The following is a 72,089-nucleotide window of genomic DNA, read 5'->3' on the forward strand; positions in this document are numbered from 1 at the left end:
ACCTCCAGTGAAGGCTGGAAGTGTACTTCACCTGAGAGCAGGTTATCCAGGTGAAGACAAGAGGTCCAAAGTGAGAAAAGGTAACATAACCAAAGTTCAAGAGGCCTGTGGAAGTAGCCTGAGAATGTACCAGGTAATGAAGCAAAATATGCGCCTTAGAAACAGAGCATGAGCTTTCAAGTCAGAGAGACCTGTATTCAGGGCTTACTAACTGTGCTTGATGATTTTCTACCTGTGCAGGTAACATAACATAGGGTCCCTGAATCCTACCTGTCTGAATCTTTTGGAAAACAAAACTTTTTTAACATAGATTTTAAGCCAAAGATCATAATCTCTAATATATGTGCTTTAAGTATGAAGTAAATAAAAAATATATTTTAATCAACTCTGGGTAATTCTAACAGTAAGCCCTACATTTGGATATGCATTTGGGGTATTCTGGGATATACATTTGGGAAGCACTAACTTTACCTCTCTAAGCTTTGTTTTTAAATGGACATAATATTCACCATACCATGGGAATATTATCACTATTAAATGGCATAATGCATGTAAAGTGCTTTGCATAATGCCTCTAATATGAAAGATGCTATGAATGGTGGTTGGGATTGAAACCACCATTCAATGAGCATCTTTCATATTAGAGGCATTATGCAAAGACAAATATGTCCCAAATAAAGGCTGATGCAACTGGTAGGCAGAGGCCAGAAAACATTCTTAGCTAGCAACTGATAGTTGTATTTTTGTTTCTGTTCTATTTTTATTCTGAAAGAATTTAAGCAAATCATTGTCCTTTGGGTCCATAAAAATCACATCCCTTTGTGTTTAAGGTTCATGTGTTCTCTGGTTAACTCCTTCCTGCCTTTAGTTCCCTCAGGCACACACAGCTAATAATTTTTAAAATTTCAGAGGTAACAAGTAATGTCACCCCTAGTCATCCCCCTACCCCAAGTAGCCTTTAGGTCTCAGCACCCCTTATGTCTACGGAAACCAAAATTCACTGCATTCTGCTTTGACCTTCACTTTATGGTCCTCCTGGTTATCCCATTTTCTTTTCAGGCTCAAGCACACACACTTAACAGGACTTATAAAATCTGGAAGCAGAGCACATCACCAGAAAATGATCTGTTGATGACCAAAGTGTTACGTGTGTACATGTGATGTGGTGTGTGTGTGTGTGTGTGTGTGTGTGTCTGCACATGCTGATTCAAGATCATTGCATTTCTGGCCATTTCTCAGGAGCATCTCATGAATGGAAAGGTTGAAAGGTTGTCTAGAAACTTGCTATATCCTCCCAACATGATGGACTGCCTGGCTAGTTGAGGCTGATTTCTGCGGTCCAAGTGGTGTCAGCAGTCTGTCACCATGAGCTAGATACTGCCTATATATTTTATGTACATCTTTCCATTAATGAGTTAGTTGTTGGTTGATCTGAGTTTCCTGAGATTCAGTTTAAACAATACTTTGCTGCAAAAGAAAATCATTATGCATAGATCCTCACCCTGAATAGGCAGATGGCTGGAATTGGTTTGTGATGTTCTAAAATCACTTTGTTTTGAGTTACTTGGCCTATAAAAGTTTCTGTTTTTAATTTTATAACAGGATAGCATTTTCCCAAAGAATGTGTATTCTCCCTTGTTTTTCAGATCAGAAAATGTAAAAACAGTAGATGGGACAGTTTGGCCATATACAAATGAATTTGCTTTAAAATTAAAACTGAATACAGAGGATGATAATTGCATAATGGACTAAGTATGGCTTACTTAGTAAATTTATCTTTCCTTGGATTACGCAGATTCATTAGATGCAGGGAAGATCATTTCAGTGGGACACAGATGGCAGTTACATATCTTTCTTGATTGGAAGGGGGACAGGAAAAAAATATTAGGAACAAACTACTTTGCATATACTACCAAAAAAACTTCCCAAAATGTTTTTTTATATCATACTGCATAAATTTCTTCAGTGGACTGAGTCCAAACTCTAAACTGATACACAATCTTCCACTCAAGTCTCAAATTCTATTGCAGCCAGTATGAACCATTTGACCCAGACCTGTGCACCCACCATGCCCTGAATACACGACACACCTTCTTTCCTCTGGAACTTTATTTCTTCTCAGTCTTTAGGGCTTATTCCCAAATTACCCCCTATCCGTAGCAATTTCTACCTATTTTGGGAGATTGGAGAGGGCAATTATCACTTTTTAATTATATGTTTCTTACACAATTGAGTTTGCTACCTGGGATTGTCAGTTATGTGCTATAAGCTTTTGGAGGATAAAACTATTTTTGTCATCTTTGTATCTCCGATAGCATCTAATATATAGCACAATTCTCTACGAACAGTTGTTTGATTACTAGAACTCTCTATTAAGCCGGGCGCGGTGGCTCAAGCCTGTAATCCCAGCACTTTGGGAGGCCGAGATGGGCGGATCACGAGGTCAGGAGATCGAGACCATCCTGGGTAACCTGGTGAAACCCCGTCTCTACTAAAAAATACAAAAAACTAGCCGGGCGAGGTGGTGGGCTCCTGTAGTCCCAGCTACCCGGGAGGCTGAGGCAGGAGAATGGCGTGAACCCGGGAGGCGGAGCTTGCAGTGAGCTGAGATCCGGCCACTGCACTCCAGCCCGGGCGACAGAGCGAGACTCCGTCTCAAAAAGAAAAAAAAAAAAAAGAACTCTCTATTAAAACAAAAGAGAAGACCTCCCCTGCTTCTGCCTGTTAACCCCAGGTCACATTATTGTGGACCAAGTTTCCCACTATTAGACATTATAGCATGGTTTCCAAGAACATTTCTCTGCACTCCTGCAGTTATTTTGCAAAGTTATATTATCTCAACAAGGGAGTTGATCCAGTGGTTTTGGGCTACTATTTTAAACAGTCATTAATTGAAGAGTGAAGTATTCTGCTCACCTATGCTTGTATAGGGAACTATAAATATATGCACAGTTGTGTAATTATCTCCACCAATGCTGTCTTTCAAAATGGCTAATTATCACAAACATATAAAATGCAAATTCTATCTCTAGATGCTATTCAAAAGGAACCATGCAGGTACTGTAATTCTATTGAAAATATCAACTGTGATTTCATTTGCTCAAAAGTATAGTGCCTGGCATGTTACTTTCCCAGGAACTTGTGATTCTAGCTTGAACTCCAAGACCCCAAAGATTAGACCTATAACTTTAATAATGAATTCCTGCTTTGAACATTAATTTCCAGTAGCTGAATTTCCTGACCAAGAACCCCAATCTTCCCTTGAGTGTGTTCCCATTCCTATTACATTCATTGCTTCAGAGCATTGGATCTGACCACTAGTTGTGTGACATATGAAAAATTACTTACCCTCTGTTTCCTCTTCTGTAAAACAAGGATAATAGCAAATTCACATGGTTGTGGTGAGAATTAAATAATGTAATATGTGTAAGGCACATGTTATAGATGTTCAATAAATGTTCTCCTCCTGATTCCTATTTCTATTCTGCCTATTATTTAACCTATTGGGCTCGATATGCTAGACTCCCTTGCTGTCCTTTTACTCCTGCTTCTAGATCAAGTAGAAGGGTTAGAGGAAACCTTTCACTAAGCAAATGCAGCATATCATTTCAAATAGTGATGATTAGTTTTTCAATGATTGGTTAAAGAATTGTAATGCTTTCTTATGCAAACCAACAAGGTCATTTTGAAAAGAAAGCACATCATTGTACCTAGAGCATAGAACCCAAGGTGTTGAGGAGAGATATAAGGTAAGGCTGGAAAGCCAAACAAAAATCAGATTATTTGGAGTTTGGAGGACCATGCTAAGAAGCTGCATTTCTCAAGATTCTGTGACGGATTTCTTTTCCTTTTTCTCTGTGGCCTTCCTTCTGTGGAGGATTTACTCTCTTGCAATATGTCAAATACTGTCTCCATGATATACAAGTTGAACCAAACTTACTAAGGAATTCCAGAGATGCATTTCCATCTGCTTCATGTATATGCCAAGAATTGGACTCCTTACCATCAACTCCTTCTCTAGGCTTTTCTGTTCTCCATCCTCCCAGTTGCTGAAGGCCTACCCTGAATCTTCCTATCGTTCAACATTTATTCTTTAAGAAAACTATTTATTTTCAATTTCTGCAGACATTGTACTGGAAATTCACAAAGGGACAGATAGCATAATTGCTGCCCTCATATGGCTTATGTTTTATTTGGAAAATTTTACAGAAAATCATACTTTATGGTTCCCCCCCGCTTTTTTTTTTAATTCTCCTTCTCATCTTTGTTGCTTCTGCCTTATCTCTCCAACTTTTAAGTTTTGGAGTATCCTAGAACTTGGTTTATGGATCTCTTATCTGACTCTGAAATTTATGTTAGCAGCTTAGATCTCTGTTCTGAGTTCTAGACTAGCAAAAACAAGTTTCTCCTTGGAAGTGTCATGGGCATCTTGTTGATGATCACTTTTCTGAGGGTTTGAAAATGTGCCACACAGGCACTGACACTCATTCCCCAAAAGTGGAAATCCCTTTCCTTTAAAGTAGACCAAAGTTAGTGACTCACTTCTAATGAATATATTGCAGTGGAAGTAATGAATAGAAAAGGTAATAAGCTTAATAATCTTTGACCTGGCTGTCCCTTTCTTAGGACACATGTTGTAGAAGTCCTGAGTTGACATGAAAGATGTCTGGCCACCCTGAAGCTGCCACACTGTAGAGACTGTATGGAAAGACACACAGTTTTAGAGTGGTTTGCGACTTTTCAGCATCAACTGCCAGACATGTGAGCAAGACTTAGGTGACTCTAGCCCCCTGCCTTCAAGCCATTCTAGTTGATACTAAATGTGGCAGAGATAAATTAGTCCCCATGAGCCCTGTCCAAACCACAGATTCAAGCTCAATACCGATGTGATAATTGTTATAAGCCACTAACTTTTGAGGTGACTTTGCAACTTTCTTCTCTGAAACAATGTCCAAAATGAAGGTCCACCTTCACACCTGCTTATTGTGCTTTCTTTTCACCTCTATTAAAACTAAGTTTTTCCTCCCACACACTGACATCAAACATTTGTTAACCTTTATTTCTCTCATTCTTCCATACTCTACTTCTGGTCAGTCAAAATATTTTATTATCCTAAAGCTCCATAAATTGCCAGAATTCGACTACTTCTAACTACCCACACTGCCATGAAGACCTCATCATCTTTGATATGGATTATGAAGGTAGTTTTTTGGTAGATTTCTTATGTTGATAACCCCAATTATATACCCTCCCCTGTCCCCATGTCCTTCACATGTGGCTTTGCTACTACTGTCTTCTAGAGGTGGTGTTCTCTTCTCTTTGATTTTGAGCTCAGTCATGTGTTGCTTTGACAAATGTGAGGCAAGTAGAGAAATCTTATCTATTTTTACTTGTCCTATTGCGTCTATGTAATTGCCTTAAGTGCAAGCTGGGGCTATCTTATTTTGCCGGAGAATTAAGATATGTGGTGTAAAGTCAAATCACTCTAGGTATGCAGATGGAGTTCATTCTCAATTAGCAGAGCTGCCTAGCAGACCTGCGGCTGACCACAGACATGCATGAGCTTCGTCAAGACCAGGAGACCTGCTCAGCTGACTCACACGTTCATGACCATTTGCTTACTGTTTTAAGCTGCTGTGTTTTGTGGTTGTTTGTTATGTGACATTTTGGTGGCAATGACTAACTTATGCAGACATTGATGCTAGGAATAAGCTGTTACCTTAACAGAAACATAAAATATGTGTCATTGGTTTCAACTCTGGAAATGGGCAGGAATCCGAAAAAATGTCAAGGAAACTGGAATAATTGGAGCCATTGCTATATAGTTGTGAAATATTTGAGAAAACAGTCTCCTGTGGTAACTTGGAAGATGGAAAATAAAATGAATGATCTTTTGGATTTGGACAAAGAGTTCTCCAGGCAAAATTAAAAGTGGGAGCTGGCTTTTACTAGCTATGAAAGATACATTGCTTTAAGGAAGAGATGAATTCTACAAAGACTGTCTAGGTTGAAAGCAGAATTCAAAGGGAATATCAACACCACGTGCCTAGAATAGTGCTAGGCACTCAGCCAGTGCTCAATAAATATTTGTGGAAGAAGTCAATTATTTACTTATAATTTCAATAAATTATAAGAAATATAGAGCTTCATGACAGTCTATAGGATAAAAGAAATCATCTCCTTAACCCACTCCCAGGGCCTAATTTAAATTCGCATGGGCCAGGCACAGTGGCTCAAGCCTATAATCCCACTACTTCGAGAGGCTGAAGGAGGGTGGATCACCTCATATCAGGAGTTCAAGACCATCCTGGCCAACATAGTGAAACCCTATCTCAAAAAAAAAAAAAGCCAGGTGTGGTGGTGCACACCTGTGGTTCCAGCTACTCAGGAGGCTGAGGCTTGAGAATCGCTTGAACACAGGAGGCAGAGGTTGCAATGAACTGAAACTGTGCCACTGCACTCTAGTCTAGGTGACAAAGAAAGCCTCCATCTCAAAAAACAAAAAACAAAAACAAAAAACAAAATTAGCATGGAGGTTGCTAGGAGCCTTAACTCATCCCCGTTAGAACACAGTGTTGCCCTGACATGAACCTTCATTGCAGACTTTTCAATTATTGTAAGGTTCGATCCTTTCCTGAAATTATCTACATAATGCGGGTTTAAAAACTATATACATGATATTTTTTGCTCATATAGTTCCTTTTAGGTCATATTTGTCAGTCACATCATCATACCTGATTTTTAAACATCTTTCCAAGCAGACATTAGAACCCCCAAATAAAAAAAGACCTCAAAATAATGACTGATGAGCTCTTGGTATAAATGAATAATTTTCATCTATTGTGTGTGATTCACAGAACGGAGTTTCTGGCTAGACACTGACCATCATAAACAGTTATTCACTTAGAGTTTGGCTATTATTTTTCCACATTTTAAGTTAGTCTCAGATTTTCCTTCCTTCTGTTTGTTTTCTTCTTCATCTTTCCAATTTACTAACAATTTGAATTCTATTCTTGTTTCCAAAACATTGTTTCTTCCTTAACTGCTAGGTATCTTCTGTACTTTTGATGAGCCTGTCCTCTTGCAGAGGACATTAAGCAGCAGCACTGGGCCCAGGACTGACCCCTGCCAGCATTGGCTAATATGTCCCTCAGGTTGGTCGTAATTTAACAGGAGATACTCTGAGTCTTCCCTGGGGCCAAAAGGTAACTGTGGAATGAGTATCTTCCTAGTTCTTCAAATACACATTTATTTAGGGAAGAACAATTTTAACAAGCTTGGTCCCTAGGGATGCTGTTTGAAAACTGCTTAATATGTGGATTTTACATTGGGCAGAAAGCTTTTGCAAGTGAACCTAATGCTAGTGGAAACCCACCTACTGAGAAGCCTTCCTGGTTTGCAAAAGAAACCCTTAGCTTCAAGGCATCTCTCTAATTTATACACAGTACTCCTACAGCTTCAGTTGTGGGGGTTCACTCTCAGACTTGTCTCACAACATCAAATTTCTCTACCAAGTGAACCCATACATAAGATATACTTGTTACACTCTCAATCTATTTAAGAAAAATTCCCATGAGAACTGGAGTCAGAGGTCAGTAGAGAGCCCCTGAATTTAAGGTGTGGGGATATCATTATCTATCAAACTTTAACACACAAACAGAACAACATTGCAGAGGGCATAGTTCCCTTTAGCACAGCCACCATGGTAGACTTGATGCCTGTCCTGAGATTGATTTTATTTTAAATCTCTTTCTCTCTAGTATTTTCTTTTTAAATCTCAAAGGTAATACTTGCATATGGCAAAAATTTCACTGCATAATGAAAAGCAAATGTCTCTCTCACCTCCAACCTTCAGTTCCTTCTCCAGAGAAAAATGCTGTTGAGTTTCTTACATACCTTCCAGAAACTCTACATGAATATGCAAGCACATTGCCTATTTTAACAATCCAAAGGAGAGAAAACTATTCCCACAACTCTGAAACTTGCCTTTATCCTTCAAAATCTTGACATTATTTCCATAATTAGACTGTAGAAATAAACTTTATACTCAATATTGGCTATCAAGTTGTTTCACTGGCTACATGTAACGTATTTTATTTAGCCGGGCTTCTACTGATGGACATATACATTGTTCCAGTCTTTTGCCTCTAGAAGAAAAATGTTAAAGGAATCAGGCCATGTGTGTTGGCTCACACCTGTAATTCCAGCACTTTAGGAGGCTGAGGTGGGAGGATCACTGAGGCCAGGAATTCCAGACCAGCCTGGGCAACAAAACAAGATCCTATCTCTCTAAACAAAATTAAAATTTAACCAGGCATGGTGGCACACAACTGTAGTCCCAGCTACTCAAGGTGCTGAGGTGGGACGATGGCTTGAACCCAACTCCAGGAGTTTGAGGCTGCAGTGAGCTGTGGTTGCACCATTGTATTCTGGCCTGGATGACAGAGGAAGATTCTCTTTCTAAGAGAAAATGAATAAAAGAAGGCTAGTATGGGATTAGCGTAGACAGTGTTTGGAGTCGAAGCTGGATAAGAGGGCTGGCCAGGCCCAGTGGCTCACGTCTGTAATCCCAACACTTCGGGAGACCAAGGTGAGAGGAGATTCCTTGAGGAGTTCGAGACCACCCTGGGCAAAGTAACAAGACCTGTCTCTATTAAATAAATAAATAATAATTTAAAAATCTTTATACTTTCATATTTGCACACATGTAATACTATATAGCTCTAAGAAATTCATATCAGAAATTCCCATGATATAAAATCACAAATGTATTTAATAAATTGCTAGGTGCTGTTGAGAGATTGCAGCAATAAATACTTTTCCCCAAATTTATGAAACTATGAGTCCTCATGGTTTCAGCAACACTATGTACTATTAGACTTTCTATATTTGCCAATATGATTGATGAAAATAGTATTTTAGCTTTATAGTTGAGTAGTCAGTTTGAATAATCTAATTTTACCTATAATCATTAGATTTATGGTGAATGGGGATTTACAGGTAAATGAGGATGATAATAATACTAAGCTCAAAAGGTTTCTGTAAGGCTTAAATAAATTAATACAAATAAAGCATTTAAGTCAGTCACTGCCACAGCATATGCAACTTGGAGGATAATGACTACTTATTATTGTTACTTTGTTATATGCTTATACACAGTTCATTTTTTTTCTACATATGGCTAGTCTAATTGTAAACTTTGGTCATTTTTTCTATTAGGTTATTTTTATTTTTAACACTGACACTGTTTTAATAACTCTTTATGTATGAAGAAAATTAACACTTTGCTATTTTAATTTCAGATATTTTCCTCAGTCATGTATTTTCAACTACGTTTGTGATATTTTCTTATTCAGGCATTTTAAGTTTTTGTGTGGATAAATCCATTAATCTTTTCTTTACAGTTTCTGAGTTTTGTGTTTTCCTGAAAAGGCCAATCTTCTCTATGTTTGTAAAACTATTCTCCCAGATTTCATTTATGCATAGCAAATCTGATTTTTAGAAATAGCCAATGCTTAGTTACAGAACACACACACACACACACACACACACACACACACACACATATATATTCTGTATATATATATAAACCCACATTAACAATAGTCATATATGGTACTACTGTACTATAGTATAGTATAATAACATAATAATATAAAGGTGAAATACTTAGAAATAAAGTCAACAATGTGTGTGCAAAGTTTATATGAGTAAAACTTTAGCTACTCCTGAAAGGCACAAAAGTAGAATTAGACACTTAAAAAATTCTTATTCTTGGATAGGACTTACTCAGGATCATAAAAATATACATTCACCTTAAATTAATATATAAATTTAACATGAACCCAATAAAACACTATTCTTCCTTCTTTCTAGACAAGCTGATTCTAAAGTTCATTTGGAAAAATAAGTGCATCAGAATAGTTGGAGAAAGAACCCTGAACAAAGAGTTCCAGTGAGCTATTACCACATACTAGAAAGTCTACTAGAAAGTCTATTCTATAAAAACTAGTGTGATATTTGCCAATGATTAGAAAAAAGAACCAATGGACTAGAACACAAGGTCCAAAGCAAGTTAACAGCTTTCTGTAGAAATTTGCTCTGTGATAAATGTAGTACCAAATATCATTGGAGAAAAGGTTGGACCTTGAATAAATGGCACTAGAACAACAAGGTCACCATCTAAGTAAAAACATCACACTATATATCAAACTCCAAGTGGATCAGAGGTCTGAAAGTTAGAAAATGAAGATTAAAACTACTAGAAGAAAACATAAGTGAATGTATAAACTTTGGAGTGTTTCATGTTTCCAACTATGATTCAAAATCCAGATGCAAAAGAAAATGATAAACTTTATTAAATAAAATTTCTTACCAAAAAGAGCCATAAGTTAAAAGAAAATGTATTCAATTTATATTGCAAATGTCCATAACTCTAATAAAGAACTGTCAAAAGTTAAGAAGAAAGAGACTAAACCCAATAGAATAATGAATAGAATACATAAATCGATAGTTCACAGAAAGTAAGAAAGGCAAATAGCTTTAAAAATATGAAAAAAATCAAATCTTTCTTATGAGAAAAGAAAATCAGAACCACACAATGAGACATAATCAGATTGACTCAAATCAAAAGAAGATTGACAAAACAAACATTCCATTGGTACAGCTGTAGAGAAACAGGTACTCTCACACTTTGCTTGTAGAAATTCAAAATAGTACAATTACTAAAGAGGGAAATTTGGCACTATCTTACATAATTGCTTATGCCTTTATTCTTAAATGACTAAATCCCACTTCTTCAAATCAACCCTGTAGATATACCTGCATAAAAACAGGACAAAGCAATTACCACAGAAAACATGAACAAGGTTATTAACTGGAAAATTCTTTGTAATGTAAAGAGATTGATAATAAATATATATCAAGGGAATTGGTTAAATAAAAAAATGTAGATCAAAGTACAGTTGAATACTATACAACCTTTAACAAGAGTGACAAACAGCTACCCCATGAGCTGATATAAAGAGGATTCTAAGTTATTTTATCAACTGAAGAAAGCAATATTATTGTTATTTTATATAAGAAAGAGGAGGAAATAATCATACATATTTCCAGGAAAGACAAAGGAGAAACTAATAAACACATTTACTAAAAAGAGAACAGAAGAGCTAGTGAGTTGAATTCGCCATTTTATGTGGTTATGGATTTTGAACAATGTAAATGTTCACAAATTTCAAACCAAAATAAAGGAAAAAATCCTAAGATTAAACCAAAGGACCTATTTATATAAAATTGATAACATAATCACTCAGAGAAAAGCATGTGTTATTCACAATAGTAAATACATGGCATCAACCTAAATGCTGATCAATGACAGACTGGAAAAAGAAAATGTGTTACATATACACCATGGAATACTATGCAGCCACAAAAATGAACAAGATCATGCCTTTTGTGGGAACATGGATGGAGCTGGAAGCTATTATCCTTTGCAAACTAAGCAGGAACAAAAAACCAAATACCACAAGTTCTAACTTATAAGTGTGAGCTAAATGATAAGAACTTATGAATACAAAAAGGGAAACAACAGCTGAGATCTACTTGAGAGTGGAAGGTTGGAGAAGGGAGAAGAGCAGAAAAGATAACTATTGGATTCTGAGCTTGATACCTGGGTGATGAAATAATATGTACAGCGAACCCCTGTGACACGTGTTTACCTATGTAACAAACCCATTTACCCACAAAATTAATATAAAAAAGAAAAAAGAGGGTTTAAGTGATTTTTGAACCCCAATCTCTGACTGTACATAATGGGGAATATTTGAACAGCACACAACAAGAATTGCATAGAACTCTTAAATTCACACAATAGTTTTATTATTAATAGTAATGTTAATAGTTCTGATTTAGTAATATTAATAGTGCTATTTTTAAAAATTAGGCTGTATCATTGTAGGATGAAGGAAATAGGTAAATATATTAGTGTTATTACGAACCAAGATTTTCAGTGCAAAAAAAGTGATAAAATAAAAGTAATAACTCCTTTAATGATAAATTTAACTGGAAATACGAATGCAAATTCATAATTTTTCAGATATATATTTTCCCACTCTACCCCCGAAAAGGCCTGGAAGCAAAATACCCAGAATCAATGAGTGAATCAGCATCCTGACCTATTTCTAATACCATTGCCCACTTAAATAAAAGAGCTTTTTGGAAAATTGACTGATTTCAGATATTCTAGTTATCTACTGCTATGAAATAAACCACTCTAAAACTGAGTGGTTTACAAAACAAAAGCATCCGTATTGCTTATGAATCTGTAACTTGGTCTGGACTTGGCAGGAACAATTCATTTCCACTCCAATCAATGTCATTGGGGGCAGCTCATCGCCTGGAAACGGGACTCACTTGAAGTCTCACTCATATGTCTGGCAACTGATTCTAAGAAGACCCAAATAGCCGGGGGTGGGAAGAGGTGAAGTTTTCCTTATCTCCATGTGGTCTCTGCCCTTGGTGGTTTCAGGATAAGAAGGCTTCTTATATGTTGGCTCAGGACTCAAGACATATGTCTCAAGAAAGAGAAAGCCAGACATCAGGTGTATCTCCTTTTGTGATCAAGTTTTGGAAGTCACACAGCATTACTTCTGCAGCATTCTCTTTGTTAGAAGTGAGTCTCTAAGACCAACTATATTCCGTGGGAAGGGTAGTAGAACCCTCTTTTTGATGGCAGTAATGTCAAAGAATTTGTGGACATGTTTTTAAACCACAGGTCTATAGAAAAATACAATGTGAGCCGAGACCCCTAATTATACTGAAAATTAAGAAAGTGCTCAAAGATTAATGTAGTTATGTAAAAAAAAAAAAGACTCAAGAACATGCTTAAGTATGCTCCTATTGGTCAAATTCAGGACAACTTAAGCATCATAGTGAATAATCAGTATAATCATTTGTAACACATGGAGTTGACATGGTGGCTCATGCCTGTAATCCCAGCACTTTGGGATGCTGAGGCAGGTGGATGACTTGAGCTGAGGAGTTCGAGACCTGCAACGACAACATGACAAGACCCCATCTCTACTAAAAATACAAAAATTAGCGAGGCATGGTGGCATGTGCCTGTAGTCTCGGCTGCTTGGGAGGCTGAGGTAGGAGGATGGCTTGAGCCCGGGAGGCAGAGGTTACAGTGAGCCGAGGTTGCACCACTGCATTCCAGGATAAGTGACAGAGTGAGACACTGTCTAAAAAAAAAAAAAAAAAAAAAAGGAACACAGGAATAATAAACATTTGAGTAGGAGAGATTCAAAAGGTAAGGGAGGGGTAGCAAAAGCTCTCCTTTAGATTAACGGTGGTTAATACACTTAGAACGAAACTAAACATCACAATTTTGGAAATTCCGATGTTAAGACTGGTTCAGGCAAGGGACAAACATGGATGCTGAACTATTAGTTGAAAGTTTGTTGGGAAGCAGTATTTTCACATTGTGCCAAAAAATGACACCCAAATATTATTTACTAATTGCAAAGGGAAGAATAGACCTTAACATAGAGATCTGATGGTTACTATTTTAACTAGCTGATCACATTTGGTATTGGCAATGGTAGGACACCTTGATCAACAACCTTTTAAGCCTCCTATTGTGATACCATATAATGTAGCAAGCATCTCCCATGACATATTCTTGTTTCCAATGATGAATCCAAATTCAATCAGGACTCTAGTTTTAATGTCTTGTTGACAGTAAAAGAAGACAGTAGAATAACAAATTTTTAAGAAAGCTAGAAGAAATAGACAAATCCTGAAGGTGGGACATCAATAACAAAACTGCCCTGGATTATTCAAAAGGTCAATATTGAAAAACAGGTGAGAGGCTATTGTTTAATCTATTGAAAATAATTAAAGAGCTATAAGCAAGTGAGATGCCTTAACACTGATAGAATCTTCATTCAGGAAGAGAAGGTGAGAGAGAGAGAGGGAGTGACAACAAGCCATAATAGACATTATTAAAACAATTGGCAATATTTGCACATGAACAAAATGTTTATACCATGAAATTATTAATTGTCTTGCATGATAATGGTAATATATTTTGAATAATACCTTTAGTCATAGGTGATTCAGGGAGAAATATTTAAGGAAAAGTGTGATATTTATAATTTGCTTTTGAATTACCCAAAGGACAAAATGTTTAATTCTCATTGAATATAGATGGAACCTATGTGGGTATTTGTTGTAAAACATTTGTATGAAAATATTTTATCAAAGAAAATTGGGGGATGATAATAATACACAATAGAGTTTAGGGAACAAAGTAGGTAATCAAGGAGAAGTTGTAACTTTTCACAAAGGAATTCCACCAATTCTAAAATTCGCGGTCTGTTTTTTCTATAGGGGTTTCAAACTGCCCCTCAATGACCTGAGAGTGCCACAGAGGCATCCAAAGAAGCCGGGTGGGTGAATAACCAAGGGATTCATTGGCTTTCCATACCTTCTCTGTTTGTTTGCCTAAAACCATGTTTGAAAATCAATATATATTGGTACTGGTACCAAAACAGAGATATAGACAACGGAACNAGTGAACAGGCCACCTACAGAATGGGAGAAAATTTTTGCAATCCACTCATCTGACAAAGGGCTAATATCCAGAACCTACAAAGAACTCAAACAAATGTACAAGAAAAAACAAACAACCCCATCAAAAAGTGGGCAAAGGATATGAACAGACAGTTCTCAAAATAACACATTTATGTAGCCAACAGACACATGAAAAAATACTCATCATTACTCACCATCAGAGAAATGCAAATCAAAACCACAATGAGATACCATCTCACACCAGTTAGAATAGCGATCATTAGAAAGTCAGGAAACAACAGGTGCTGGAGAGGATGTGGAGAAATAGGAACACTTTTACACTGTTGGTGGGACTGTAAACTAGTTCAACCATTGAGGAAGACAGTGTGGCGATTCCTCAAGGATCTAGAACTAGAAATACCCTTTGACCCAGCCATCCTGTTACTGGGTATATACTCAAAAGATTATAAATCATGCTGATATAAAGACACGTGCACACGTATGTTTATTGTGGCACTATTCACAATAGCAAAGACTTGGAACCAACCCAAATATCCATCAATGACAGACTGGATTAAGAAAATGTGGCACATATACACCATGGAATGCTATGCAGCCATAAAAAAGGATGAATTAATGTCCTTTGTAGGGACATGGATGCAGCTGGAAACCATCGTTCTCAGCAAACTATTGCAAGAACAGAAAACCACATGTTCTCACTCATAGGTGGGAGTTGAACAATGAGAACTCCTGGACACAGGAAGGGGAACATCACACACCGGGGCCGGTTGTGGGGTGGGGGGAGTGGGGAAGTATAGCATTAGGAGATATACCTAATGTAAATGACAAGTTAATGGGTGCAGCACACCAGCATGGCACATGTATACATATGTAACAAACCTGTACGTTGTGCACAGGTACCCTAGAACGTAAAGTATAATTAAAAAAAAAAAAAGAATATCAATGTATCAAACTCAATTAGATTTACAGGATTAATTAATCATATGACTTTCAAGTAGACTATAAAGTCTGTCCTCAAAGAAGAAAAACAAAAATGAGGCCGGGCGCGGTGGCTCAAGCCTGTAATCCCAGCACTTTGGGAGGCCGAGATGGGCGGATCACGAGGTCAGGAGATCGAGACCATCCTGGCTAACACAGTGAAACCCCGTGTCTAATAAAAAATATAAAAACCTAGCCGGGCGGGGTGGCAGGTGCCTGTAGTCCCAGCTACTCGGGAGGCTGAGGCAGGAGAATGGCGTAAACCCGGGAGGCGGAGCTTGCAGTGATCCGAGATGGCGCCACTGCACTCCAGCCTGGGCAACAGAGCGAGACTCCGTCTCAAAAAAAAAAAAAAAAAAAAGAAAACAAAATATATGGACAATACTTGCGTTATTGGGATAGCTGTAGTAGTTTAACAGGGTGAAAATTTTAGATATACCTATATAACTTAAACTACAATTAAAACTGTAAAACTGTGAGTATATATGTATATATACATATATATTTATAAAACACAGCAGAGTGATTTTTAAAAAGTAATTCCATGATATTCGTTAGTTACAATATACACTTGCAGAGACCATTTAAAAAGGGATGGAAATTGATTACTTCCAGGATGAGAGAAGGCTTTGGGGCTCTGGTGGTCTGAGATCATCCGTCCCTCCATTTGCTGCGCTCATATTCCTTTAAACAAATCCTGACTCTGAGTCAGTTCTATTCCAAGTAATAAAGAAAATAAATTTCAAATGGCACAAGATCAAAAGTACAAATTCATCCCAGGTGGTCTTTATTATATTCCAGGTCTCTGGCCAATAATGTGACTGCCAACATAAAGATGAATGAAACACAACTGACTGTTTCTTAGTCTCTTTCGATTTCAGAAACTGGATCTCCTTGAGAGGAAATCAAATTATGTCTTTGGAAGTAATCTTTCTTTTAATATACATTTATCAATAGTTTCCTCTCTCACTTTCTGTCTTTTAAATGGTCATATTATATTGCATTTTTATATTAAATATGCAGGATTCATGTCTGAATTCAAAATCAGCATTACAGATAAAGATAATATCATGAAAAAGTGAGAATAATGATTGTGGTTTTGGTGGCAGAGGAGAAGGTCACATTGTTCAGAGAGGGGAAGAATAAAAAGCCTCATTAAGCCATCATTTTTGGGTAGAATTACCTTCCTGGATAGTGGAATGTATTTGTTTTCAAAAAACCTTTGATAATGGACATAAAGAACACACTTGAAAGTTAATGGATTCAATGACATAGTCCTACTACCTGTTCTATCCAACTTTTATTTGGGAAAAAATATGGATAGTTCAGCACAGATATGTTTTAATCTTTGTCCAATATGAGCTATTTTTTCCCAGGACTGTTCCATTTCCATAAGCTTCCTCAACTGTTCAAAGAAACTTTTGAGTTCACGAGGATTTTTTCCAACCCCAAATCCCTTAGCCAACTGGCAGAATTCAATCACAGTCTCTGTCTGTTCTAATGTTCTAGATGTCCTGGTTGATGTTAGCATTAGTAACATGAATAGCTATCATGTATACTGTGTTGCCAGTTTTTTTTTTTTTTTTTTTTTTTATTTTTTTGCCTTTTAAGGCCCTTCCCCCATTTTTTTTTTTTTTTTTTTTTTTTTTTTTTTGTTGTTGTTTTTATCTTTTACATGGTATCTTACTGTGCCTTTTTGGTTTGGATATGTGTAGTTACACAATTACTTACCATTGTGTTCCACTTGCCTGCAGTATTCAGTACAGGAACGTGCTGGACAGGTTTGTAGCCAGGAGCAATGGGCCTTCTCATATAGCCTACGTGTGTAATGGGCTATCCCATCTAGGTTTGTTTAAGTGCACTCTACGATGTTCACACATGAAGAAATTACCTAACAACATATTTCTCAGAACATTCCCCAGCTGTTAACTCACACATAACAATATTTGGAAATAGAGGCTTACAGATTAACTGAAATTAAGATGACTTGTACTGGATTTGTGGGGAAGGCTAATCCAAGGTGATTGGTGTCCTTATGAGAAGTGAGGGGACACACCCACGGAATTCCATGTGAAAACACAGACACACAGGGACAATGCCATGTGACAACAGAGGCAGAGATTGGAGCGATGTATCTACAAGCCAAGGATTGATGGCCACTACCAGGAAGGAACTATAGATATCAACAGACATGGTTCCTGCCGTGGAAGAGGCAAGGACAAATTCTACCTAGAGTTTCAGAGGAGCATGGCCCTGCTGACATCTTGATTTTGGACTTCTAGCTTCCAGGACTGAGAGAATACATTTCTGTTGTTTAAGCCACCTGTTTTGTGGTTCTTTTTTATGGCAGCCACAGGAAGCAAATCCACCTGTATTCGGTCTTTCCACCTGAAAGTGAGGGAGAAGCCCCAGGCTTTTGATGCACTGACTTGATAAGACCAGCTCCTCCCAAGAGGCAAGGCCAAGACCCAGAGCCTTCTTGTCCCTGTGTGAACATCAATGATGCCCAAGGTACCTCTCCCTACCCTGGACTATTCTGTTCGATGTAACCCCCATTCCTTGGTCCTATGGTGTGCCAGGCCACTGTGGAGGGAGGTGGGGATATCCAGATGATGAAGATGTGACTCTGCCCAAGGAGCTTACAACCTAAGGAGTTTGAAAGCACCAGGCAATTTGGCCTGAGAGTGGGCAGAGAGTGCTTCCATTTGGGGGATTGCAGAAGGCTTCATGGAAATAGTGAAATGTGAGCTAGTCCTCAAAAGGTAGGCAGGATTTCAACAAGCAGGATTGCTAATGATAGCTTAATGCTTATAAATATCTTACTATGTGTGAGACATTGTTCTACGTGGTTTCCATATGTTAACACACTAAATCCTCACAACAACTCTGTGAATAACAGAGTCATGACTATCCCATTTTACAGATTAGGAAACCAAGGCCCAGGGAGGTTAACTGAGGAGCCCAGATCACACAGCTGGCAAGTAGCAGAGTCCACATCCAAACACAGGCAGCCTATCTCTTTACCATGTCTCCGACTGGGGCAGAGATGGAGGTATATATCATTCCTGGCAGAGAGAAAAACGTAAGCAACACTCTGACGTGTGGGGAGAGTCAAGGGCACTTTGGGGAAACGGGTAGTTTTCCAAGGTAGTGGACTTGGGGAAGGAGGCAACAGTAAAGGTAAGAGCATTCCGCAAGGAACATGAAGGCTTTGCTCCAGTCTTGGCTTGGTCAATGTCTAGCACAACATAGCAATTAAGACTGTGGGCTTTAAAGACGGGGGCTGCATCTTTAATGTGATTTTAGATGACATGCTGTATGAGTCAGAATAGCTTAGGTTACGCTGCAGTAAATAAACAACCTGAAAGTCTTAATGACTTATAACACCAAGCTTATTTCTTGCTTGTGTTACATAATCACTGTGGCTTAGCTGGGGGCGGTCTCTCCTCTTCACTGACCTCACTCTGGGAACCAGGGTCTGGACAAGAGAGGGCTGGCTGGCCTCACAACAGGAATTAAAATGTTCTAGCCCAGAAGTAATGTGCCATTTAGAAAGGGCCAGAACTGGTCACATGGCCCCACCCAATCACAAAGGAATCAGGAGGTGTCAACCCTCCATGTGCCTGGGAGGCAGAAAGCCAGAAATGCTTGCTGTACAGCACTACTGATGACTACATAGCTAAACCATATTAAATAACAGTGAAGCACGCAGTGAAAAACTGATTCCCCTTTCAATCTCATTTTAGCTTGCAGATTATTTCAAGAGAAATCCTGACTCAGTTCAGTGCTTGTGTATCATCAACACCTTTCTAATGTTTGTTAATCTCTCTTGTTCATCAGTTGAATAAAGGTTTCAGATTCAGCCCTTTGAACAGCAACAGTATCTAGCTGGAATTTACTAACATCATTTGCTTTTCTTTTTGCTTTTCTTTTTACTTTTGCCTAATATGAGGTTTCCATTACTGGTAGTATTATAATAAGTTCCCTTTGAGAAAAAAGTAATATAAGGAAATCAAACGCAATGAAAACCAGAATGAGCTCTAGAGTCAAAAGGCTGGGGTTCAAATCTTGAATCCTCTACTTAGTAGTTGCTTGATCTTGGGCTTGTCATTAAACCTCTGAAGCCTCAATTTCTCCATCTGTAAAATGGCAGTAACACGAGTAACCGCACCAAAGGTTTGTTAGATGTTGCTCAAGCTCTGACCATACTGCCCGACCCATAGTAACTTCCTGATGTTAGCAATTGTTATTATCTCACTAGCTGGGTGGCCCCGTCTGGCTTCAGGGAACGATCTGTGGCAGGCTGTCTTCCCTGCTTAGGATAGTCAAGGTAGATACAGGTCCTTGAATGCCAGTGTGACTGAACTTTGCAGGCAGAGAGAGGACCCCAGCAAGCCTGGGCAGCCCCCTCCCCTGCCAGCCTGGTACCTCCCTGCAGGTGTTGTGCTGAGCCTCTGGCTGACAGCTGTGTTGTCTCTGCTCAGCAAAGGCCTTAACCATAACCAGCAGAAATCGGGTGACCCCCCAGCCCCTGGAACTCCTCACCTTAGGAGCCTGGGCGAGAAAGGGCTCCTTCTGTCTGAGGTAGGGGTGGGCTCTGCATTCCTCAGGTTCAACCATTTGGTCAGATTTCCTCCTGGAATGCAGCTGGAGGTCCCGGCCCCCCGCCAAAAATAGCACAGTGCAGGGTGGCTTTTCTGTGGTCTCCCTGCCTGCTTTGGGGAGGGGCTCGCTTCCAAGGTCCCTGCTGGTGCTGAGAGGGCTGATGTTCACAGCTGTCTGGATGGGACATGGATGCCCCTCAGAAAGATGGTTAAGCTCTTCTCTGCTTAGTTCTCGTTCAGGTATTCGAGAGTCTTACTCTGAACTCCAGCCTACAGAGGCATGGACTTGCATTGAACAAGAAATGAACATGTTTTAACATGGCCCACAAGGTCTGGCCACTCCCTGCCCTCATCTCACCCCGCACTGCTCCCTTCTCCCTGCAGTTCCACTGCCTACTTGCTGTGTCTTCCACAGCAAAGCCTTCTCCTGACACTGGTGTCTGCCTTGACCTCACCCTGACTGAGACAGTCCTCCTGCCTCTTCACAAGCCCAGGCTCCCCTCATGGCTCAGCCCTGCTCGCTCAGGAAATGTCACCTCTTCAGAGACATTGCCCCTGGCCACTCCATCTAAAGTGGCTTCTTCCCATCACTCTCCACTGTATCTGTCATTTTCTTGTTTATTGTCTCATTTTCCCCCACTAGAATGTAAGTTCCATGATGGCAGGAACCATGTCTATTGATACCCGTATTTTCTTTGCTCAGTGAAGGGGTTAACCATGAACGTCAGTGATATGGCTAGGCTTTGTGTTCCCAACCGAGTCTCCTCTTGAATTGTAATCCCTATAATCCCCATGTGTCAAGGGAGAGACCAGCTGGAGGTAACTGGATCATAGTGGTTGGGTCATGATAGAGTTCTCATGGGATCTGATGGTTTTATAAGGGGCTTTTCCTTTTTTGCTTGGCGCTTCTCCCTGCTGCCTTGTAAAGAAGGTGCTTTGCTTCCCCTTCATCTTCCACCATTATTGTAAGTTTCTTGAGGCCTTCCCCAGCCATGCTGAACTGATGAGTCCATTAAACCTCTTTCCTTTATAAATTAGCCAGTCTCAGGCAGTTCTTTATAGCAGTATGAAAACAGAATAATACGATTAGCAATTGGGTGACTGTCAGTCCCCAGAAAGCCTGTTCTGAGCTCTGTTCCCCCACTCCCATAGGTACTCAATACATAAATACTCATCAAATGAATGAATGAGTGAATGAATGAAAGGAGAATGTGAGAAGAGACCCTGGACAATGTCTACTATAACTACCAATTTCCAAGAACTTTATCAGTGTCCTACACTGTGCTAAGTGCATTTCATACATTATCTCATTTAGTTTTGCAGTAGTAGGCACTGGTTTTCCCAGTTTCCCTTTTTCAGAGGCCCAGAGAGGTTAAGTGACTTGCCAAGGTCACACTGTAAGAGGCAGACTTAGGACTCCAACCCCAAACTAGGTTTGCCTTGTGGCAAAACCCATGCTCTTAACCACGCCCCCGGCCAGCTACCCAGAGATGGCGGGTGACTTGTTGTCAAAGGGGTAAGGGGGGTTATCAGGGAAACTTCTCACTGTCTCCCACCATCCCTTCCCAGGCCAGACAGTTGCTGGTACTTTCTGCCCAGTGCTACTTCACAGGGTCAGTGTCCAGCTTCCGAACAGCATGGAGGCAGCTCTGAGTCATCCGAATCCCAGTGGCCTCCACAGGTCAGCTCTCAGGCCATGACCCGAGGCCACTCATCCGCTGACTCTTTTACTCCTAGCCTAGCTGGAGGATGTGCCAGGCTCACCAAGGTACATGGGAAGGGCCCTGAGGCTGCGCTGCGCTGCTGTCAGCCACAAAGAATGCTGCTGACTCACAGCAGTGAGGTAGGCAGACGGTGACTCAGGGGTCACACAGGCACAGCCCCTAGGGAGGAGAGGAGAGGGTCTTGTGGTAGGATGTGGACCAGGCCCCACCTCATGGCCTGACATGGAGTGAGGGCTCTCTCCATGCCAGTGATTATCATTGAGCTTCCCAGGTGAGGCGATGCCTCACCCTGCTTCAGCTCTCACTGGTCAGGCTGCAGCAACTGATCAGCACCGATTGTCCGGCACTCCCTAGTGAGATGACCCCAGTACCTCAGTTGAAGATGCAGAAATCACCGGTCTTCTGTGTTGCTCGCGCTGGGAGTTGGCGACTGGAGCTGTTCCTATTCGGCCATCTTGCTCTGCCCCCTGTATTTTCCTATATAGCATCTTGTCTAGTTCTTACATTAAATTTGTAAGTTGTAATATTGTTCTCTTTCCTACTTTGCAGATAATAAGGGAGACATTGTTGAAATAGATTCTCTGCTTTTTACTTCACCAACTTTAGAACTTCCTATGATCTATTAACATTCCTTCTTGCAAAGCACTTGGAACTGTGCCTCACATAGAGCGCACTCCATGAATTCATATTGTTGATAAGTCTTTGCTTCTCAAATTGGGGGGCACACAACCTATACCTAGGTGGGTACCCAGGGCGCCCAATTCAGTGCATGTTATTGGATTATCAATTTCACTTCATATTAAATAATTCAAGTATTATTTTTATTCATAAAATAGCTTGGAGTAAAACATAAGATTTTTATGAATTTAAAGATAACATATGAGACATGAACAGACTTCCCGCCTTGCAGCATGCTAATTTGATCTACACCCCTGACTCTCTAAAGTGTACAATCTGTTGGAGTCATTTTAGCAGGAAAATTGAAAAAAAACCCACTGTAGGTGTTCTGCCATCTTATTCTAGACTCTGGAGGACTCTGTTAAGCAGTGACTGGCATGGTCTGACTCAGCCAGCCATATCAGGCACCTTGACCTTGACCCAGTTCTTGAGAGATGCTGATGGGATAATGAAGGTATCTCAAGAAGTTCTCCTGTCTTTGAACGTCTACCTCTTTAAAGAGCCTTACATTTTTTTACCATTAATTATACATTTTCAAAGCAAATTTCCAGGAACAAGTTATTTCAATTTGCTGATTTTATAGATTAGGAAGCCGAGAATCTAAGACGTAGAGATTTGCTCAAGGTCACATAAAAATATTAAAACAGAATCTTAGTGGATCTTCATTTCTTATTCCTGGCCCAGTGCTATTTCTTCTTTCTTTGTTTGATTGTCTGTCAGTAGAAAGCAATTATAGAATCTAGGAGGAAAACACCAAATACATTAAAAACCAAAGCAAAGAGAGGTCAAGATCAGAGCCATTAGAGTGGGATTATATAATGTCAATTTGGGGGAGTGAGACATGGAACACATGGAGATGTCCCAGTGAGAATTCCTTCCCTACCTCTGACAACCTCTGTCAACAGCTAGGGGGTCCAGCATTGCCAGAGGGGAGGTATTCCAGTGAATCTTGGGTATCAGTGACTATGATGATAAAGAAGGGTAATGCCAAGAGGAAGAAAGTCATCCAGAAAGGTGGAGAGGGAAAACCTAAACTTTCCACAACATTAACATAGGGTGGCAAACAACTTGTTCTCAAAGGAAAAAACAAAACAAAACAAAACAAAAAAAAACAACCCCCCGCTACCCACCAACCCTACCTCTGTCTGTGAAGCTCTCCAGGACCTCAAACCCAATTCCTTCCTGGCTTCTTTGCAGACCTAAAGCAAACACACCGAGCACAGTTTACCAGAAGCAGTCAATGATGCCCCAAGGAGCAGTATCCCTGAACTTGCAATGCTGTCAGCAGAGAAAATGCTGATGTGATGTTTGAAACCAGAGTTCAGGAGAGAAAGCAATCAGGACAGAAATAAAATAAAATAAAATAAAATAAAAGTAGTAGTATTTCATGTGGATCCCTTTTAATGTCACCAAGCAAGGTCACTATGTTCCAGCATCAAACTGAGGTCAGTAATTAAAACTGACATCTAAGAATGACAATTTCCAAATCTCCCTAAAATGATTAAATAGTCCAAAGTGACCATCTATTCTATTCCTTGCTTCCAATTATCTGAAGTGAGTTGGTATGCTTTCATGGGAAGCCTACAGTCACAGAATCTGTTACTAATAAAAGCAGCCATCTACAGTTTGCCCTGTGCCAGGCGCTATTCTTGCACTTTTAATTATATTGTCTAGGTTAGTTGGGTTATTTGATCCTAACCACAAGCTTATAAGGTAGATGTTGTTTCTAATATATAAACAAAAAGGTGAAGCTCAGGAAATATAAATATATCGCCCAAAGTTTTGTGGCTACTAAGTGGTGGGGCTGAGATTCCAGCTCCCAAGGTTGTGTTCTTAAATCTATACCCTGCAGGCAGAAGATTGGGCAACAGGGAATTTATGGGAACTAAACAGTTACATTCCCTGTCTTCACGGAGCTCACTGTTAAGCAACAAGGACAAGCAACTGACTACCTAGGCAAACCCAGTTCAGGTGGTAACTTCTTCGATGGGGGCATCAGGAGATCTAATGGGAACAACAGGCAAAGCCTTTACCCTGGGTAAGGGAGTCAGGGAAGGGTTCCTCTGCAGTAATGTTCGATTAGTCATCTGAGAGATGAACAAGAATTACTCAGTGATGAGGTGGGCTTCTACAGAGGAAACAGAAGGTACTACGACTTGCGGAGGAGAGAGACTGGAGCATTTTCAGGCAAATGAGGACATTTCAGTATGATAGGAGTGTGGAAGGTGAAAGGAAGGAGGAAAAATGCAAAACTGGGAAAGTACACAGGAACCGAACCCCAAGGGGCTTTATGTTACTGTAACAAAGAGGAGCGGGAGGGGCTACTCTCTTTCCGGTTCTTTTTTTATTTTTATTTTTTTGTATAACAAATAGGCAGTGCTAGATGATTTTGCTTCCTTTTTTATCTAACATATGGAGATGCAATTGTTGACACATTTGTTCATCATTGGTAAGCAATTTATCAGCTTATTGGCATTCTAGACTTTTGTTCTCATTCCAGTGTAGCCTTTGGAAAACTCTTGAAAGGGAAAAATGTTTTCTCTGGCCACATTGTTTCTCTTAATGATTATTTCTGCAGTATTAGGATCACCTCTTCCAGATTCTGCTTTAACCATAAGATCTCACAAAATAACTCAAATAGTTGCAATGGATTGATTTTCAAATTTGTAACCCAAGGAGGCAACATAGCTTGACGTGGGTAAGAGCAGAGTGCAGAAACAAACTGGATGTTCAGGTTATAACACTACCCAATGTCGAACCTTGTGCAAGTGGCTTAGCTCCTTAGTGCCTTAGTTTTATCGTCTATAAAATGAGGACTATAATAGCACCTACCTCTTAGGTATATAAAGATGACTGAAAGATTTATTATATATCAAGCACGTGAACAGTATCTGGCACAAAACAAGTACTTAAAAACACTAGCTGTATTTTTCACGGCTAGACACGAGCTGCATTTATCACAGATAGAGATTGTGATATAAGCAAAGTACTATGGGAATATAGAGAAAGGAGCAATTTATTGGGGGTAGAAAAGTGTTCAGGAAAAATATCACAGAAGATTTGGAATTTTACAAGTTTCTTTTGAAGAAAAGACAAAGATAATGCTATATTCTCTCACTCTAGCATTAAAGCAAGTAATTCTGTTTTTGGAGGAGCCATTTATTGCAACTTTCTTGAAAGATGATTGTATCATATAGGAGCGGTAACCTGGTCAACCTGTCACTAATGTAGCAAGCCTCAGGATAACATTTGTTTAAATCATGTCCTGAAAGTTGGTGTGTGCTCTCATTTTAAGAAAATATTATTTATAAAATCTAAACTTGAACAATAAGACACTGGCCACATTTTAGCAGAACTATTTACTTTATGAAATGATTTTTAGCAAGATTTTTTAAAATAACAAACTCTCCTTGAATATTAATTTACAACATCTGAATTTGTACCTTCCATTACACTGAAAAGACATGAGTGTAAAATTTGAGATTCTCAACTATGTGGCACTGAGCAACTGAATAACATTCTTTCTTTCTTTCTTTCTTTTCTCTTTTTTTTTTTTGAGACAGAGTCTCGCTCTGTCACCCAGGTTGCAGTGCAGTAGCACAATCTTGGCTCACTGCAAGCTCCGCCTCCTGGATTCACACCATTCTCCTGCCTCAGCCTCCTGTGTAGCTGCGACTACAGGTGCGTGCCACCACGCCTGGCTAATTTTTTTGTATCATTAGTAGGGACAGGGTTTCACTGTGTTAGTCAGGATGGTCTCGATCTCCTGACCTCGTGGTCTGCCCACCTTGACCTCCCACAGTGCTGGGATTACAGGCGTGAGCCACCGTGCCCAGCCTTGAATAACATTATTTCTATTTTTTACAACAACTGTAAAATATGTGATGTACATATTATTACCCATGTTTTACAGTTAAAGAAATAGAGACTCAGAGAAGTTGAGAAATTTGCCTTAGTTTACAAAACCAGTACACAAAAGAGCTTTGATTAAAGACTAGGTTCCAATGCCTATGCTCTTCCCTGCATTAGACAATGTTCAAACACACAGATTGAAACATTATCTAGTAGGAATTATCGTTTATTTGATTTCCTAATCTCTCCATTAAAAAAAAAAAAAAAAAAAAAAAAAACCTTCAGGACATTAAATCAGAGGAGGTTTTCAGGTTCTAATTTGTTTTTGCCAAAGCCACCTTTCTACTTTTGTTTCTTCTCTTAGCTTTGGTTTCAACATAAAACCACCAGTTTAGCTTTCTGCTCTTAACCTAATTCAGCTTTCTACCTCACTTAACAAAACACCAGCTTGATGATAGAACAGTCTCTGCTTTCCAAAACATAAGCCAGTGAGTGGAAATTTTACTCAATAACCCAATCCCTTTAACTCTAATTAAGCCTATTTCAAGCCTCTGTCTAAATTTGGTACTGACAACTTAATTGGTTGTCCAAGGAAATAAGCGAGAATGCTTTCCCTGACTAGGTTGCTCTAGGACTTCTTTCTACATTAGCAAGAAAGAAAAATCCCTGAAGTATAAACTATTCCTGGTGTAGTAGAAGTTTTCCACAATATTTTTAGTTTTTTTGAGGTCACTTTTGGAAATGAAATTTAGCCATTCTTAGGTTAATATCAATCATTTATTTTTCTTTATGGTTGATGTTGTTGCTGAACCTTTACCTTGAATTTATTTTACAAAGAATTACCTGAACTACTCCCCCAAAGAAATAATTCTCAAAATGTTGTCTAGTCATGTCACTTATTCCATATCAAGCTGTTCTCAGCCTGTTCAACTAAGATGGAATTACTCCACAGATTATCTAGAGTTGGATCCTGTCTTGCAAGTTTGATTAACGCGTTGCATGTTTCCTTTAGGAGGCAAACTACAGAAAAGCTGTGTGTGTGTGTGTGTATGTTTGTGTGTGTGTGTATGTTTGTATGTAGGTGTGTGTGTGTGTGTGTGTATGTTTGTGTGTAGATATGTGTGTGTGTATGTTTGTGTGTGTATGTATGTTTGTGTGTGTGTGTGTGTGTGTGTGCATATATCTGTAATTTTTTTGGCCTCAGCCCAGGGGGTCAAGGGATCTATTTGGATCTCAGCAACACAAGTTTTCTCGGGAGGGATAAGGAGAATAATGGAGGCTGCAGAGAAAAGGGACCGCCTATATACCATTGGTGGGAATGCAAGTTAGTTCAGCCACTACAGAAAGCAGTTTGGAGATTCCTCAAAGAACTTAAAGCAGAATTACCATTTGACCCAGCAATACCATTACTGGGTTTATACCCAAAGGAAAACAAATCATTCTACCAAAAAGACACATGCACTTGGATGTTCAATACTGTGCTATTTACAACAGCAAATATGGATAAAGAAAATGTGATACATATATACCACAGAATACTATATGACTATAAAAAAGAATGAAATCATGATCTTTGCAGAAACATGGATGCAGTTGGAGGCCATAATCCTAAACAAATTAACACAGAATCAGAAAACCAAATACTGCATGCTCTCATTTATAAGTGAGAGCAAAACAGTGAGCACACATAGACATAAATACAGGAACAATAGACACTGCAGACTACTAGATGGGGGAGGAAATAAGGGGAGTGTGGGTTGCAAAACTACTTATCAGGCACTGTGCTTATTACATGGGTGATGGGATCCATACCCAAAACCTCAGCATCATCCAATATTCCCACATAACAAACCTCCACATGTACCTTCTGTATCTAGAATAAAAGTTGAAGTTAAAAAAGTAATAGTAATGAAATATCAGCTTCAGAACCTCTGCAAAGCTCCCAGTCTTGGCAAGTAATAACTATGAAATCCTTTGCCTCCTCCCTAAATTAGTCTTCCTAATGATGAAACTCATGGTGGGATCACTGACAAAGTTTAAAAGAAACATTTCAGAACTAAAAGGGGCCTCAAAAATTACCTAATCCACTGGCCTACCTTTACTGATGAATTTACTTAGATGCAGGTAAAAGAATTGCCCAGGGTCATAGAGACAGTCAGAAAACCAGCTCTCTAACATTTAGTCTACTGCTGCACCACCAGAAGCTAGGTACCCTGCTGGTTTGTAATGGTCTATATGTGCTGTCAATTAGTATGCTGTTCTTCACTTCTTACAGTCAAGCATTGAGCCAGTGAGAGGTAAGAATTTATTTCATTTAGGAAAATGAAAGATTCTGCAAGGTAAGACAGTATCCTAGAGGTAGAATGCTCTCTTGCCTTTTAAACTTCCGATACGGTTGGGCATGGTGGCTCACAGCTATAATTCCAGCACTTTGGAAAGCCGAGGCAGGAGGATCGCTTGAGACCAAGAGTTGGAGGCTGCAATGAGCAATGATCTTACCACTGCACTCCAGCCTGGGTGACACAGCAAGACCTTGTCTCAAAAGGAAAAATCCGAAACAAACAAAATAAAACATACACAAAAAATTCCAATATACGTACATTGAGTATTTAGTAGCTTTTACAATGTAATTTTATGAGGTTTTCATTTGAATGGAACATATAACACCTAAAAACGAGAAAATTAATATGGTGGAGTAGAGATCAGGTTCTTTACATCCAGAAGCCTGCATGATAGGTCACAGGTAGCACCAAGATGTTTTCTTTCTGCTTGCTTCTGGTTTGGAATCCATGTATCACATCCCATGCTTGAGAAATCTCTAGATTGTAAGTGATCTGTATTGTCTGGTTTAGGAGTTTAGGGTTTCCCCCCTCATTTGGATCTGTGTTTCTTGCAGGAGAGGGATATTGGTACCATAGATACTGAACATGGCAGGCATGGAACAAGTGCAAGAGTCAGTGTTGGCTGTGGATCTTCCTAAGCAGGTTTCTCTGTCCTGTGAGTAGCTTGCACCTGTCAGTGCTGGGATCTTTATATTTGTTTTGTGCTGTCCCTGGTCAATTAAAAAATTGGTCCAATATCCCAATTCCCCTTCCCATTGCTTCAGCCTGTCAGAGCTTCTAACATTTTTCTTTTTCTAAATTGCTGTGGCCAGGGGTTGGTTTTAACAAAACTATAATGTTGGACAACTCGGTCCTCACCTCTATCTCCACCTTCTGTCTTCTTTCTCATGTCTGGCTCCCCCTGTCACATCTCTGCAGGAATGAGGTCTCCACTGAGATATAAGTTCATATCAGTGGACAAAGCATCATTTGTGCATTCAATTCGCATCCAACAAGTATTTGCTGAGCACTATTCAAGACATTAGCTATTTGTCTAACAAATTCATAATTTCTGTCATAGGCTCATATTCTCTTATACAATTTCCACAATTTTTGCCAAGTCATCTAAAAAATAACCAACTTTGTATTTTTCATTGAAACTAATTTACTATTTACTTAAGTTAACATCAAAAGTAGATTTTAGAATTTGTAGTTTTCATCAAGAAGACAAACTAAGCACTGGCTGTTAACTCTGCTTCCACATCAAACCTAGGAAATGCTAGAAAATATATAGCTTGGGTGAATGTGGAGTTTCTCCTAACAAATGGTACAAAACTGTGAAAATGCCTTAGGAGTCTTAAAGTCTCTGCATGTCTTTTTAGGTGAAGGAAATAGCAACCTGGAGCAACCAACAGGGAGAGGATTGGAGTGGACGTTCCTAGGCACACTACTATGGTTTTGCTGTGACTCCACCCAAATCTCGAATTGTAGCTCCTGTAATTCCCACATGTCATAGGAGGGACACAGTAGGAGGTAATTGAATCATGGGGCTGGTATTTCCCATGCTGTTCTCATGATAGTGAATAAGTCTCATGAGATGTGATGGTTTTGTAAAGGGGAATTCCTCCGCACATGCTCTTTCTCTTGACTGCCACCATGCAAGATGTGCCTCTGCTTCTCATTTGCTTTCTGCCATTGTTATGAAGCCTCCTCAGCCATGTGGAACTGTAAGTCCCTTAAACCTCTTTCTCTTACAATTTACCCAGTCTCAGGTATGTCTTTATTAGTAGCATGAACAGACTAATACACACACTCTCACCTCCTTCTCTCAAGTTGTTCTAAGCAGCCTGGGCTAGAATACATGACCTGAGTGTAACTCCAGTACAGTAATGTAAAATTTGGTTGGCACTCAGCAGAACTTGAACTTCCCAGATCCCTAAAAAGAAAGAGATTAAAATGAACAACTACACACTGCCTTGAAGACCTACTCTGGATTATTAGATTGGCCCCATCTGTAGTATGATTAGGAAGGCTATAATAAAAGCTAGACATAAATGAGTCTTGTCAAATCCAGCCAGAGCCCTGTTGGACTAGATAGCTGACTATTATGTTTATTCATCTAACAGATATTTACAGAATGGTTACTCGATAGCCAGGCATTGTTCTGAGTGCTGAAGATAGTATTAAACATCACAAAGTTCCCACCCACAGGACAAGTTAAAGCAGAAAAATAACCAATAAATATGTAGTAATTGGATAACTTCCCATGAGTGTTGTTCCCGATATTCTCCCCATATTCAAAAGAGAGCCTGGAATGATAGGACAATTGATATGACCAGAAGAAAGTGGAGATGGCAAAGCAGATTATATCAGTAGGCAATCCACCTAGAGATATAGCTCCCCTTCCTCAAAATCACAGATATAACAAGCCTAGGGTTAGACTTCACGCTTCCCAGATTACAGGTGATAATTTAAGGGGGTTAACTCTGGAAAAGGAATACTGATATGGTAACAGTACACTTTATTTTAAGTCACTAAATATTTAATGAGTGTGACAACAATACAAGGCAACAACAACAACAAATATACTAGCGAAAGCAGAACTAACACGGCAGAAAGAATAGAAATTTTGAATAAGCATAACATATCCTTAGGGAAACATATTGCAAACGTGAACAAAGAACAGATGTTTATAAAAAGAAAACTAGTTGGAGATATTGGATGGAAAAAAATATAATTATTTAAATAAAGAATTCGACAGAGAAATGAAATAATAGAATAAATGCAAAGAGTTCGCTTATGGGTTGGAAAATCACGGAGATTTTCCCAACTAAGGAGATGTCATAAATAGGCAGAAAATTTTTTTAAATGTAAGATGTATAGGAAATCAAATTAGAATGAACATTTTCATCTCATAGGAATCCTAGAAGGAAATATTTAAAAGACAGTGTAGGGGCCGGACGCAGTGGCTCACGCGTGTAATCGCAGCACTTTGGGAGGCCAAAGCAGGTGAATCATGAGGTCAGGAGATGGAGACCGTCCTGGCCAACATCCTGGCCCATCTCTACTGAAAATACAAAAGTTAGCTGGGCATGGAGGCGCACGCCTGTAGTCCCAGCTACTCAGGTGGCTGAGCTAGGAGAATTGCTTGAACCCAGGAGGTGGAGGTTGCAGTGAGCCGAGATAGCGCCACTGCACTCTAGCCTGGTGACAGAAGGAGATTCCATCTCAAAAGAAAAAAAAAAAAAAAAAAAAGGCAGTGTAGGAAGATAATCTTTGAAGAAATAATGGATATTTTCCAGAACTAAAGAAAGCACATGACCTTAGATTGAAAACAGCTTCAGAGTGTAAAGCAGCTCACAATAACCAAACAAATAAATAAAAACACAAATCCAGACACACCAGAGTAAAATTTAACAATAAAGAACTTCCACAAAGAAAAAGCAAATAAAAGCCATTTCCCACAGTTGTGAGAAATGGCATCAAATTTCTCGAAAGCAGCAAGACAATGAGGTCATGCATTGTTGAGGTGCACTGGAAGGAACTGATTCTAGATAACTCAAAAAATATCTCATTTAAATCATACAGTGAAATAATTTTTTTTTACCTTAACACCCATAGACCTCATCTGAATTATTTTTTAGAGTACATTGTTTGAAGAGAATATAAATTAGGCCACAAGGAGGCAATAATTATGGAAAACAGGAATAAATGAGGACACTAGTAAAGATTGTTTGTTTAAATAAACAGTGATTAAAAGGAAATATACATCCACAATGCTTAATCTACAACTTAATGACCTATTAATACTGGTATGATGAATTGTAGTAGAGACCAAAGAGAAATAAAAGCCAAGGTTCTTAACATGTAAGAGAGGGAGACATAGGTATTAAATAAATTGAGACATTGCCCAGTAAAATAAAATTATATGCTTTAATAAGTGAATTATAGCCATCAGAGAAATGCAATGAAATACATAATTTTATACAAGCAATGGAAATAAAAGGAAAAGAGAGAGAGAGAGGAAGGAGGGAAGGAAAGAAAGAAAGAAAGAAGGAAGATTGATCCTATATGTAAGAATTATACTTAGAAACAAATAAGGTAGTGGAAATAAATCCTAGTTTATTTTCATAATAAATAAAATGCATTAAAGTTACAGATTTTGAAAACAGACTCATAAGATTTAAAATCTAGCTTTCTTTTACTCTAAAGATAGAGAAAGGTTGAACATAAAGACTTGGAGAAAGAACTAGAGAAAATAAAGCTGGGATAGTTATACTTTTACTATCAAACAAAATCAAATAAAAAGTATACAAACAGATGTATATGTATGTGTACATATGTGTCAGAAATGTCATAGAACAGAACTTAGTACATTGTATGTGATATAGAAGAGCTGGTTGTAATTATCTTTAATATTTTATTTAATATTAAAAGACAAATTATAGGCAAATTTCTTAGGTGTGTAACAGTCTACTGGATGATTTCAAATGATTTACTTAAACATTTTGCTATGAAGGAGGTGAAGCAAAACTCCTTACCTTTATGTATGGCCCACTCATGATGATTTTTTCCAGAGTACAGGATGGAAAATAAGAAAAAATTGTAACTTTACAGTGGAGAATCTTGACAAACACTCTCAACCAGCTAATCCAGATTCCTATCAAAAGATGAAAATAGTACTCTACCCTTGTGATCTTTTCCCTCCAAATCCATAATCCCAGTCCAATCATGAGAAAAACATCAAACAACTCCCAGTTGAGGAACATTCTACAAAATACCTGATTAGTACCTTTCAAAACTGTCAAGGTAATAAAAAATAATGAAAATCTGAGAAACCGTCAATCTGAGAGGAACCGGAGGGAACATGATGGCTAAACGTATGTGGTATTCTGAAGAGAATTCTGGTACAGAAAATGGGACATTAGGTTAATTTTTTAAAAAAAGGAAACTTGAATAATGTATACACTTTAGTTAATAATGTGTCAATATTAGTTGATTAATTGTAACAAATGTACCATAGCACTTTAAGATGTTAACAATAGGGATACTGGTTGTAGGGTGTATTGGAACTCTGTATTATCTTCACAATGTTTCTATAAATCTAAACCATTCCTAATTTTTATTTTTTAAACACTAGTTAACATATTTTTTTTTTAAAGAGTCATAGTTCTAAATGTATTAGCTAAATCTATAAAACTCAGAAGAAAACATGCAAGTAAATCTTCATGGCCTTGGATTACACAATGATTTCTAGATGCAATGTCAAAAGTGCTAGTCACAAAAGAAAACAAAAATCGATTAACCGCACCACAATTAAAGCTTGTATTACAACCAATGCATCAAGAAAGTGAAAATACAACTTACAGAATGGGAGAAAACATTGGCAAGTTTTACACCTGATAAGAGAATTACATCCAGAATATATATCGAGAACTTCTATAACTCAATAATAAAAAGATAAATAGCCCAATCAAAAAGTAGGCCAAGGATCTGATTAGACATTCCTTTAAAGAAGATATACAAAGGTCCAACATTTGTATCATTAGTCATTAGGAAAACACTTATCACAACCACAATGTGATAACTCGTCACACCCACTGAGTTGCTAAAATCAAATGTTCTCTAGGATGCGGAGAAATGAAAAAGAAAGTCTGTATGTTGTTGAAGGGATTGTAAATGGTACAGCTGCTTTGAAAACCAGTCTGGCAGTTCCTCAAAAGGTTAAACATAGAGTTACTATACGACCCAGCTATTCTATTCTTAAATGTATGCTCAAGAAAATGAAAACACATGTTCACACAAAAATGTAGAAGGCTGGAAGCAGTGGCTCACGCCTGTAATCCCAGCAATTTGGGAGGCCAAGGTGGGCAGATCACCTGAGGTCAGGAGTTTGAGACCAGCCTGGCCAACATGGTGAAATTCTGTCTCTACTAAAATTACAAAATGTAGCAAGGGATTGTCGTGTACACCTGTAATCCCAGCTACTGGGGGGGGGGGCTGAGGCAGGAGAATCACTTGAACCTGGGAGGCGGAGATTGCAGTGGGCAAGATCATGCCACTGCACTCCAGTCTGGGTGAGTGACCGAGACTCTGCTCAAAAAAAAAAAAAAAAAAAAGTGTACACAAATGTTTCTAGCAGTATTATAGTATTATTCATGAGACCTAAAATACAGAAATAACCCAAATGTCCACCAGCTGATGAATGCATAAACAAAATGTGGCCATTACATAGAATGGTATATTGTTTGGCAATAAAAAATGAAACACTGATTCATGCTGCAACATGGATGAACTTTGGAAACATTATCCTAAGTGGAATAAGTTACGCACAAAAGACCTCATATTGCATAATTCCATTTATATGAGTTGTCAAGAACTGGCAAATCCACAGATACTGAAAGCAGAGTAGTGGTGGCCAAAGGCTAGAATTAGGAGGGATTGGGAAGTCACTGTTAAGGGGTATGAGTTGCTTTCTGGAGTAAAGAAAATATTCTAAGTTAAAGAGTGCTGAGGTTTGCACAACTCTGTGAATAAATTGAAAACCACAGAACTGTATACTTTAAGACATAAATATTAAGGTATGTAATTATATCCCCATTAAACCATTATTTATTTAATTTTTTAGAGGAAGCATTTAGAAAATTGAAGACCACACATATCATGTTTAATTGAGTAAACAGAGAACACATCTCTTCTTTGGCCCACATTAACCATTCGTCAAAACTAATTATGTATCAGGTTACAAAGGAATTTCAAGAAACTCAAAGAATCGACACCACACACATTATGGTCTTTGACATAATGACACAAAATTAGAAATTAATAACAATAGAACACATGAACATTTCCATGCTTCTAAATATCCCATGGGCTGAAGAGAAAATCAAAAGTAGAATTGTAAACTATTACAGCTAAATAAAATAAAAGCTGTGTATTTTGAAATGTATGATATGCTCCTAGAGGGTACCAAGAAGAAAATACATGTATAGCTTTGACCATAATTATCAGAAAACAAGAAAGGCTGGATATACATGCGGTAAATGTCCAGCTCATTACTCCAGAAAAATAGAAATAGGCCACATTTAAAAGGCAAAATAAATAAAAGAGTATAAATGAGGCCAGAAATCAATGAAGTAGAGAACAGAAATACAAGATAATTAAAAATAAGTTTATTCTTTAACAAAACAAATAAATAAACTTGTGGCTAAGCAGATCAAGATGAAAAGAAAAAAATATATAATAGGCAAATTAACAAAATGTGAAAATATGTATGTAAAATATAGCAAGTTGCATAAAGACACAAAATGTAGTGAACAATTATATGTTAACAGATTTGAAAATCTAATTAAAGAAATACATTTATAGCAAGACACAAAGTGTCAAAATTAGCATAAGAAGATAAAACATGAAAGAACAATGACCGTTCAAAAAATTGAAATGGTAATAAAGAATAAATGCACCCCTGACCTACACACACTTCTTCCTCATCCATCATACATTTTCTGGCTCAATTTTTGGCTACTACTTCTTCTCCTCCAGCCCACTTGCAGACTGCTGCTTGACTGCTCTCTTTAAATAGCAAACGAGATTGTGTCCCGCATGCTTATAGTTCTGAACTGACTTCCTGTAGATTAATGGAAAAGTTCATAATATTTGATTTGCTGTTTGCCTCAATTGTTTTGAGGTATAGTTCTTTAATAGATCATGCTTTTTCACCTTTCCATGCCTTTTCCCATATTTTTCCTTTTCCCTGAAATAACTGTTTCAACCTTCTCATCATCTCTCAAATTATTTCTTATCCCTTAGAACTCTTGTAATATACAACCCACCCCCAGTCTTATTGAGCTTCGCTCATTTTGCATTCTTGATGCAATCTACACATAAGTAAGTAGCATTTGCTCTCATAAATGTAAAACAGCATCGGTTGACATAAAGGGAAGGTAGGTGAAAACTAGATATTTTAACATTATATTTTAAACGGGTACTGTGGCTTGCTCTTGACTTTCCACTTGCTGTCTGTTCTCAGTTATTAAAACATATATTACCACAAGTGAGAGTGGTAAAAACTAGCACTAAACAGAGATTTTTCTCTTTGATATTATAGGAGGATAGAGAGAGAGAGAGTGAAAATTACAAATGGAATAATTTCCTGAATTTCACTGGAAATCATTTTATGTTCTATACATAGAAGCATAGAGATGTACCTAAGATATAGCTTCAACCTTCAGAGAGTTCATGCAAAATCCCACTTTTGCTATGACATTCTTCTTGTGTGGGATACTTTAGGATAAAACAAAACAAACAAAACAATGATATGAACCTACCCCCCAAAAAAATCAGTCTGCAATGGGAATATTTCAGCCTAGAAGGAACTAATTGAGGGAGAGAAAATAGGACTTTGTAGCTCCCTTTAATTTATACCCTGTAAACACATAGTGGGATGCCTGCTCTTGAGTTTGGCAATGGCTGTTAATTCATGATCATGAACAGTGAGGCACCCTCTAAAGGCACCGTGTGGGAATGAACTTGCTATAGCAAGTTTAATCCTGGACAGAGATGAAAGAGGCTGATCTACCCAGGCAGGCATTGTCCTTATTTTCCTTCAGGACTTCATGCAAGTCTCTCTCAGGTTAAATACTTGCTGATTAGAGCTACTATGTCCAAAAATGGGGCTGTATTATTCTTTGATAGAAGAGAGAGATAATTTAAATATAAGCATGCAATACTTTTGAGATTCCCATGTTTCTTTTGATGATAAAATTAGATTTAAAGATATTGTTGAAATGCACATAATTTTCAGGTCAAAGCCCCTCCCAATGTTGTCATTTTTCAGGCGTGATTATTCCCATTTTAAGTTATGGCAACTTCTTGTGGAATGTCAGTTTTATAGAAATACCATACGTTAGTGAAATATAAATTTTTGGCAAAATAGTTCCTTTTAATTAAGTATCTCTTTAAAAGGAAATTTACTGAAACCTTTTATTTCTAAACCACCAAGGAATGAATGTAAGTAAGAAAACATTAAATCAGAGTGCCTGTCTTGGTAAATTATAAAATCTCAAAGTTAAAATAACCATAGAAGTCATCAACATGATACGGAAGAAAGAGAAGGTGAATGACAATTGTAGAATAATTTCCATGGCCAAGCCCTTTATAAGCAGGATGAGGAAACAGAAGTCCAGAAAAAAATATTTAATGTCCAAGGTCAAGCAGATATATGTGGCAGAGCAGAATATAGGGTACAGATTTGCCTGTCTCCAATTATGTTTTCCAGTGCCACACTGCTAATTTCACCCAGGATGGTAACTTCTACTTTGGAATACAGTTTCTGTTCTCCCACTCACAAGCTGCATGGCCTTTGGATAAGTTTCCCACATATATTTTACAAAATTCAGGTTTATTCAAGTATAATTTATAAGGTATCTAAAATATGATTCATCCATTCTAAGTTCAATGAATTCTGGCACATTCATTCAGTCTTGTAATCACCACCACAAATCAGGTTATAGAATATGCCCATCTTTGCAAAGTGTTCACTCATGCTGCTTCAGTCCTGACAAGAGAGTAGAGTCCTATTCTTTCCTGCTATATACAAGTATTAATCCTGTAAGGGGCATAAGGAACAAATAAAGGGTGGTTAAAAAAAAAAGAAAGTGGTTTGGGACCTCAGGTCCACAGAAAGAACACAGCCCAGGGTATCCTGCCTTCCCTCACCCAGTGGAGCAAGGCTACCCAGACCCAGTGTTTTCCAACCCACAACCTAGCGAAAAATATGTGGCTCAGGTAGGCATTATGTCTCCCCAGATTGAGCAAATCCACCTGACAGCATCAGAGGATAAGTAGAGAGAAGAAGAGAGGGAGGGGGAGAGAAATGGAGGGAGAGAGAGAGAGAGGGAGACAGAAAGGCGGTGGGGGGGAGAGATATGTGATCACACCAAGGAGCCCAAAATGGGAAGCCATTTGTCTCCAAGGGTCAGAGATTCTACTCTGCCACCCCGAGGCAATGTAGCAAGCAAACAAACGGAAAAAAGGGACTCCATCACATCAAACAGCTAATCTGAGATGTCCTTTTCTCTTTGTGGGTCCAAAGCTCTCCTAACCTGCTCAGACGATGGGCAGGTGATCAGAAACAAAAAGAGTCCTAGTCACAGCAAGCAGCACCAACAGGAGGCCTCTCTTCCCTGGGGAGCTGAGGCTCTTTCTCCTTTCAGTAGATACCAGCAGAAGTACACAAGGGAACCAGCAATAGCCAGTGGCCTGGTCTGGAAGGCTTCTTTGCCCCCATGCGCAAGACTCTGCTCCTCTTTCCAGTGATACTACAGCAGCTACAGGGGCAATGGTAAAGAGATCCCACCACACCCATCTCCCACCAAGAGATACCTGGAGGCCTTACCTAGGGAAATCTGTTCTATCCCCTCAGGAAGCTCCAGCAATAACCAATGAGTCTTCCTATCAATACCAGATAGGCCAACGAGAACAAACCAATACTGCAAAGACTGTGAACATTAAACTGCCATAGGAATCATCACCCTCAAGATTAGGACAAGACCTGTATGCTCAAATTCAATATGGTTACTGTCTGCCAAAATAAAAGATTTAAATGAGACCCAAGTTCTCCTAACATAATAGACAAAATATCTAGGCTGCAATAAATAATCACCAGTCCTACCAAGAACCAGGAATATGACAATTTAAATTTAAAAAGAAAATCAACTGATACCAAAACCAAGGTGAATCAGATGGTGGAAGCTTAATATGATTTTAAAGTAGGTGTCATAAGAAAACTTTAAAATTAATTATAAATTTTCTTGAAGCAAATGAAAAATAGGAAATCTCAGCAAAATAAAATTGAAGTTATAAAAAAATGGAAATGATAGAGCTGAGAAAATACAATAACAGAAATCATTACAGAAAACCCATGGATGGGATCAGTAGTAGTGGAGATGACAGAGGATAGAACTGTTGAACGTGAGGATGGATGAACAGAGACTTAGTGGCCTGTGTGACAATTGCATAAAATCCAACATTCATATTATTGGAGTCCCGAGAGAAGAGAGAGAGTGGTGCTGAGAGAATATTTAAAGAAATAATACCTGAAAATTTAAATGTTGTGAAAGACACAAACCTATAGCTCTAAGAATCTGATAAAATCAAAGTAAGTCCAAAAAAATCCACACCAAATCAATTCTACCCCTACCTCATCCTTACACCTGTCTAAAGTCTTTTAGAATAAGAGGGTGATTACTAATAGATTAAAATGGTGGCTAAAGACCTAGTGCTTGTTAGAAAAAACTCTAACATAGTATTTTCCTTTGCATAATGTTGATAGTTTTGCACCCCTTGCCTCCAGATAACCTTCCTGGCCTCATGAATAGCTACTCTACTCAACTGTATCTGTATCAGGTTTCCTTTCCTCTTACCTTCTTGCTGTTTTCTAAACTTCTCAAACGATTTCATGCTTTGATGCATCAGTATGTTTTATTGTTATGCTGTTTCCCTTTTTTGAACATCCTTCCTCACTTTCTACTTTATGGATCTCCACTTTATCTTTCAAAATTCAAATCAAGTCAACTTTCAATATTTCTCTGTATCATTGCCCAATGCTGTTAAAGAGATTTATTTTTTCCTTGCTTTGTTGTGAAGTCACTTTCTGTGGGACTGTATTAAATAATTAGTAATTAGCCAGTTGTGGTATAGACATCTGCTTTGGAAGCAATACTCTTTTGCTTGAGTATGAGTAGTTTCTCAAGAAATAAGACCTGTGTCTTATTTTTCTTTGTATTTCCTAAGACCTAATAATAACATTTTTTGTTGACCTGAATTTACCAGATGTGCATTTAATTGTTTTGCAATATCCAGAGATATTCTTTGAAATCTCAAACATACAATTATTTTCTTTATCACTTTAACACTTTATCAGTGTTGCAAGTTTTATGCTCTGGAAGCAGAGCAGATACTGAGAAGGAGTGTGCTGTGCAAAGTGTTTATTAGATCAATAACTTTGGAAGGAAGAGGGACGTGGAGCTGTGATGTAGTTCTAATAGAATCTTAGCTAGCCTCATAGGGTTGCTTTTCAGAGCTTTCCCATGTGGGGCCGAAGACTCATGTTGAGTTGCTGGGTCTTTACACCCTCATCTCAGTCGGCATTTGGATGTGGGCTGTTTCCAGAGGGCATGACTTTGGATGAGGCAACTCTCTAAAGTAATTCATACAGTTGTTGACAGCTGGAAGCTATCTGTTATCAGTTAGGGTGACAATCTTACCTTGAAGGAAAGAGGGATCTGGATGGCACATCTTCAGGTCTACCACAACTAGAAACAGTAGCTAATATTTATTTTGTACCATGTACCAGAATACTGCAGAAAGATTTTATGTACATTATCTTATTAATTTTCAACTTCTCTTTTCAAAGAAGATATTATTATTATTCCCATTATACAGGTAGGACAGCAGATTAAGAGGAAATAATTGACTTGTCCACAGTCATACAATGACTATGTGGTATAGCTTAGATTTTTAACCCAGGCAGTCTTATTCGAAAGCCAAATACCATTTAACCACAATGGTATCCTGTGAGATCTACATTGTACACGACTACAACTCCTTGAGACTTTATAATCCACAAGCAGTGAAGAGTTTTCTATTAAAATAGAAAAAGAATGTCTATTTGCCTTCAAGTCTAAACATATGTGGACATATTTTGTTAAGCAGATACTTTTTGTTTGTTTGAGCCAGTGTGGTGTATTCTGATATGAGGAGAATTTCTTTTTTGGTCTTGGGCATATTCCATAGACTGACATGTCACTGGGCCAACATTTGAGGTGAGTCTTGAACTAGCCTTACCCGCCTACCATGTTTGTGTTAATGGAACGTACTGATTGAAGTTCTGAGAAGCTATAGGAAGCCAGAGTGTGCCCATCAGCATTTGTAGGCTGTCCAATTTATAACCTTCTAGGGACTAAGATGAAAGTACAGTGGTCACAAAGTTGCTCTCAGCCAAAGAGCTTTTCAAGATTATAATTCACCTTTAGATTTCCATGCAGCTGTAGGTAACTGTCAATTAGCACTGATGAATTCAGTAGTGGACCTCATTTTCCCTCGGTTATCTTTTGACTGATTTATATTAAATGATCAAATAAACTTTGAACAGGTGTGATTTGAAAAAAAAAATCCTTTGCCTTCCCAATCTTATGTGTTTATGGACATGGTGATACTGTATATGTATGTTTTTTATTTTAGAGATTTTCAGTTTTTCTGTGCCTTATCTTTTCTCATGGATAGCTGGAATAAAATAGACTGTTCCAGTTATTATTAGAGGTGATAATTTGCAGTCTAAGTGTGTTGCTATGGATACCTAAGAACCCCCCCACCCCCAAAGACTCAGGCCTGGGAGTCAGGGCCTAATCCTGAGGTGCTTTTCAATAGCACCAGCTGTCCAGAGTCTGAAAGGCGTGGCAAATTACACCATTATTAGAGTGAAATGGTATGGCTAAGCTAATTATTTGTGGGCTTTAGACACAGGTGTTCATAAAAGGCTGAACGTGCACTCCTAATCAAGTCTGATTGGGCTAGAACAATAGCCCAGCATGGGACTATCAAAGAGTTGTTTATAGTGTCTTTCATTTAAATAATAAAAGAGGCCACTATAGGCCTTCTGTTCAGCAGAGTTTTTAATGTTGCTCCGAGTTCCTCATTACAGGTAATCATATTTGGTGTCTCCCTTTGACTTCATCCAGTCATAGAAATCTGTTTTCTAATAATATTTTCCTTGATAGTCATACAACAATTTTAAATACATTAGCCATTCCATGACTATTTTTGGTTAATGCTACTTTTAGCAATGCAACATAACTTTACAGAATGGAAGATTAGAACTTTATCACAAAATCACAAATACTAAATCTGGGTACTACTCATCAATAAGACTTGTTAATTCCCCAAGTATTTCCATTTTATTACCAGTAACACTTTTCAATAATTTTGTGCTCCTAATGCAGTAGCAAGTTTGGTTCAAAATATACCTTAAAATTTTCTCTTGTTTAATAGTATTTGATTTATCTAATATTTGAATATCATCAGTTGCTAAAATGTACGTTCGATGAGAAACGTTATGTGGGTTCATTATGGTGTGATATTGTACTAAGAATGATTAAATACTCTTCTCAGCAAAGCAAATCTAAAGTTTTCAGTCTTTGCTTCTTTAAAAATAATGAATACTTTTTTTGATGTCCATACTTTATAAAGAAGTTTGCATTTAATAGTTACCAAACAACCATTAAACATCTAATATTTCATTTTCAAATAATAATGATGTAGTAGATTCATTACTCTGACAATTTATAAGGAATTGACTTGTCTATTTTAGTTTTCCAAGTCTAATCCAGCCCATGAGTATTTTAGAAGTTGATATGATTGGTACTCCTATATAATAATGTTGAAATACCTGGTAGGTATTTTACTCTTTAAAAAATTCTACATCCTCATAAATGCCTGTAAATTTATAAAATGTGAAAACATGTTTCTTTAGAGAACTAACCTCTGCTACCAGTATTGGATGAAGATATACTTACCCACTCTCTGTAGGGAGAGAGTGGTCTATTAAGAGAGACAGATGACCTCATGAATGTGTCTATGTACAGATCAATATGATGGCCTAATATGAGTGTAGATATACTCTTAGATGATTGAGGGAACTGAGTTTTGTCTCTGAGTCTATTCAGTCAAGGTATTCTTTCTCCTTGCAATTCTTCCATGTATGGGAGAAGGTAGTTTTCAGAAAATAATTATAAAGTTTTTAAGGACAGTAATTAGTAGCTTTTATCTTATGCAAAAGTATAAGACTTTCTAAATTATAGGTAGAAAGCAAATATGTTGCCTTCCTACCCAGATCTGTAAATATTGTGCACAGAAAAGAGGGCCCTCTGAAGTGACCTTGGCAATGAATACCTTGAAGCTGCAATAGTTGTGTGAATTAGCATTCAGTTAAATTTCGACAATTATCTACTGAACACCTACTGTGCTTGCAGGTCTGCCAGAGAAAGGACTGGAATTAGACACAGGTTGGTAGCCACCAATACTAGTGCTCTTTTCTTTTCTTCTAACAAAATATAATTTTGGCTGGTCATGGTGGATCACACCTATAATCTCAACACTTTGGGAGGCTGAGGCGGGTGGATCACCTGAGGTCATGAGTTCGAGACCAGCCTGGCCAACATGGTGAAACCCCATCTCTAGTAAAAATACAAAAACAAAACAAAAAAATTTGAGCCAGGCATGGTGGCAGGCACCTGTAATCCCAGCTACTCAGGAGGCTGAGGCAGGAGAATCACTTGAACCCCCGGGAGGTGGAGGTTGTAGTGAGTCGAGATTGTGCCATTGCACTCCAGCCTGGGCGACAAGAGCAAAACCGTCTCAAAAAATTTAAAAAATCTATAAAAATTATATATATTTAGAACATAGATATTTATATATCTTATATATAACATATATATTTTTAACATATGTATATTTTTTTTCTGCTGCCATCTCTCATAACCCAATCTCTCATAACCCAATCTCTCATAACCCAATCTCTCATAACCCAATCATTTCTCGGGAACATAACCATATCTTGCCTTTTGTGATTCTGTGGTGGTGAAAAATGCCTGTTCATTTACTATGAAAGTAACATCGCTGGTGAAAAGAAATTCTAGATCTTTGATGATGATAGTGAGTTATTTGAGTATTGGTTAAGATTGGATAGGATATGCTGTGGTAGCAAACACTCCAAACTCTTAGGAGCTAAACATGGCCAGAGTTTATTTCTGCTTACCTTACATGTTATTTAAGGTGAGCAGGTGATTCTGCTCACTCTAGTCATAAGGGGCCCAGGCTGATAGATACTGCATCTTGACTCCTACTTCTATAATCTTTACAATAGAGGGAAACTAAATCATGGCTCTTAAAGTTTATGTCCTACTCACACAACTAACTTCTGCTCACATTTTATTAGCCCAGCACATCATATGGCCAAGCTTCAATCCAAAGGGCAGGATCAAGAAAGCAGAAAGCAGAGAAAATAGTTACTGAGCAGAAATAATGACAACTATGGCACCCTCTAAATCACTTTTTTTTTCTTTCTTTTTGGGACAGAGTCTCACTCTGTCACCCAGGCTGGAGTGCAGTGGCTCAATCTCAGCTCACTGCAGCCTCCGCCTCCCAGGTTCAAGCAATTCTCTTGCCTCAATCTCCTGAGTAGCTAAGACTATAGGCTCCCACCACCATGCCCAGCTAATTTATGTATTTTTAGTAGAGACGGGGTTTTGCCATGTTGGCCAGTCTGGTCAAGAGTGTAAAGAAACTCGTGACCTCAAGTGATCCACCCGTCTCAGCCTCCCAAAGTGCTGAGATTACAGGCATGAGCCACTGTGCCTGGCCCTGAATCACTTGTTGTAAGTGAACTCTTTACAAGCTAAACTGGCTCAAGGACTAGTTACCTAACTGGTACCTAATTAAAATGGAAACACATGAAAGTAATATAGGAGAAGAGATTGTATCAAGATATCAGACATGCATGTACCCTTTCTTGCATTTTGAAATCTCTCAGAATGACAGAAATATAGAAAAAAAAATACTATATATGGAATGGGTGAAAGAGTCCCAAGAAAATTCTTATCATAAGTATTCATATTGGAAACAAAATGGTTTAAAATCAAGTGAGTTAAACTTTCAACTAAAGAAATAAACAACTATGAAATACACAAAGAGCCTAAAGGAAAATAATTAGTAAAGGTGTTTAAATTAATAATAACGAAATAGAAAATATTAAATCAGTAAATTTGATCTGTTTAAAAAAATCTGGCTCATTTAATCATCAATAAAATAGAAAAATTACTAGTAAATTTGATCGTGTTACAAAGGAACACAAAACATGCAATATTAGATAAGAGAATAAATATACACATAGTCATAAATATAGATATCGAGCAAATTTAAAGCTATGAGAAAATAATATGCACAACTCCATGCCTAAAAAATATTTACTTAAATTAATCTTGAAAAGTAGAAATATTAATGAGATAAACAACTATGGGAAAAAATGGAAAAGCTGTCAAAACCACCTAAAAAAAGTCACGAAGTCAAATTAGTTTTGTGGAAAAGTTGTGGCAAATTTCCATAATGAGAAAAATATCTTTGTTCTATGTACTATTGCAGAGCATAGAAAATGACTTAAAGCTACTAATTTTCCACAAGCCAGATGAGGAGAGTATACATCCACAGAGAGAAAAGAAACCTAAAACCAAATCTCATTTATTAAAAATGTGAAGTCAGGGACAATGGCTCATGCCTGCAGTCTCAGCCACTCAGGAGGCTGAGATGGGAGGATCACTTGAGCCCTCAAACTGGAAACCAGCCTGGGGAATATAGCAAGACCCTGTGTCAAAAACAGAAAAAAGAAAATAAATCCAATGAAAATATTAGCAAATGAATATTAGGATTGTATTAAAAGAGAATTACATTGGAATCAATTAGGGCTTAAGTAGAAATGCAAATTTGACTCACATCAAAAATAAATTGCTCACAAATGGGTTAAACAACAAATCTTGATAACATGCCAAATTAGAAAATTTGACATGTATATAGATTTTTAAAATGACTTAACATTGTAAGAGTATAAAAAACTTTTTAAGGCTGATAAAGCAACTACCAATAAAACATAATAAACGTACTTAACGATGAAACAGTAATTTGACAAAAGTCATTAAGATGGTAACAGTGTCCACTGTCATTACTGTGAAACATGCTCAAGATTTGATTCAAGTAATAAAATGAGAAAATGAAATGGAATAATACAATGGAGATAGCCAGAAATAAATTATTTGTCTATTTGTCAATCCATCTACTTGATTAGAAAAACAATTTTAACCAAGGAAAATTATACAAATTAACATTTGACAGGAAAGTAAAACATAAGAAAATTAAGAACAGAGGTGCTATATTAACTGAGGTCTTCCAGAGAAAACAGAATTAATAGGATCCTCTTTTTCTCTCATTTTAAGGAATTGGCTCACATGATTGTGGAAGCTGGTAAGTCCAAAATCTGCAAAGTATTTTGGCAGGCTAGAGACCCAGAGAGGAGCTTATGTTGAAGTTCAAGTCGAAGATAGTCTACTGGCAGAATTCTCTCTTCCTTAGGAAATGTCAGTCTTTTTCCATCAAGGCCTTCATCTGATTAGATGAGGCCCACCTATATATGGAGAGTAACTGAGCATTATTAAAATTTTGTGGGGTTTTTCTTTTCCTAAGAAATTGAAAGAAGTTAAAACTGGAAATTCACTTAAGAAGGAAAAAGAAAACAATAATACTTAACTTTACCTATAAGCAGAATTATAACAAACAAAACAGCGATTTGTTACTTTCTACCCATCAGAGTTGGCTAAATCTACAATTTTGATAATATTCAGTGTAGACAATGATGTGAAGTTACTGGCACTCTCATCTACAGCTGGTTGGAGTAGAAATAAAGAATACACTTTGAGAGGGGATTTTACAATATCTATCATTTAAAGTATGCATACTTTCAGACCTAGCTATATCAAATTCTAAGGATTTAATCTGTACTGCAGAAGAAACTCTTGCCCATTTGTACCAGGACAGCCATTACTTCATCATTTGTAATAAGGAAAAATTGAAAGTGACCTAAACACCCACCAGTAGAAAAAGATACATGTAAAAGTATATGTAATGAAAAAAGCAAATCACAGAAATGTACACATAGTATATGTGTAAAGTAAGAAAGTAGATACGTGGTATAAATATAGATGAATAATATCAAAGTACCCTGGGTTGTTGTTAAAATTTCATGCTTTATCTAGAAAGGGAAAATCGTGATGTGTACATGGTGGATCTTTCATACCCTCTTTATCTTCCCGGTCTTCAAATTCATCTTTGCCTCCGCTAAGTCAAGGCTTACACAGTTATAATTGCCTCATAACATTCCTCCTTGGGAAATTTTTATTGTAACAAGAAGGGATAGGAAAGGTATGTTCTCTACCAGTAGAATTTTAGAAATTAGCATTCAAGTGCAAGATGAAGGTAGGGGGAGGGTAAAGTAGGACCTTTCTTGATAACCCTGAAAACATATCCCCAGGCAGTAAACACTCCCGTACTTGGAAAGGTAAGTCCTGATTGAGGATGAGGGGCACAAGGTCAGAACCCATGGGGAACAGGAAACAGTTAAGAGAGGGTCTTTCTAACTAAGCTCAGCAGGGAAAATTTTAGCTGTTAGACACACACAGAGTAACTAGATAAAGAGTAGTTGAGGGGAGTCGTTATGGAGAATGGTCATTTTTCGGGTCTCATAAGGGCATGAAGATAAAAGGACCTGGGTAAAAACAGCCAACACCTACATAGCAATGACTCTGAGTCAGATGCCAATCTGAGCACTCCACTTGTATTATTTCATTTAATCCTCACAAAAGTCCTCAACACAAACACTGTTTATATAATCCCCATTTTACAAGTGAAGAAAGGGAAGTAATATCACTTAAATAAGTGTGTAACAGAGCAAGGACTTGAACCCACATATACTGGCTCCAAAGCATCTGCTCATTTAGCCACTGATGGAAATGGGAAGTCAGGAAACTTAGATGTGGTGTTAGTGGAATCTTTCAATATCTTTGCACTAAGGTTGTATGCTGATATGTGGGGGTAAAAAAAAAAAAAATACCTCTCAGGCGACAGGGATAGTCACTTGTGATTCCCTCAATATCCTACATCATTTCAGACCTCAGGACTTTTGCTGATGCTGGTTCTTCCTCCTTGCAAATACCTCCCCCTGTATTTTTTAACCCAATTAGAATATTATTTTCTGTATGAAGCACTTTTGTTACCCAGTGTAATGCCTACATGACATAGATGCATTTCTACCTCACCTTAACTCTGCTTATCTTTAGGATACAGGATGCCTGAGGTCAAAATTTCCCACTTGTGACTAAACTGTCTAGACTAGTGGGATCCAAGATGGTAGCTCAACCTCTGAAAAACCTCTAACTTCATTATAATTTCCATGATAAATGACACTCCCACCAGCACCATGACAGTTGACACTCACCATGACAATGACCAGAAGAAACCGTAAAAAGACCAAAAGGAAAGCTGCACTCCAGTTTCAAGGAGTTCTCTGCCCATTACCAGAACAGACATGAATATTCCTCCCTTTGCTTTTAATGCCCAACCCCTTCATTAAAGCCCTGTATCTGTGACTTCCTGGCTCTCACAAGCTGAGAAGTTGATTTGTGAGCCAAGCTCTTGCTTTCCAATTCCATGGCTATTGATTAAAGCCTATATTGCTTGACACTTCAGTTTTACATACTGTCTTCAGGGCACTAAATGGGGAAAGACCTCATTTTGGGTGACCTGCTTTAGCAGTAACACTTTCTTACTTTGCCTCTTCCTTTACAGACAATTATCCAAGCCCCATTGTATTTCCAGCATACTTCCAGCCTGTGATTGATAAACAGTGCATTAATTCACTGCTGAGCCTGTCTTCCCACTGGGCTCCAATATCTGAGCTCCTTGAAGGCAGGAGGCTATACTGGTGAGTTAATCAGGCTCTTTCCCATGGTGAGAAGCAGAACCATACTATGCCTGGCTCAGATAATGGGGCTAATTACAAGAATACACAGAGCTGTAAGAAGATAGAAAATACTCCCAGGAGCTTCCTATTGGCCATTTCACACTGGGCCAGTGTCTCCTTCCTGATGATAGTGCTTTACCAGTCTGACGATTCAACTTCTGTCTCTCTTCTACTACACCTGATTTTTCTGATACTGACTCCCATTTTAAAATGCATATCACATGCAATTTTCCCAAGAGATTTAAATCAGTCACCATCCTGAACGATGAGCTATTGTTGACTGTCATTCATGTACAATAACACCTCAGAGATCATTGGCCAGAGATCCGCTAGTCATGTTTATGTCAGACACTGATTCCTGTACCATCTGTGATGACCAAAGAAATGCAGTCATGTAATAATACCATGGTGGCTCATGGGTAATAGACCACCTGGATGAGTTCCACCAGAGGAAGGCTTAGCTATGGAAGCAATTAAGATCACCATGTCCTATGCAATTATTTAGTTATTTGTATGTTCATAGACTCTAACATAGTCCCTCTCAAACACCAGACACTAGATATACATTGGTTGAACGTGAAAGAAAATGTTCTGAAATGACAAAGGAAATATCAAAGAGAGCAGAACACTAGTGGTCTTTCTGAATTATTTATTTATTTAATCATTTAGCAGTCATTTGTGAAATGTCTATTAGGTACAATAAATATCAGACAATGTGCTGGGTATGAGAGATGCAAAATTGAATAGGATGATATTTCAGACTTTGAGAATTTTAGTTTAATCAAAGAGACTGGCAAGCAAACCTACTGTTGCAATGCAGTATTATAAAGTGATGTGGAGGATCGTCACTATATCCCAGCCTTGAGAAGTAGAGTCAGGAATAGTTTGCTCCCCCAAATCTCAAAAGGAATCAGGGTGAGGGAGTGGGAAGTGAAAATAATTTGAAAATATGCTTTAAGAGAGCTTATCACAGAAATCACTGAGTCAAGGAGCTGGAAGAGATTTTTAAAACATTTACATTAAACCAAATTACTTGTTTCTAATTACTCTCCCTTGAACAATGGCTATACATTAAGGAAACCTTCAAGTGAGCTGAAGCCTATCCAAGCACACTTATTGGAAAATGATCAAATAGCAAGATGTGAAGAATTAAGCTGTCTTTTCCCTCTCCCTTTTTTCAAGTTAGTTAACAGGACTTTGCTACTGATCTCCTCCTCTGCAGTTAGCGATCCATATGGTGTACACATACTGTAGACATTTAACCAAATTATCAGGTTGCTCTAGCTTTCTACCACTTTTATTTCGTGGTTTCTAGATATAAAGGCCTTGAGAAGGACAGAGTATGTGCATCAGAGAAGCTTTAAATGAATAGGTTGTTTTTTCCATGCTTTATGTCTTCATATCACCTTCCTAGCTGAGAAGAATATTTTGAGTGGTTATTAGTAAATGGAGTTGATCTTCCTATGGCTGGTGGAAGATTCTCCTGTAGAAAGTTACTAAATGTTAGGGAAAAAAGGGGAGTATGGAGATACCAAAGGCTTCTAAAATAGTGGGAAGATGGTGAGGTATTTGGAGCCATTTTCCATAACCAGAGAAAGTGCTAAGAATGTTTACCTCAGACAAGTTAAAGAGAGAAAGAGGTGGACGCATGCCTGAAGAACTAGAGCATACTGTGGGCTCCAAAACATAGATTGCCACGGAGTGCTCAAGAAGGTAAAATGAGGACCAGGGGCAACAATTATAGCTATCTAATACTTGAATGATCTGCCCTTATAACAGTGGATTTCCTGTTTCTGGAATTATCAAGAAGACTCCAGAAAATTATAGGAGTAACTCTGAAATGCTGTAGAAGAGATTCCTGCATTGTCATGCATAAAGGCAGGTAAGAGTGAGGCTGGTGAGGTGGCCTGTTAGAGCCCCTTCCAAACACAAGATTCATCATTTGAGGTACAATTGAAAGCTTTGTCTTCCATGAGAATATCTCTCAGTATCTGGTCAAAATGCTTGAAATATCCACATGTATTCATTTCGTTCGTGCAAATCCTGACTTGTTTCAAAAATTTTTTACTTCAGAAATTTCTATCCTTATTGAGTAGGGCATTACCGTCACTTCCTGAAGGCCTGGTTTAAAAGCAAACATGATTATAATATCTCTTTAATGATGTCATTTGACCCCTTACAATGACCTGTGTGAAAGAAGTAGATGAGATATTATTCCTATTTTACAGATGAGGAAACTCATTTCAGAGACATTGCTACCTGGAGAAAGGAAATAGGGCCCATTAAGGTATCATGGCACATTAATATGAACACATGAATTTCCTCATCAGAGGAGCTGCAGGCTTGTGTTGGTCTATTGTGTTGGACAAACCACAAAATGGATTAACCCAAAAAAGCTGCTGGGATTGGACACAGGACCATCTTTATGGATATGAAAGATTGGAAGGCTTTGAAATCTAAGGTCTTGCTGAGGCAGCACAAGATCACTAAGTATTAATGATCAAAAACAAACATTACCTTCTTCCCAAATTTGTATAGGGAATTTTGAGAACTTACACAATAGGAGAATACTGTAATATTAATTTACATGCATTTTCTTATATATTAGGTTGATGCAAAAGTAACTGAAGTAATTGTGTTTTTTGACTAATAACACTTAAAATAATCCTATGAGTATCATTATCTCCATTTGAAATGAAAACATTAGTTCATCAAGGGAAACCATTTTTAAAATAAAAGGACAAGCTACAAATTAGGAGAAGTTTGAAATCTATTGCTATACAGAGTATATAAGGATTCATAAATCAATTGGAAAAAGATAATACCTCCCTCCCCAAAAGTGTACATTTGAGATTCCTCCAGGAAAACTTGTTTATTAAGCAAATCTGAATGTATCAAACTTAAAGCTGCAAGGAAGAATGTCCCCTTTTCCAAGTCTTAGTGATCATTCAAAAGGAGGAAATTAGGAAAGGATGATTATAGGGTTTGATATCTGGGCTTAATGGTTTGGGTAAGTCTTTCAAAGCAAGAAAGTAGCTGGCATCAGGCAAAATTGATACAAAGTACTTTAGAACTGCTGAACATGATGGGCAAGGGTCTTAAGACAAGTTCTTTTGAGTAAACTATTGTCCTAATAAGAGAGCTATATTTTTTTCCATATAAGCAAACTGCTCAAGTAAATTGGTATGCAAGTAATATGGTTTAGGTGTGTATCCCTTTCAAATCTCATGTTGAAATGTGATTCCTGATGGATGCTGGAGATGGGGCCTGATGGGAGGTATTGGATCATGGGGGCAAATAGCTCACGAATAGCTTAGTGCCATCTTCTTGGTGATGAGTTTTTAGTTCGTTCACAAGAGATCTGGTTGTTTTAGTGTATGGGACTCATCTTCTCTCTTTCTTGCTCTCTTTCACCATGTGATACACTGGTTCTTCCTTCTCCTTTGGCCATGATTGGAAGCACCCTAAAGTCAGACCAGGAGCAGATGCTGGCATCTTGCATCTTGTACAGCCTGCAGAACTGTGAGGCAAAATAAAACTCTTTTTCAAATTAGTTACCTAGCGTCAGATATTCCTTTATAGCAACACAAAATGGACTAACAGCAAGAAATTCCTGATGCTAACAGTAAAATTATGGTGACCCAAGCTATCTCATTTTTTCATCTAAGAGCTATGTTGGGAGGTCTCAGGTTTAGTCCCCTTGTCACCACTCTTTGTAGTCATCTCCAACCTGAGCTCTCAGTTACTTGTTTTTCTATTATGCTTATTATTTTCTAGTTACTTTCAGTGGGGGAATCCATCATTATTGGGAACAGAAGTAAAACATTCATTATTTAATTTCCAGATATTTTGGGGTTTTTCCAGATATCAATTTCTACATTGATTTATTTGTGATTAAATAACAGAATTTATAGGACTATAGTCCTTTTAAATTTGTCAAGGTTAATGTTATGGTCTATGGACATGTTCCATGTATATTTGAAAAGATTGTTTATTCTGCTGTTGTTGAGTAGAATATAAATGAAATTAAATTGGTTTATAGTGTTGTTCAGATTTTCCATCTCTTTACTGATATTCTATCTATTGGTTCTGCCAATGATTGAGAGAGAAGTGTTGAAATTTTGTTATAATTGTGACATTTTATTTTATTTTATTTTTTTGAGACAGGGTCTTGCTCTGTTGCCCAAGCTAAAGTGCAGTGGCAAGATTTTGGCTTACGGAAACCTCCAACTTCCAGGCTCAACTGATCCTCCCACGTCAGCCTCCCAAATAGGTGGGACCACAGGCACATGCCACCATGCCTGGTTAATTTTTGTATATTTTGTAGAGACGGAGTTTTGCCATGTTGCCTAGGCTGGTCTCAAATTCTTGAGCTCAAGTGATCCACCCACCTTGGTTTTCTGAAGTGCTGGGATTACAGATTTGAGCCACCCTGCCCAGTCATGATAATATACTTAGACTGCAATTAAAATATCCTATTTTGATTATAAATTATTTTATAAAATTAATCGTTTACTTTTATGAGTTTTGCTTCATGTATTTTTAAGTTCTACTGCTAGATGCATACACATTTAATATTGTTGTGTCTTCTTGATAAATTAATCCCTTTGTGATTTTGTAATCATCCTACTCTCTGGTAATTAATATTCTTTGTTCTGAAGTGTACTTTGTCTTACATTAATTTAGCCATCTCTCTTCTGATTGTTTTCATATAATGCCTTTTTTCATGTTGTTTTTAGCATTAACGTATCCGTTCTTTACAATAAAAGTTGGTATTTTATAGATGACAAATGGTTATGGTTTTTACCTTGCTTGACAATCTCTGTCTTTTACTTGCAGTATTTAAACAAGTTACATGTAATGTTATTATTAGTATGATTGTATTTAAATCTACCATCTTGCTAGCTGTTTTATACTTGTCCCAAGTCTTCTTGGATCCTTTTCCTTCTTTTTCTGACTCTTGTGAATCAATTATTTTTTCAGTGCTATCGTTCTGATAAGCTCACTGTATATCCAGATGAGCAAATTCTTGTCCTTATAAAATCATTGTTTTTCCAAATTTGCAAGCTATTTGCCTGGATAAAGTAAAGGGCAAGAATTTTCTGAGATAACAGTGAAGTTATTTATTTCAAGGAAGAATGTCCCTTTTCAAAGTCTTAGTAATAATTCAAAAGGAGGAAGTTAGGAAAGGATGATTATAGCGCTTTGATATCTGGGCTTGATGGTTTGGGTAGGTCTTTCAAAGCAAGAAAGTACCTGGTATCAGGCAAAGTTTGATACATAGTAATTTAGAATTGCTAAACATGATGGGCAAGGGTCTTGCAATCATATCTTTCTTCATGAAGTTTACCCAGAGGAAACAATTACATTGTGTTGACACAGGTCATCTCAATTTTAGCCCCAATAACTAAGTATACTTTATCTACAGAGTAGGAAAAGAGATAAAGTATAGCATTATTACACACTTGAATATTATACAGTAGCAAACATTAATATAGCAATATGAATTAACATGAAATTGATGAATCTGAAAAATAGTGAAGAGGGCGAGTTGTAAATGAATGCCTCCAGTATGAAATCACTCATTTACGAAAGCCTAAGTAGTAATACTACAAATGCAAACAGGAAAATGTTGAAAGCAAAATCCAGAAGAGTTCCGTGTCCCTTCTTTCACAAGGGAAAAGAGAAAGTTACGAACAGGGAGTGTTACTGTGAGAGCATCAGTAGTGCTGTCCATTTATTAAGATCAGTGAGCTATTCATGGTTCTTCAATGTATATATGTTTAAATTCAATATACATTATATACTCTGATTTTTCAAAACACATTAAGAAGGCAAAAATGCTCACTTGTATAGTTCCCAAAACATAATCTGTCACCTTCTTTCCTTTTCTATTGAAGCATCAGCTGACATTCAATCATCAGGAAATCTGGGCATTTTCAAATTGCTTCTATACTCCAGCCCTCAGTTTTATCTCTGCAAGATAAGAAGATAATGTTGTTAGGATCACTAAGGTATCTTACAGAAATAAAATCCTTTGATTTTTATTGGAAGCTACTGAATGCATACTTCTTGGTTTCAATTAATTGCTGTGTTCTACTTACTTATTTGTGATCCTCAGACTTCAATTAAGTAGAATCTTAAATAGATTGGATATAATTTTCAGGTAGATGGTAGGAATAAAGGTCAAGAAACACCCCTTTGTTTAAGTAGGTAGGTGAAAATATGAACATGCTAACCTTTTATTCCAACAAAAAGCTGCCTGGATCTGAATATTTTGTATGTGTATAATTTTTGATATTCTTCATGGAAGATTTGCCTTCGTAAGGATTACAGGGTTCAAGATACTGGAAACTGGATTAACTCTCTTTTCTCTTTCAATTCAGGAATTAATTACACTTTGATTTCTCTCTGTGTGGTTAACATTAATAATTGACACTGGAGTGTTTTTCTATGATTTCCTATAAGCTAGCATTTGCCATCATGGAAGTATTAATACTATCACACCCACTAATCAAGGGCAGCCTGTGTGTTGTGTGAAGTCATAAATACATAGCCGTGGGGACCTGGAAATAATTGCTAATGAACTTTAGTCTCTCTGACAGAGCACACAGCCTGGGACCTCTAGCCTGCCCCATTGTTTCCTTCATTCCCCTAATGTCAAACCCTAACCAAATACTCTGGAGTTTTCTCTCTTCCCGACCTTCTTTTCTGTTTGTTCCCCACCTCAGAATGCTCAGACTACAGCCACCAGACTGCTCCTTTCCTAAAGATTTGGATTTGCCAGCAAGGGAACTTAGAGGCGGGGATATTGCATCTGACTATAGCTCTAAGTCCCCAAAGAGGCAAGGTCCCCTGAGACCCTCTTCAGATGCTAATATTCATACAAAGTGCACTGGCCCCAGCTGGCCTTCACCTGCAGCCCTGACAGGCAGGAGCCTTCAGAATGAGATCCTGGTTTCCATAAAAATAGGAAGGGCACACATGGTAAATAACAGAGATCTAGCACAAGCTATAAAATTTATTTAAAGTCTGCTTCCAGACAGTTAAAACTAATTGCTATGAACACAAAGCTCAAGCAGGAGTGCCCCCTCCCCTTTATTTTTTGTAATTCACGTGTGATGGGGTGACCTGAATCTTCTGCTAATGGCCACACCTAAAATTAAACAATGCCACTAAATTTAAGATGCCGCCATCGTTGTTAATATTCAAATATGTTTTAAGCACAGGAGAAAAGTGCTGCATGGTATGACAAATATTAATGGATCATTCAGAATTGTCCTTAGCTGTTTCCCTGGTTTTATGGGTGGTACCCAGTTGAAATGTAGCATTATCATTGTGATTGCTAGTCTCCTGAATGCTTTTCTATTATTGCTGGCCATAGTTTGCAGCCTGTTCATCCCGTTTTTATAAAAGAAATTTGTAAGTGAAAAGCTACTTAATTCACCAACGTATTCCAGATTATAGTAAGCTAATACAAGCCAAGAGGACTCCCTCCTTCATCCTCATTTTTGGAGCTAATTTAGAGATGAGCTGTAAAATCCTTTTTATGTCCCTCCTTTCTTTTCATATGATATGGTATATAGGATATCAGTGAGGCAGGATATTAACTAAGCTCCCCTTAACCAGATCCTTTGTTTTAAGAATACAGTGATTTAAAGAAATGATTTCCATGCTTTTTTGATTTAGAGACTCTTAAAATTAAAAAAAAAAAAAGAAAGTATTTACTCAATATTTCAGATGCCTTTTTGTTCCCATTGTTTTATAATTTACACATGGATAATATAAATTCAGTAATATCTTAAAGTGAACATATATTTAGTTAATTGCAATTGCATCTTTATATATATTTGGGAATGATTATATGTATATGTGCAAGATGTTTATTAGGTCTCCAGATAGTGTTTGGTACATATGTGTATAGATTCCAGGATGCCTCTCAAAATCTTTATGGCCTTTTTAGCAGGCCTCTCTCTCTTCTGATAAGGAACTGAGAATCTAGTGGGAGAAAACTCCATGTAAGAATTCAGCAGGCTGGGGTTTTGTCTGCTTTCAGTCGTTTGTGCCTTCTTGTCCTTCCATTCAACCTCTCCATACTTGTTTCTATGTTGTAAAATAAGGGTGACTTATGTCTGCCATATTTACTGCATTGGTTATAGTGGAAATGATATTCAGTAATGAGAGCTAAATATATACTTGGAAAATATAAAACCACTATTCAGGATGCTGTGTCTACTTAATTAGTACTATACATTTTATACTTTGAAAGAGATAAGATACTATGTATATTCTTATATTTAATTAGGTAAGAATAACTTTGAGATTCTTAAAAAAATATATATATAATGTTAAAATCAGGAAGTGGATGAAATCTCAAAATGCCTTAGAAATCGCAATGTTATTTTTTCCCCAAAATTAATCAGGCTTCACAATAAAGACAATTAGAACGAGAGGAGTTAAAACTTTTTTTCAATTTGCCAATATTCAAAATAAATATATTGTATATGTGCTTTTTACCAGGTGTAGCACTTGGTTCTCAGGACTGAGATAAACAGTTGCATGTTAAATCTGACTGTAAAATAGGTAATCTGTATATCAAGTATTTCCTCTTCTTTTTTCTTTCTGTTCTTTTATTTTTCCTTCTTCTCATTTCTTCCAGGATTTTTCTTAGTGAACAGTTTGACATTTTCAAGAACATCTATAAAATTATAAGTATTAAATTTGGCTACCTACTGTTTGTACATCAAGATTTTATAAATTTCAAAATAATAATACTCTTGTTGATGTAGTTTAGGCTTGAGCTATTCATACTTTGGGGTTTTATATTATCATCATCTACTTGAAGGATGAATATGTGTGACTTTTCATGTGGAAATAAAATCATTCTCTTATTAACTTCAATTTTAGTAAGTAAATAGGGAAATAAACAAATAAGAAAAGGGAAAATCCATATATTATAGTACATTGGCTACAATGACTCTACTTTCTTAAATATCCCTTAAAATAATTTTGACATTAAAACTATCTTGAACCAAAAGTTCTATGTTTATATATTTTCTTTATGTTATTTCTTATAGCAAATAGTCTACTGCAGAATACCACTATTAATCAGACTTCACTTTATGCAAAAAATAAGGGATTGTATAAGGATGTGGAAATATTTTTTAAAAATTTGTTGTTGGTAAATTAAAGGGCATTTCTCCATGGATTAAAATTGATCTTCAACAGCTTCTTGTCCCCGAAGCACTGTAGTTCTTCAGTGGGCAGTCTGCAACAGAAGGCAAACCACTATGCTTCTCTGTAATGTTAAAGATGCCAACGATTTGGAGGAGAGATGAAAAAAAGTTAGAGGACTGAGTAGGTGGTGACTCAGCACTGGCATAAAGAAATGAATTTTGCTATGAATAAGTGTTAAATATCTGGTATCTATAGAAAATAATAATCTTTGCATAGAAGAAAGCGATAATAAGTTTTTTGGCATATTTTTCCAGAAGATAAAACTTCTTCAGAAAATATATGGTTAAATTATAAAGATTACTTTCACTTCCAAGAATATAGAATAGACATTCTTTTCCATATTCCTCATGCTAAGTGCAATGAAAATTCTGGACATTTTACAGTGTAAGGCTGAAATTGAGATTCCATATTATCTGCCCTGATATATGAAACCAGGAAAGCAGTCCCCCTGTTCTCTCCAGATATGCCCCCATCCCCTCATGGGAAAGGCTCCTCACCCAGATAGTCTCCTTATCAGGAAGATCAGCTCTACCGCACTCAGTCCTCAAACTAATGGCCTTCACTCTCCTGCTGCCTGCAAACTTATTCTGACAAGCTAATCACATCTTCCCATGGGGACCACGGGGCACCTCAACTTCTTGCTACTACAAAGCCTGCCTTCCACAACCTTGGCTGGTTCACACTGTTCCCAAGCATGACTCCAGTGTGGCCCTGCATGCCATGTGGCACCCTCCTACTCAGGGCGGCTGTGAGTGAGTATATGTGAGTCATGAATAGCTGTTGGTCTCAACTGTCAGGTGTCAAGTTTTTGGCCATCTCATAATATTTAGGATAAGGGATCCAAAGGGTGAATAGTAGGCAAGAAAACATACACAGAAATTTAAAAAAAAAAAAAAAAAGGCCATCTAGGGAAGCTTGGAGTCAAGGAAAGATATGGTGAGATCCCTGTTTTGTTTTGTTTTTCTGCCTCATATAACTCAGAGTTAGAGCTGAGAAAGCCAGCAACTTGGGAATGCAATGGATGTTGACCAAAAAGCCCCAGCCACAGCCTTCTCTTTCTAGTCAAAGGACCAGGAAAGGGGCAGCCCAGTAAGAGGAAACAACATGTAGACAACAGATGCTCTAGTATGGCCAAGCGCTATAGGAAAATACTGTGGCACCACCCACACACATAGCAGTAAACTCTGAGTGGGGAGCCTAGACTTCCACTCTCACCAGGTTGTAATGAAGTACACCAACTGGTCTGCCAGGGTGAGGGTAGAGGAGGCCAAGTGGAGAGCTGGGACTATCATTCCTGCTAGATGATAACAAGCCCCCACGCTTTTGGCAGTGTTGGGGAATTCAATGTGGTGATCCTGGATTTCACCCACCCCCATCCAACAGTAAACAGGGAAATCTCCCCCTTCCAGACAGAGAGGTGGCAGTAGAGGCCTAAAGGAGAGGCAGAGCTGCAAACCCTACCCAATAGTGCAAGAAACTTCTCCCACCCTAGGTGGCCAGTGGAGGCCCGGAGGGGAACCCAGACTTCTACTCACATCTGCCATCAGTGAGGAAGCAGCACTTCTTCCCTGCTGAAGTGATATCAGAGTAAACTTCTAAAACAGAAGGTTTAAATATGGAGTAGGTTCTTATTTGCAAAGTTCAGGTTTCAATTTTAAAAACTTATTAAAACAACCAGGAAAACATCAACTTTAATGAAAAATAACAATCAATAGATACCAATGCTGAGATGACAAGAGGTTGGCAAAGATTTTTATAGCAGCCATCATAAAATGCTCCATCAAGAACTCCATCATATTGAACATGCTCCATCATATTGAACATGCTGGAAACTAATGAAAAATAAAAAGGCTTGGCAGGCCGGGTGTGGTGGTTCACTCCTGTAATCCCAGCACTTTGGGAGGCCGAGGCTGATGGGTTTGAGACTGATCTCCCATTCTCCTCAGCTGCAGAACCTGAATAATGGAATTAAAGTAGAAATCAAAAACAACAACAATATAACAAGAAAACTTCAAAGATTTAGAAAGTAAGCAACTCATCTAAATGATCCATGGGCCAAAAAGGAAGTCTTAAAAAATAGAAAATATATATTGAACTAAATTAAACTGCAACATCAATATTGTGAGGGCACAGATAAATCAGGGCTGAGATAAAAATATATAGCACTAAATGTCTACATAGGAAAGAGGAAAGGTTTCTAATAAAATAATCTGAGGATATACCCCAAAAACCTAAAATAAGGTGAATGAGGTAAATTCAAAGTAAGCAGAAGGAAGGAAAGAATAGGATAAGAGCAGAAATCAGTAAAATAAAAAAGCAGAAAGGCAATAGGGAAATTCACTGAAATAAAAGCTTGTTCTTTGAAAGATCAATAAAATTGGCAAACCTATAGCAGGACTGACAAAAATAAGAACAAAGAAACAAATTTTCAGTATTAGAAATGAAACTGAGGATGTTTTCTATATACCTTGCAGACATCAAAAGGATAATAAGGAAATACCACAAACAACACTACACTACATATTTTGACAACTAAAGTAGGTCAATTTCTTGAAAAGCAAGCACAAACTACCACCATTCATTTAATGTTACATAGAAAATTTGAATAGCACTACAAGTATTCAGGTAATTGAATTCATAATTAATAAATTTCCACAAAATAAATCTGCAGTCCCAGATGTTTCCACTAGAAAATTGTACAAACCATTTAAAAAATCAATAGCAGTTCTACAAAATATCTACCAGAAAATGGAAGGAGAGTTACTTTCCAATTTATTTTATGAAGCTGATATTAAACTACACGAAGACAGTGCAAATAAAGAAAACTAGAGACCAGTATTTCTCATTGACTTAGAAAAACTCTCAACTAAATATTAGCAAACTGAATCCAACAGTATGGAAAAGTAATTATATGCCATGACCAAATAGGATTTATTCCAAGATGCAAGATTGGTTTAAGGTTTACAAATTAATATCATAATTCACCATATTAACAAACTAAAAAAGAAAATTCAATTAATTGATACAAACAAAAGGCATTTCAAAAAACTCAATACCCATTTTGATAAAAATTCTCATTAAACTAGAAACAGAGGGAAACTTCTTCAACCTGAAAGAAAACATCTACAAAAAACCTAAAGCTAACATGAAGAGTATCAAACATTAAGAGTAAATTTAAGAGTAAAAAATTGAACGCTTTTCTCTAAAACCAGGAATAAGGCAAAGTTGTCTGCTCTCATTACTTTCATTTAAAGTAGTACTGGAAGTTCTAGCCATTGCAATAAGACAAGAAAAGAAATCAAAATCATACAGGTTTGAAAGAAAAACAAAACAAAACAACTATCCTTATTGGCAAGTAACATGATGTTCTATATAGAAAATCCTAAGGTAAGCTTGTCTAACCCATTGCCTTCAGGCCAAACGTGGCCCAGGATGCCTTTGAATGTGGCCCAACACAAATTTGTAAACTTTATTAAAACATTATGAGATTTTTGTTGTGATATTTTGTTTTCTTTAGCTCATCAGTTATTGTTGGTGTCAGTGTATTTTACGTATGGCCCAAGACAATTCTTTTGCTTCAGATGTGGCCAAGGGAAGCCAAAAGGTTGAACATCCCTGTCCTAAGGAATCTAAATAGCAAAACAACTAGGTGAGTACAGCAAGGTTACAGGATACAAGATAAATGTACACAAATTAATCATATTTTCATATAACAGCAATGAGCATGTACATACTAGAATTGAATATCATTTATAATCACTAAGAAATGACAAAAGAAAAGAAATACCCAGGTGTTCTTACAAAATATATATGGACATGTAAACTTAAAACTACAAATTGCTGATGAAAGAAGTCAAAGAAGAGTAAATAAATGGAGAGACATACTGTATTTATAGATTGGAAAATACAACATAGTAAAGCTGCCAGTTCTTCCCAAATTGACATGCAGGTTTTATATAATTGCTTTCAAAATCTCAGCAAGATTTTTGCATTATACAGAGAAAAATAAAATGTAGACAGAAAGCCAAGGAACTAAAATAGCTAAAATTATTTTGAAAAAGAAGAATCAAGTGAATTGAATCAGTCTACATGATTTCAATACTTATGATACAACTAACTAATTAAGATAATTTGGTGGGATAGACAAATCATTGAAACAGAATATAGAATTCAGAAATAGACCCACACAAGTATTTCCAACTGATTTTTGACAAAGTTGTGAAAGCAATTTAGTAAAGGAAGGATAATGCATTTTCAATAAATGGCATTGGAACATTTAAACACTCATAAACAGATAAAGAATGACCTTAACATCCCACTAACCAAACACACAAAATGGATCACTAACTTTGAAATGACAGTATAAAATTTCAAAACTATACATTAAAAAAATAAGAGAAAATCTTCAGAATCTAGAGCTAGGCAAAAAGTTCTTAGACTTGACACTGAAGGCACCACTCATAAAAAGAAAAATTGATACATAAGACCAAATTAGCAACAATTGCTCTGAAAACATGCTATTCTAAACATGCAAAAAAGCTCAAGGCTGGAAGAAAATATTTTGCAAACTACTATCTAAAAAAGGAATGAATACTTGGATATATGAAGAAGTCTTAAATCTTGGTAGTAAAAGAACAACAACAATAACAAAAAATCAAATAATTCAACTAGAAAATGGACAAAATATGTGAAGAGACATATCATCAAAGAGGAAATACACATGACAAACAACCACAAAAAATGTATTTCATATATGTAGCCATTAGGGAAATGCAAATTAAAACCACAATTAAACATCTATACATACTTATCAGAATGATGAAAATAAAAAATAGTGACAACTGACAATTTTGGTGAGAATGCAGAGAAACTGTATCACCCACCTACACATTGCTAGTGGGAATGTAAAATGATATAGCCACTCTAGAAAACAATTTTGCAGTTTCTTAATAAACTAAACATGCAATTACCATATGACCCAGTAAATACACCCCTGTATATTTATTCCAGAGACATACAAATGTGTGTTTATACACACATAGACCACACCTGAAAAAATATTCATGACTTTTTTTGTAATAGCCAGAAACTGGAAACAACTCAGTTGTCTGTCAATAAGTGAATGGCTAAACAACCTACTGCATATCCATACTATAAAATTCTACTCAACAACAAAAAGCAACACATTATTGATAAACACAATAACTTGGATGAATCTCCAGAAAATAATGATAAGCAAAGTCAGTCTCAAATAATTACATAAGGTCTAATTCCATTTACATTAAATTTTTGAAGTGACAAAGTTATTGAAATGGAGGAGGTATCAGTGATTGCCAAGGATTAAAGACAGGGTGGAAGGGAGTAGAGCACAGAGAGGAGTGGATGTGACTGTAAAAGGGCAAGATAAAAGATCTTTCTTGTGATGGAAATGTTTTCTATCTGGACTACATTAATGTGGATATCCTGAATGTGATACTGTACTATACTTTTGTACTATAGTTTTGGAAGATGTTTATCATTGAGGGCAATATAGGAAAGGGGACTTGGGATCTCTCTATATGATTTCTTCCAACTACATATGAATATATGACTATTTCAAAATTAAAAGTTTATTATGAATATCTGACTGTATCCTCCCAGTTTGATCTATAATTTTTCCATAAGCTAATATGAGACTCCAAAAAGATTGATGTGAAAACTGCCAAAGGATCTTCATCATTTTATTTTCTAGGTGTGGGATTTTTTTTACAATCCATTTGTAGCTGTCTTGGTTAAATTTTTTAATTTTATGTTTATTTTGACACCTTAAAGTCAATGCTATCTTTCTCTTACACATAATATGTTCTTGATGAGTACAATGCTTCCATGAAATACTACATATTTGGAAAAAAACCAGCAGAGCTCCCACAGGCTGGGCAACCTTCACATTGGTATGACTCTCACTAGGAGGTAATGAGCTTCGTTTGAAACCATCCTGTAACACTATGAATAAACAGAAAGTTCAAAGGGATGGGACTTAAAACCTGTTCATCATGTAAGTAAACAACAATTGCATTTAAAAGGGATCTGTTTTTTGCCCATTAAGTGCACATAAGAGGTTCTGGTAGCTTTTGATTTATCACCTCACATTTTCAGACTTCCTTTTTCTTTAAATATATAGCAAGTTCAAATCCCAAATCGATATGCATGGTGGTGTACTAAATTTGAGGCGAGTGGCAAAAGGAAAAAATGTCATGAAATGCAATTTTATAATCTTTCATTGAATGACAATCACACTAAAAGTCTTGAGATAACAAATACAAGGGTTTCTATCTTCTTTCTCCTCCAAAGCTTAGCACCGAGAGTTTCAAAGTCGTTCACACAGGCAAGACCAGAAACTTTCAGCACAGTTAACACCTCTGATACCATTTCATGCCTCGATAATGTTGTTTATATTGGTTCGTTGGCCTGCATCTGACTAACTCAAACTTAACCTAATAATTCACCTCTTCCTCTAGGAAGTCTCCTTTAACTCTTCAAGAAGTAGATGCATTCTCTTTCTTTTGCTACTCCAGCATACATATGTCAGAGCATTTTATCATATTTAGTGAAAAATATCTCCAGTAGGCTATGCCTCTTACAAAGAGGAACTATTCTTTGTCCATTCCCCCTGTCCAACTGCTTTATACAGTGTGCTCAGTAAATGTGGTAGAATCAGGACTATAGTGAAATTATTTCTCCAGTATAGTTTTCAGAAAAGTGAGAGCAGTTTACACAAGAAAAGTAAATAAGCTTATTTGAATGCTAGCATAGGGAATTCATTTTGAATTTAATGGACAGAAACAGATGTGGTTCACTGGATGGTTTTCGATGCCTGAACTTTCCTAACAGGGAGAGTGACTTTCACGTATTTATTACTATAAGATTGCAACTGTCTTGAGAAGAGAAGCACCACTGTTCCTGCGCATAGAATAAGCCCTCAAACAATGTATCTAGAATAAATGACTTACAAGGCCTGAAAAACACCACTGAAAGGCGACTCCCAGTGGGTGCAAGGCCACTCTCTAATCACATTTGTTCTGTCTCATCCTCTGTTGTGCTCTCTGTGAGTCAGGAACTGTGTAAACTACTTCATGTATATGAACATGACAAATTCCCAAATAATTCTGTGAGATAGGTACTATTTTAAAGGTGATGAAACTGACACACAAAGAGGTTAGTAAATGAGTTCAAAGTCAAGGAAACTGTGAGTGGCAGAGTCACACTTGGAACTCAGCAGCCTCATTCCATTGTCAGTGGTAGTAAATGTTACATTATGTAATCTAGGCCTAGTGATACAAAGAAAACTGGAGTCCCTGCATCAACTCCACTGGAGTTCCAGTCATTGGGGAATAAATGAGCAGAAATAACAGAGAGAGAATAAGGGAAGTCTTCAGACTGTTATCTATGAAACTGGCAGGCTAACTTGATAGTTTGTAAATAGGGTAAATCTCAGACCCTTCACAGTCCTTGACAAAGGGACAGCTTCCACTCATTCAGTTATTTATTCTTTACAAATAAAATAAAATCATGAGTGAAACACCATGGATTACACTACTGAGACTGTACAAGAAGGTACAAACACCATTTCTTAGTGTCATACTTAATAGCGACAGCAAGTCTACAAAGTAGATGATCAAAATGGCAACGTAAGTTACCAATCCTGCAGGAGCAAGATGAGAAGCCAATATAATAAAGCCATTTGCTTTCTTAGAAACAAGCAAAAAACCAAAAATCAAACTATTCTGTCCTTTTCTATTAATCACAAAATAAATTTTGAAAATAGGGAATGGGACAACAAAATGACTTTTAATCTCAGTACCTTGATAAAACCACTCGTAACATTACAAAATATCTTTTATGTGTGTGTGTGTGTGCTTATGGTGTATGTGTGTGTAAAGAGTTGATTAGAGAAATGGAATCACACTGAACATTTGTATCCTGCTTTTTCTATTTGGCAACTCATGGAAAAATATTTTACATATTTGTCTACAATATAATCTACCTACATAGTATTGTATCATATAGACATATTTAGTTAACCAATTCTCTATTATTTAAAACTTTGATTATGTTTCTTCTCAATTATAACTAATGTAGGTTTTCTTAATTTTTAATTTTTGTGAGTATGTGGTAGGTATATATATATTTATGGGATATATTAATGAGGTATTTTGACACCGTCATGAAGTGCAAAATAATCACATCAGAGTAAATAGGGTATCCATCACCTCAAATATTTATCCTTTACGTTTCAGACAATACAATTTCATCTTTTTAGTTATTTAAATATGAACACTTAATTTTTTTACTATAGTCACCCTGTTCTGCTAGCAAATGCTAGGTCTTGTTTATCCTATTTTATTGTACCCATTAACCATTCTCTTCCTTCCACCTACTAACCCTTCTCAGCCTCCGGTAACCATCCTACTACTCTCCATCTCTATGAATTTAATTGTTTTAATTTTTAACTCCCACAGATATGTAAGAACATGCAATGTTTGTTTTTCTGTGCCTCACTTATTTCACTTAACATAATGACTTTCAATTCCCTCCATACTGTTGCAAATGACAGAATTTCATTCCTTTTTATGGCTGAATGGTACTCCATTTTTTTTTTTTTTTTTTTTTTTTTTTTTGAGACGGAGTCTCACTCTGTCGCCCGGGCTGGAGTGCAGTGGCCGGATCTCAGCTCACTGCAAGCTCCGCCTCCTGGGTTCACGCTATTCTCCTGCCTCAGCCTCCCGGGTAGCTGGGACTACAGGGCCCCCCCCCCCCGCCCTGCTAGTTTTTTTTTTTTTTTTTTTTTTTGTATTTTTTAGTAGAGACGGGGTTTCACAGTGTTAGCCAGGATGGTCTCGATCTCCTGGCCTCGTGATCCGCCCATCTCGGCCTCCCAAAGTGCTGGGATTACAGGCTTGAGCCACTGTGCCCGGCCTCCATTTTCTTTATCTATTCATCTGTTGAGAAACACTTAGGTTGCTTCCATATCTTGGCTGTCATGAATAGTGTTACAACAAACACAGAAGTGCAGATATCACTTTGATATTCTGATTTCCTTTCTTTTGGGTATACATCTAGTAGTGGATTGCTGGATCATATGGTAGCTCTATTTTTAGTTTTTTGAGGATCCTCCAGACTGTTCTCCATAGTGGTTGTACTAATTTACGTTCCCACCAAAAGCATATGAGGGTCTCCTTTTCTCCACATCCTTGTCAACATTTGTTACTGCCTGTCTGTTGTATGACAGCCATTTTAACTGGGGTGGGATGATATTTCACTGTAGTTTTGATTTGCATTCCTCTGATGATCAATAATGTTGAATGCCTTTTTATATACCTCTTTTCCATTTGTATGTCTTCTTTTGAGAAATGTCTCTTCAGATCTTTTGCCCATTTTAAAATCTGATTATTAGATTTTTTTTTCCTATAGAGTTGTTTATCTTTCTCTGATTCTGTGAGTTGTCTTTTCACTTTGTTTATTGTTTCCTTTGCTGTGCAGAAGCTTTTTAACTTGGTGTGATTTCATTTGTCCATTTTTGTTTTGGGTGCCTGTACCTGTGGGGTATGTTTTCTTTTAGTGGTTTCATAGTTTGAGGTCTTAGCTTTAAGTCTTTAATCCATTTTGATTTTGTTTTTGTATATGGCAAGAGATAGGGGTCTGGTTTCATTCTTTTGCATATGTACATCCAGTTTTCCAGCACAATTTATTGAAGAGACTGCTTTTCCCCTGTGCATGTTCTTGGAACTTTTGTCAAAAATGAGTTCACTGTAGATGTATGCATTTGTTTATGGATTATCTATTCTATGCCATTCATCTGTGTGTCTATTTTTATGCCAGTACCATGCTGTTTTGGCTGCTATAGCTCTGTAGAGTAATTTGCAGTCAGGTAATGTGATTTCTCAAGTTTTGTTACTTTTGCATAGGATGACTGTGGGTATTCTGGGTCTTTTCTGGTTCCATGTAAATGTTAAAATTGTATTTTCTACTTCTGTGAAGAATGTAATTGATATTTTGATAGGAATTGCATTAAATCTGTAACTTACTTTGGGAAGTATGGACATGTTAACAATATTGACTTTTCCAATTCATGAACATGAAGTATCTTTCCATTTTTTGGTCTCCTCTTCAATTTGTTGCATCAGTGTTTTATAGTTTTCATTGTAGAGATCTTTCATTTCTTTGGTTAATTCCCAGATATTTTATTTTATTTGTAGCTGTTATAAATGGAATTACTTTCTTGATTTCTCTTTTGGGTTGTTCACTGTTGGCAGGTGAAAATGCTACAGATTTTTGTATATCGATATTGTGTCCTACAACTGCACCGAATTTGTTACTCAGTTCAAATAGCTTTTGGGGAGTCTTTAGGTTTTTCCAACCATAAATCTTATCTGCCACCAAGGATAATTTGACTTTTTCCTTTACAATTTGGATGTCCTTTATTTTCTTCTCTTGTCAGGTTGCTCTAGCTAGGACTTCAGTAGTAAGTTGAGTAACAGTGGGGAAAGTGGCTTTCCTTGTCATGTACTAGATCTTAGAGAATTCAGCTTTCCATTTTTCCCTGTTCAGTATGATACTAGCTATGGGTCTGTCATGTATGACTTTTATTGTGTTGAGGTATGTTACTTCTATACAAAGCTTTTCCATTTGTTTTTTTTCATAAAGGAATGTTGAATTTTCTCAAATGCTTTTTCAGCAGCAGTTGAAAGTTCATATGATTTTTGTCCATCATTCTGTTGATATAATGTATCATATTGATTGATTTTGTATATGCTGGACCACTCTTGTATCCCTGGGATGAATCCCACTTGGTCATGATTAATGATTTTTTTAATGTGTTGTTGAATTTGGTTTGCTAGTATTAAGAATTTTTGCATCATTATTCATTGGTGATATTGGCCTAAGTTTACTTTTTTGATGTGTCTTTGTCTGGTTTTGGTAGCAGGGTAATACTGGCCTTGTAGAATGAGTTTGGAAGTATTTCCTCCACCTCTATATTTCAGAATACTTTGAGTAGGATTGGTCTTTTAGTAGGATTGTTATATAGAATTCAGCAGTAAAGCCATCAGGTCCTGGGCTTTTCTTTACTGGGAAAGTTTTAATTATAGCTTTTATTTTATTATTTATTATTAGTCTGTTTAGGTTTTGGATTTATCCATGGTTCAATCTTAGAGATTGCACATATCTAGAAATTTGTTTATTTTTTCTTAATTTTCCAGCTTACTGGTTATGTAGTTGCTTATAGTAGCCCACTAATGGGCTTTCAAATTTCTGCAAAACTAGTTATAATTTTTCACCTCTGATTTTATTAATTTTGGTCTTCTCTCCTTTTTATTAGTTTGGCTAAAGGTTTGCCAACTTTGTTAACTTTTCAGAAAACCAACTTTTTGTTTCATTGATCTTTTGTATTGTTTTCTTCATTTTAATTTCATTTCTTTCTGCTCTGATCTTTATTATTTCTTTTCTTCTACTAATATTGGATTTGATTTGATCTTACTTTTCTAGTTATTTAAGATACATCATTGGGTTGTTTATTTGAAGTATTTCTTCTCTTTTCATGAAGGCACTTACAGCTATAAACTTCCCTATTAGTACTGCTTTTGCTATATCCCATAGAGTTTGGTATGTTGTATGTCCATTATCATCTGTTTCAATAAATTTTTTAACTTCCTTATTAATTTCTTTATTGACTCACTGGTCATTCAGGAGCATATTGTTTAATTTCTATGTATCTATGTATCATTTCCAAAATTCCTCTTGTTACTGATTTCTAGTTTTATTCCATTTTGGTAAGAGGAGGCACTTGATTTTTTAAAAATATTTTTGAATGTTTTAAGACTTGCTTTGTTACCTAACATATGGTATCTCCTTGAGAATGATCCATGTGCTGAGGAGAAGAATGTGCATTCTGCAGCTGTTGGATGAAATATTCTGAAAACATGTATTAGGTCTATTTGTTCCACAGCACAGATTAAATCTGATGTTTCTTTGTTGATTTTCTGTGTGGGAGATACGTACAATACTGAGAGTGGGATGTTGAGGTCTCTAGCTATTAATGTATTGGGGCCTATCTTGCTCTTTAGCTCTAATTTTTGCTTTAGATATCTGGGTGGTACAGTGCATATATATTTAACTTTTCAAAAAAATGCATATATGTTTACAATTGTTATATCCTTTTGCTGAATTGACCCCTTTTACCATTATATAGTGATCTTGACTCTTTTACAGTTTTTGTCTTGAAATCTATTTTGTCTGATGTAAGTATAGCTGCTAGTGTTCTTTTTTGGTTGCCATTAGCATGGTTTATCTTTTTCTATCCCTTTATTTTCAAACTATGTGTGCCTTTAGAGGGGAAGTATATTTCTTGGAGGCAACAGTACAATGGATCTTAGTTTTTAATTCATTCAGGCACTCTATGTCTTTTGATTGGAGAGTTTAGTTCATTTACATTCAATGTTATTGTTGATAAGTGAGGACTTCTGATTTTGTTGTTTTCTGGTTGTTTTGTTGTCTTCTTTTCCTTTTTTCCTTCCCTCCTGTCTTCTTTAGTAAAGGTGATTTTCTCTGGTGATGTGATTTAAGTACTTGCTTTTCATTTTCTGTGTATCCGCTGTATATTTTTTCATTTGAGGTTACCATGGGACTTGCAAATACTATCCTATAACCCATTATTCTAAGCTGATAACAATTGTTTGCATAAACAAACAAGTAAACAAGCAAAAAAAGAAAACTAATAAAAACTCTACATCTTAATTTTGTCTTCCTGCTTTTAAAATTTTGTTGTTTGTATTTATATCTTACTGTCCTGTCTATGTCTTGAAAAGTTGTTGTAGTTATTATTTTTTATTAGTTCACTGTTCAGTATTTCTATTTAAGAGTAGTTTACACACCACAGTTACAGTGTTATAATATTCTGTGTATTATTATAACTGTGTATTACACAGTTAAGTGTAATAATATTCTATTACCTGTGAATTTTGTACCTTCAGAGGATTTCTTATTGGTCATTAATATTCTTTTCCTTCTGATTGAAGTGCTTCCTTTAGCATTTCTTGTAGGAAAGGTCTGGTATTGATGAAATCCTTCAGCTTTTGTTTTACTTGGGAATCTTTATTCCTCCTTTATGCTTAAAGGATATTTTACCAGATGTATAGGTAAAAGTTTTCTTTTAATGTAGACTTTAGTAATCTTACTTATGCTTTTGAAAATCAGTATTCTTTTTGATTGAAAACTTGTAGTTGTATATGTTCCTGCAGTACAATTTTATGTTTTGACAAACACATATACCCCACACTCACATACACATACAATGTGGAATGATTAAATCAAATGAACTAACATATTCAGTACCTCACTTATTTTTGTGGAGAGATATTTTAAATTTGCTCTCTTAACTATTTTGAAATATACAATACATTATTTTAACTAAGATCTCAAAACTCATTCTTCCTGTTTAACTGAA

The sequence above is a fragment of the Rhinopithecus bieti genome, unplaced genomic scaffold (assembly GCF_001698545.2).
Source record: "Rhinopithecus bieti isolate Rb0 unplaced genomic scaffold, ASM169854v2 scaffold_9976, whole genome shotgun sequence".
Lineage (NCBI taxonomy): Eukaryota > Metazoa > Chordata > Mammalia > Primates > Cercopithecidae > Rhinopithecus > Rhinopithecus bieti.